The 72089-nt window shown below is 39.4% G+C and overlaps 1 protein-coding gene and 1 long non-coding RNA gene across 6 annotated transcripts; one reads left to right on the top strand and one right to left on the bottom strand.

Moving 5' to 3' along the window:
- Window positions 1-6283: 6283 nt before the first annotated feature.
- RIPK2 (receptor interacting serine/threonine kinase 2) lies at window positions 6284-44709 on the top strand. Of its 5 annotated transcripts, XR_015140465.1 has the most exons (12): window positions 6284-6695; window positions 18715-18868; window positions 22832-22987; window positions 28491-28648; window positions 29956-30005; window positions 30803-30964; window positions 36515-36600; window positions 40244-40333; window positions 41370-41463; window positions 42138-42360; window positions 43640-43795; window positions 44351-44709. XR_015140465.1 is itself a non-coding variant. In XM_086335860.1 (11 exons), exons 1-11 carry the CDS (start codon window positions 6523-6525, stop codon window positions 44692-44694), a joined length of 1623 nt encoding a protein of 540 aa, XP_086191986.1. In that variant the 5' UTR covers window positions 6284-6522; the 3' UTR covers window positions 44695-44709. The 5 variants fall into 5 exon arrangements, 1 of the variants encoding a protein (XP_086191986.1); XR_015140466.1 differs by lacking the exon at window positions 42138-42360 and having other exon boundaries at window positions 37740-40333; XR_015140468.1 differs by lacking the exon at window positions 36515-36600.
- Window positions 44710-58249: 13540 nt separating this feature from the next.
- Window positions 58250-63438, bottom strand: LOC147359007 (uncharacterized). The gene is made up of 2 exons (XR_015140469.1): window positions 62711-63438; window positions 58250-58372 (listed from the first exon to the last, which is right to left on the bottom strand). It is a non-coding gene; the product is annotated as an uncharacterized LOC147359007 (long non-coding RNA).
- Window positions 63439-72089: the final 8651 nt, after the last annotated feature.

The following is a 72089-nucleotide window of genomic DNA, read 5'->3' on the forward strand; positions in this document are numbered from 1 at the left end:
TCTACCTCCCTTAGAATACTAAAAGTATTTTAAGGATAGAGATCACATGTCTTTGGTTATCCTTGTAGCACCTACATTATGGCACATAATATTTGCTAAATTTGTCTGTTGCCTTAGGGAGTTGGATTAGAGATCTGAAGAATCAAGGAAAGCTTACCTCTCATTTACACGTGTGCTTGCTCAGTTGCTCAGTTGTGTCCAACTCTTTGTGACCACGCGGACTGTAGCCCACCAGGCTCCTCTGTTCATGGGATTCTGCAGGCAAGGATACTGGAGTGGGTTGCAATGCCCTTCTCCAGGGGATCTTCCTGGCCTAGGGATAGAACCCAGGTCTCCTGCATTGCTGGCAGATTCTTTCCTGCTGAGCCACCAGGGAAGCCCAACTCATTTACATACCTTTCTTATAATTCTTGTGATTCTTTGTTATGGTAGTCCCAGGAAACTAATACATCGAAGTTCAACTTTTTAACACCTTCTATTTGGAGCTGATAATCGACTCACAGGAAATTGCAAAAATAATACAGAGAGGTCCCTCATATCCTTCACCCAGCTTCCCTCAATGGTTACCAGATGCATTTAGACCAAACAATAGAAAAAAAAATAGAATATGAAATGTTTTTAAATCTTTTATTTGTACTTTTAATAAGTGGTTTATTTTTCCACTTTTCTGTCTTGTTTCTAATTTAAGAGACTATGAGAGATTTCAAGCATATCACTTCGAGCAACTATGTCCCCAAAATAGCACATACAGCATAAATAATTTTTATTCTCAGTAAATGGAAAAATGTGTCTTAATATGATTTTACAGAATTCTGAATAGATGAATTCAACATATACATATCATGCTTCTTTTTAACCTAATTTCCATAAATATTCTCATTTTTTGTTTCTCATTTAGTTGATATAGTTTAGCATCAGTATTCTTTAGGTTTTCTGCCTTTAGCCATTCTTTATGGCCATTAATTAAACACTATACCCTCCACAAAGACTCATTTGAAAAGACCCTGACGCTGAGAAATACTGAAGGCAAAAGGAGAGGGGGACGGCAGAGGATGAGATGGTTAGACAGCATCACCAACTCAATGGACATGAATTTGAGCAAACTCTGGGAGCCAGTGAAGGACAGAAAAGCCTGGTGTGCTGCAGTCCATGGTGTCACAAAGAGTCAGACATGACGGAGCACATACACACACAAACACACACATACACCCAAGAGACATGATATATATATATGTATGTCCACATATATTATTTATTTCGTATTTAAATCTATTAACTTTTTATTGAAGTGTAACCATACATATATATATGAAAAGTGCACATTGTATAACCTCAAAGAATTTTCACAACTGAGCATACCCATGTAACTGGCACCAAGAGTCTAGGTCCTAGATCAAGAAATAATATTTCTATCACCCCAAAATCCTCATCATGTCCCTTCTAGTCACTATGGCCACCCTACAAGAGTAGCTATTATCCTGATTTCTGAAAGCATAGGCTATTTTGTTTATTTTTGTACTTAACAGAAATTGACTCATAAAATGTATACTTTTCTGTGTTCAGCTTTTTTCATCTGATATTATATTTGTGATTCATCAATATTGTAGCCTATTCAATACCATTGCTGTTTCATATTCCATTATGTTAAATGTGCCACAAATTATCTACCCATTCTACTGGTTATGGATATTTGGGTAATTTCCAGTTTGAAGCTATTATAAATAGCATTACTTTGAGGATTCTAGTATAAGCTGTGATTAATCACTCAGACGTGTCTGACTCTTTGCGACCCCATGAACTATAGCTCGGCAGGCTCCTCTGTCCTTGTAGGTTTTCCAAGCAAGAGTACTGAAGTGGATTGCCATGCCCTCCTCCAGGAATCTACCCAACCCAGGGATCAAACGCAGGTCTCCTGCATTACAGGCGCACAGATTCTTTACTGTCTGAGCCAGCAGGGAATATCAGTATACCTAGACAATAGAATGGGAAAGAGTAGAGATCTCAAGAAAATTAGAGATAACAAGGGAACATTTCATGCAAAGATGGGCTCAAAAAAGGACAGAAGTGGTGTGGACTGAACAGAGCAGAATATATTAAGAAGAGGTGGCAAGAATACACAGAAGAACTATACAAAAAAGATTTTAGTGATCTGGATAACTATGATGTTGTGATCACTCACCTGGAGAAGACATCCTGGAGTGAGAAGTCAAGTGGGCTTTAGGAAGCATCATTATGAACAAAACTAGTGCAGGTGATGGAATTCCAACTGAGCTATTTCAAATCCTGAAAAATGATGTTGTTAAAGTGCTGCACTCAATATGTTAGCATATATGGAAAACTCAGCAGTGGCCACAGGCCTGGTAAAGATCAGTTTTCATTGAATGCCAAAGAAGGGCAATGCCAAAGAATGTTTAAACTACTGCACGTGCACGCGTGCCAAGTCATTTCAGTCGTGTCCGACTCTTTGCCACCCCATGAACTATAGCCCACCAGGCTCCTCTGTCCATGGGATTCTCCTGGCAAGGGTTGCCATTTCCTTCTCAAGCTACTGCACAATTGCAGTCATTTTACATGCTAGTAAAGTAATCAAAATTCTTCAAACTAGGCTTCAACAGTATGCGAACCAAGAACTTCCAAAGTTCCAAGAACTTCCAAGCTGGATTTAGAAAAGGCAGAGGAACTAAGTCAAATTGCCAATATCTGTTGGATCATAGAAAAATCTAGAGAATTCCAGAAAGACATATATTTCTGCTTCATTGACTGCGCTAAAGCTTTTGACGGAGCAGACCAAAGCAAACTGTGGAAAATTCTTAAAGAAGTGGGAATACCAGATGACCAGACCTGCCTCCTGAGAAACTTGTATTCAGGTCAAGAAGAAATAGAACCAGACATGGAACAAAAGACTAGTTCAAAATTGGGAAAGGAGTACATCAAGGTTGTATATTGTCACCATGCTTATTTAACTTACATGGAGAGTACATCATGCAAAATGCGAGGCTGGATGAAGCACAAGCTGGAATCAAGACTGCAGAGAGAAATATCAATAACCTCAGATACGCAGACGACACCACCCTTATGGCAGAAAGCAAAGAAGAATTAAAGAGACTCTTGATGAGATAAAAGAGGAGAGTTAAAAAGTTGGCTTAAAACTCAACATTCAAAAAACAAAGATCATTGCATCCAGTCCCATCACTTCACAGCAAAACAGACGGGGGAAAAGTGGAAACAGTGACAGACTATTTTCTTAGGCTCCAAAATCACTACAGATGGTAATTGCAGCCATAAAATTAAAAGACACTTGTTCCTTAGAAGCAAAGCGATGACAAACCTAGACAGCATATTAAGAAACAGAGACATTACTTTGCCAACAAAGGTCCATATAGTCTATCATCAAAGCTATGGTTTTTCTAGTAGTCACATACGGCTGTAAGAGCTGGACAATAACAAAGACAGAGAGTCGAAGAATTGATGCCTTCAAACTTGGTGCTAGAGAAGACTCTTGAGAATCCCTTGGACAGCAAGGAGATCAAACAAGTCAATCCTAAAGGAAATCAACCCTGAATATTCAATGGAAGCACTGATGCTGAAGCTGAAACTCCAATACTTTGGCCACCTGATGCGAAGAGCCAACTCATTGGAAAAGTCCCTGATGCTGGGAAAGATTGAAGGCAGGGGAAGAAGGGGATGACAGAGGAAGAGATGGTTGGATGGCATCACTGACTCAACGGACATGAGTTTGAGCAAACTCCAAAGAGATGGTGAAGGACAGAAAGCCTGGCTTGTGGCAGTCCATGGGGTCGCAAAGAGTCGGGACACAACTGAGTGACTGAACAACATACCTAGACAAGGAATTACTGAGGATGCGCATATCTGTAATTTTAATAGATTCTGCCACAGGGTTTGAATAGTTGGTTATACCAAATGGCACTCTTATCAGCAATGTACAAGAGTTCCAATTGCTACAGAACCTCATCCACACTTGGTATATTCTGTCTTTTTCATTTCAGTTATTCTTGTATTTGTGTAGTGTTATTTCATTGTGATTTTAACTTGTAGTTCTCTAATAACTAAAGATATAGAATACCTTTTCACATTCATTTGCTATTTACTGTTTAGATATCTCCTCTTGTGAAGTATCTATGTCCACTCCTTAATTTCCTATTGGATTTTTGGAGCTTTTAAATTTTAAAATTTTTGAACCATGTGACTATAATACTATTTTTTAATTTAAAAGAAATGCAATTAAAATATAAATTTTATAGACTTCTATGCTGCATGTTCTCTCCTTCTTAGAGATTTATAATATACTAGTATTTCAGAAGCTCTAAAAAGTCTTAAACTTTTCAACCACAGAACAGTTTGGAGAAATGCTGCTTCCATTCTTATATAATCTTTAGTTTCATGGAATTAATAATTTTTTTTCGCTTTCCTATAGTTTTAAATCTCCTGCTCAAATTTTATCACATATTTCTTTAGATCTATCAAACATCTAGCTGTATAACTACACACAAATACTCAAAATTAATCATCTAAATAAATAATTTTTATCAGTCTTTCTTCTTGGAATCTGCCATCTCCTTGCTCCAGTGAAAGCAATTGCTCTCTGATCCGGCCACATATCTTTCACCTGGCATTTCCCTTCACATCCTTCTGGTCCTGTTTTCTGGGCCCCATGTCTTTCTTGTTTTGCTGTCATGTTCTATTGCAGTACATCCTCTAGTAGTTTTCTTTTTTAAAAAAGTATATAGATGGAAAATAAATGTTTTTGCATCCTTTATGTATGTGAAATGTTTTTATTCTGCTCTTATACTTTATGAATAGTTTGACTACAGAATTCTAGATTGGAAGCTATTGTAATACAAAATTTGAAATTTCACTGCAGTGTTTTAGCATAAAAGCATGATCACTGAGAAATCAGATGCCATTCTAATACCCACCCGTTTGTTCTTGTTTCTTCCCTCTGAATTCTTAGAATCTTCTATTTGCTTTTAGTGTCTTGATCTTTTTAATGATGTACTTTAATATAGGTCTTTCTTATTCACTGTGGGTGCTGTGTATGTGTGTGTGCGTGCGCACGCGCTCAGCTGTGTTGGACTCTTTGTGACCCCATGGACTGTAGCCTGCCAGGCTCCTCAGTCCATGGGGTTTCCCAGGCAAGAATACTCCAGTGGGCTGCCATTTCCTCCTCCTCTTCCCACCCCAGGCATCAAACCGGGGTCTCTCGAGTCTCCTGCATTGGCAGGTGGATTCTTTACCACTGCGGCCACCTTAGCTGGTAGACCCTTTCAATATGAAGACCTTTGACCTTTGATCCTGGCAAAAATTCTTGAGTTATTATTTTGATAATTTCCTCCCTACTTTTTGTTCTCTTTCTCTAGAGCTCTTAGTTTGTAAACTGAATGAATGAATGAACACGAAAAGTTTTCTAAGCACTTTTTGTAGCAAAAAGCTTATTTAGAAATAAACCACAGATTATCAGACCATAGCTTTAAAGCTAAGCAATTTAAGTTACCAGATTTCAAAACAATCTTTACTACAGCTTCCATTAATTGAAAAATGTAGCATTGCTACTCACATTTCCGGCAATAAAGAAATAAAGGGAGAGTTGAATTTCCCTAGGCAGAAATCCCTGATTCAACTCAAGCGTTTCCTATTAATTACGTTTTAGAACTCATTAAATGCCTAGCACGAACTTGCTATTGTGTACAATGTCTGCACCACACGTTGCGAAACAGCCATTTCAGGTGTAGACAGGTGTTTAAGGTAAAAAAAAGACGAAAAGATGCTTCCATCGTTTTTCAGTTGGCATTAAATACTGCGTTCTTCCCAGATCTATGAGAAAGAAACGTTTGCAGTCTTACCTGAAATCAGAGAGAAGGAATCTCTCAAGGTTATTTTTCAATCTCTGGCTGTAATTATGGGCGTCAGGAGAAAACATAGGTAAGGGGAAGAAAACTATGTTGCTAGTAGACGGGACCAGAGGAGAGTCTTCCAGGCGGGAGGGCCTGCGGACCAAGTGTGAGGCGGCTGAGGGGAAATTTCCTCATAGGAAACCCTTCCAAACCCTGGCTGGTCGAGGGCGCGGAGAGAAGACGCACTGAGCGCCCCGGGCTCCTTTCCCACTCTCAGGCCGTCGCCCGCGCCGCGCCGGCCTGGGACACGCGGTCGGAACTCCCGGCGGCGGCGACCTCGGGCGGACGCGCGGGAAAGCCCCCGGCTCGGCGTCCGCCCGCTGACGTCGCTGGAGCGTCTGTGGAGGCGGAGCTCCGAGCGGCCGGCTGCCGCGCCCTGGAGGGCCGGGTCGGCGAGAGGAAGCCCGTCTCCGGAGCGCCCCGTCTCCTCGGCCTTAACCTGTCTCCAGAGAGAGTTCGCCCGGGCCCTGGATAAGGAGCGTGGCGCGGGCCGCCTGGGGGATGAACGGCCTCGCGACCTAGTGTGCGGCCCCGCGCCGGGCGGAGCTGCGGCCGCGGCGGGCACTTCCGGGAGCGGCCGGCGGCCGGAGGGCCGGCGCGGCCCGCCGCCATGAGCGCGGAGCCCGTCTGCAGCGCCTTGCCCGCCATCCCGTACCACAAGCTCGCCGACCTGCGATACCTGAGCCGCGGCGCGTCCGGCACCGTGTCGTCCGCCCGCCACGCCGACTGGCGCGTTCAGGTGGCCGTGAAGCACCTGCACATCCACAGCCCGCTGCTCGACAGGTAGGGCCGCGGTCCTGCCCCTCTCACTGGCTCTCACCCCGGGCACCTGGGCTCCGGAGCCCCGACGGCGGTGACCGCTTCCCCTCGAAGCGGCCCTTCGAGGCTTAGGCTCACCTGGGGGAAAGGCCGGCTTCTCTGGAGATGCCACAGTCTCGCTTCTTGTCACTGCTTTGTTATTTTTTTCCTAGGCTTCCTTTCTCCAGACACCAGAGCCAGCAATCACAGCCCAACTCTAAACGTCCTCTCTACTGAAATTCAGTTGTGTTGACTTCGTTTTTTTCTTTTGAAGTCTAACTCTAGGGTCGCATCGCCCAATGGGTAGCGTTTAGCCACACATAGCTGTTGAGCGCTGAAAATATGGCTGTCTGAACTGAAATGTGTTCTTAGTGGGAAATACACGTTAGATTTCTAGCACTTACTATCAAAACTTGTAATATCTCATGTATAATTTTATATGATATGCTTAGATGGTATCTTTTGATATGTTGTGATAAATATATTGGTAAAGTTCACTTTGCATATTTCTACCTTTTTTTTTTAAGTGGCTACATGAAAATTTCAAATTGTATATGTGGGTCACGTGTTTTTATTGACCAGCACTGCTGTAGAATCTGGGACGTTTTGCTTTGGGCTTTTTGTTGTGGTTTTTGGTTTACTACATGTAGTCAGAGAAGTTTAGACATCAAACTCAACTCAATTTAGTTTCTCCTCACTCTCACGGGAAAGGAAGTCTGTCTCTGGAGGAAACTTGTGTAATTTTTACTAACAATAAACTGGAATCAGAAGACTGTTAAATGACGAAACTTTTGAATGCCTCTCCCATTGAACAATTTTAGTGCACTATCTTGATTTCATGGGAGGGCTGGCATTAGTTTCTGTTTCCAGAAAAACCTTTCAACTATATGTATTGGTCAGTGTGTTTAGTCAGTGTGTTTTCCTTCCGGTAGAAATCTAACTAGGCTCTGCATTCAATTCTTAGCAAGTTAACACCCATGATTGCAAACATTCTCCTCTCCCACCTCCCCCAATGAAAGTGAAAGTTGCTCAGTCCTGTCTGACTCTTTTCTACCCCCATGGACTATGCAATCCATGGGATTCTCCAGGGCAGAATACTGGAGTGGGTAGCCGTTCCTTTCTCCCCGGTATCTTCCCAACCCAGGAATCGAACCCAGGTCTTCCCCCTATATCATATAAGTGAAAATACATCATGCTAGATGCCTGATTTATGGCAGAAAGTGAAGAGGAACTAAAAAGCCTCTTGATGAAAGTGGAGAGTGAAAAAGTTGGTTTAAAGCTCAACATTCAGAAAACGAAGATCATAGCATCTGGTCCCATCACTTCATGGGAAATAGATGGGCAAACAGTGGAAACAGTGTCAGACTTTCTTTTTTGGGCTCCAAAATCACTGCAGATGGTGACTGCAGCCATGAAATTAAAAGATGCTTACTCCTTGGAAGAAAAGTTATGACCAACCTAGATAGCATATTCAAAAGCAGAGACGTTACTTTACCAACAAAGGTCCGTCTAGTCAAGGCTATGGTTTTTCCTGTGGTCGTGTATGGATGTGAGAGTTGGACTGTGAAGAAGGCTGAGCGCCAAAGAATTGATGCTTTTGAACTGTGGTGTTGGAGAAGACTCTTGAGAGTCCCTTGGACTGCAAGGAGATCCAACCAGTCCATTCTGAAGGAGATCAGCCCTGGGATTTCTTTGGAAGGAATGATGCTAAAGCTGAAACTCCAGTACTTTGGCCACCTCATGCGAAGAGTTGACTCATTGGAAAAGACTCTTGATGCTGGGAGGGATTGGGGGCAGGAGGAGAAGGGGACGACAGAGGATGAGATGGCTGGATGGCATCACTGACTCGATGGACGTGAGTCTGAGTGAACTCCGGGAGTTGGTGATGGGGAGGGAGGCCTAGTGTGCTGCGATTCACAGGGTCGCAAAGAGTCGGACACGACTGAGCGACTGAACTGAACTGAACTGAGATGCCTGATTAGTTGTCAGTATCCAACAGCAGTTAAATTCCTCAGTTTCAGCCCTGCTAATGCTACTGACTTTCATCTGCCTGTGGTTTCTTTTCGTTCTCTTGCTATCAGGCTTGGATGGGCAAGGTCCCACAGTAAGTTTGAGATACCTCTAGGGATTGCTTCCATTTTTTGTGTACCATAATTCAGATTTAGTGATACACAGGGTATGTTTACCCTAGGTCTTGAATTCTGTGTAGCAAGTATGGGGCAATTACATATATATGTATGTATATGTAGTCAACCTTGAAGGGTGGTAACTGACTAGAGAGGGTGGATGTATTTTAGAATCAACTTAAAACATATGGAAATCGAGCAGTTATGGACTCATTAGGTATTTTAAAGCAGATTGATCCTCCCATTTTGGATGCTGCTTCTCAAGATTTTAATTTATCTAAGTTTTGTGCCATTTGGAGCCAAGAAATGAAGCGGGAGTTCACTTTCCATGTTCATTAACAATTTTCATAATCCAAAATTCCTACCAAATTGGGTAGGAAATTAATTCTGCCTTCAAAGAAGCCTTAAGGACCAACACAACACTCTGGCATTACTGCACCGTGTATTTCCTCCTGCTCGTTACCTAGAATGTTAACATTATCTGTGTTTATGACATCTCAGCATAGCACTGGATATGCAGTTGACTCAAAGGATGTCTGTGTCCTCACTTATGAAGTAGGAATAACAAATACATGTACTTCTTGGGCTCTCGTGTGGATAATGTTTGCATTGTTCTTTGAGAGGAAAGAAAAATAAGTTTATGTGCTATTACATTTTCTTATTTTAGTGATTGATGAGTCATTCTCTATAACCTGACTTCTGCCCAATGAATGGACCTTCCCCAGCAATCTCCCAGCTCCTATGAGTACATGAGTTTGACTGGTTGTTCAAACACCTTGTGTAAACAGTTTAACTGTTTTGTGACTGAAAATTTCTTTTTTGCCAATATGTCTATAGAAGCTGTGTTTTACGTTTCTGGGGTTTTTTTGTTTTTGTTTTTGTTTTTTAATATATTGGGTTGGCCAACAAGTTCATTCATATTTTCTGCAAGATGGCATGGAAAAACCCAAATGAACTTTTTGGCCAACTCAATAAAAACCTATTTTTAAACTGTTGTAGCTTATTCTGTTTTCCCACTCTCTCATTCTTTTCAAAATATAACTTCAGGAATTTTCCTTCTCTAATTAAGCAGTGATAGGAAAAAACAAAGGTGTTAGAACCCACAATTGCAATTCAAATCTGACTCCAAACCTGCCACTTATTATTAACATGACCATTAGAAAATTATTCATTTATCTAAGCCCAGTGTGGCAACCCACTCCAGTACTCTTGTCTGGAGAATCCTAGGGACGGGGGAGCCTGGTGGGGTCGCACAGAGCCGGACATGACTGAAGCGACTTAGCAGCAGCAGCAGCAGTGCTCTCATAGGGATAATAAAACCAACTTTGGTAAAGTGACTGATACATAGTAGGATCACAAGAGAAGGAAGAATGCCTCGTACTCCTAATGGGAGGAGGAATTAGTATGTTAAGTATCACCAAGATTTCCCCTAGCATGCCCTCTCTATAATTCTCAGGGTATCTAGGAACCTTCAGGTCAATCCTGGGTTTTCCCTGCAAAGGTGCTACTCTGTAACTGTCTTGTTGATCTACCTTTCTTAAGGCAAACACACACCTCTTTCAATTTAGGGAACAAATTTAATTAAAGCTGGTCTCACAGACCGGTATAATTGGTTGTCTCACAGTTGGGGTACTAAGTGTCTAAAGAACAGGAAGGATAGAGGCTCTTGATGTATTTTTGTAACTCTTGAATTTAGAAACATGTAAATATATTATCTGTTCAAAACATGGATGGCTAAGATATTTTTTCTTTATTTTGTTTATTGTTTGTTTTTAAAAGGAAGCCTCATAGTCTGGTCTGGAATGTGTTTTTCAGCAGCCATTTGTCAAGATCTTGGGTGGTTTAAACAAAAGCATCCAGAAAAATTTTACATTATATGCAAGATGACAGTTATATGAATTTCTTTTAAATAAGCTTTTTAATGGAAGCATAACATGTGTATCAGTTCAGTTCAGTTCAGTTCAGTCGCTCAGTCGTGTCCGACTCTTTGCATGTGTATAGAAAAACACAAATATAATTGTTCAGCATGACATCACAAAGTAAAGATAACTACAGTCACCACCCACATAAATAACTATATCACTTCTTAGTCATTACTCGTCATCCTTCCCAAGGGTGAATACTATCCTGAATTCTAAAACCAAAGATTAGGCTTGATAGTGGTTAACCTTTACATAAATTGAATACATAATGTATCTTTAATTTCTGGCTTCTCTTATCTAACATTGTAAGATTTATCCATGTTGTTACCTGGAGCAGGTAACCTTCATTTTCATTGCTATAAAGTATTCAGTATTCTACTTTATAACACATTTATTTATCCATTCTGTTGTTGATAGAGATGTTTCCATTCTTTGGCTATTAGGATGAGAGCTTCTATGAACATTGTTGTGTATGTCTTTTGATGTACACACGTACACTTTTGCATTGTATTCTCTTACTATGCCTAGTAAGAGAATTTGAGGAATTTTTTGGTCCCTGAAGCCTCAGTCTTAGTGGTTTTGGAGGTTTTAGTACTTAAGGGAGGTATGTTTCCTAGGAAACATGGTTTCAGTGAATTAGAAGTGGACATGGCTTGCTGGCAAGATATTTTTCCTGTCATTAACCAATGTGGGCGGGGGAAACATTATTGACAGAGGAGAAAGATTCCTTTTAAGAGGGGGAACTTGGATTGCTGTTGTACAGTGGAGTAAGTCCCTGGAGATGGAAATGGCAACCCTCTCCAGTATTCTTGCCAAGAAAATCCCATGGATAGAGGAGCTGGTTGGATGAGCCACAGTCCATGGGGTCACAAAAGAGTCTGACACAACTGAGTGACTAAATGACAGTCATCAGTTCAGTTCAGTCGCTCAGTCGTGTCCGACTCTTTGCGATCCCATGAATCGCAGCACCCCAGGCCTCCCTGCCCATCACCAACTCCCTGAGTTCACTCAGACTCACGTCCATTGAGTCAGTGATGCCATCCAGCCATCTCATCCTCTGTCGTCCCCTTCTCCTCTTGCCCCCAATCCCTCCCAGCATTAGCATCTTTTCCAGTGAGTCAGCTCTTCGCATGAGGTGGCCAAAGTACTGGAGTTTCAGCTTTGGTATCATTCCTTCCAAAGAAATCCCAGGGCTGATCTCCTTCAGAATGGACTGGTTGGATCTCCTTGCAGTCCAAGGGACTCTCAAGAGTCTTCTCCAACACCACAGTTCAAAAGCATCAATTCTTTGGCACTCAGCCTTCTTCACAGTCCAACTCTCACATCCATCATGACCACTGGAAAAACCATAGCCTTGACTAGACAGACCTTTGTTGGCAAAGTAATGTCTCTGCTTTTGAATATGCTATCTAGGTTGGTCATAACTTTCCTTCCAAGGAGTAAGCGTCTTTTAATTTCATGGCTGCAGTCACCATCTGCAGTGATTTTGGAGCCCAAAAAAGAAAGTCTGACACTGTTTCCACTGTTTGCCCATCTATTTCCCATGAAATGATGGGACCAGATGCCATGATCTTCGTTTTCTGAATGTTTAGTTTTAAGCCAACTTTTTCACTCTTCTCTTTCACCTTCATCAAGAGGCTTTTTAGTTCCTCTTCACTTTCTGCCATAAGGGTGGTGTCATTTGCATATCTGAGGTTATTGATATTTGTCCCAGCAATCTTGATTCCAGCTTGTGCTTCTTCCAGTCCAGTGTTTCTCATAATGTACTCTGCATAGAAGTTAAATAAGCAGGATGACAATATACAGCCTTGACATACTCCTTTTCCTATTTGGAGCCAGTCTGTTGTTCCATGTCCAGTTCTGGCTGTTGCTTCCTGACCTGCATACAAATTTCTCAAGAGGCAGGTCAGGTGGTCTGGTATTCCCATCTCTTTCAGAATTTTCCACAGTTTATTGTGATCCACACAGTCAAAGGCTTTGGCATAGTCAATAAAGCAGAAATAGATGTTTTTCTGGTACTCTCTTGCTTTTTCGATGATCCACCAGATGTTGGCAATTTGATCTCTGGTTCCTCTGCCTTTTCTAAAACCAGTTTGAACAACTGGAAGTTCATGGTTCACATATTGCTGAAGCCTGGCTTGGAGAATTTTGAGCATTACTTTACTAGCGTGTGAGATGAGTGCAATTGTGTGGTAGTTTGAGCATTCTTTGGTATTGCCTTTCTTTGGGATTAGAATAAAAACTGATCTTTTCCAGTCCTGTGGCCACTGTTGAGTTTTCCAAATTTGCTGGCATATTGAGTGCAGCACTTTCACAGCATCATCTTTCAGGATTTGAAGTAGCTCAACTGGAATTCCATCACCTCCACTAGCCAAATAGCTTCTACTAGAGAGTGAAAGTGAAAGTCGCTCAGTCGTGTCCAATTCTTTGCAACCCCATGGTCTCTACAGTCCATGGAATTCTCCAGGCCAGAATACTAGAGTGGGTAGCCTTTAGTGCAGTATGTTATACTTCCTTAATAAGGTATATTATACTCCCTTAATCAATAAAGTCAGTCAGTCATCACAGCCTGGGCATTCTATTCAGCTAATGTTTTTCTTCCCATTTCCACTGCAACCTTTATAGCTTAAGACCGTCATTGCTTCACATTTTTTGTAGTTTTGCTTTTTTTTTTAATTTTATTTTTAAACTTTACAATATTGTATTGGTTTTGCCAAATATCGAAATGAATCCTCAACAGGTATACATGTGTTCCCCATCCTGAACCCTCCTCCCTCCCCATACCATCCCTCTGGGTCGTCCCAGTGCACCAGCCCCAAGCATCCAGTATCGTGCATTGAACCTGGACTGGCGACTCGTTTCATACATGATAGTATACATGTTTCAATGCCATTCTCCCAAATCTTCCCACCCTCTCCCTCTCCCACAAAGTCCATAAGACTGTTCTATACATCAGTGTCTCTTTTGCTGTCTCGTATATAGGGTTATTGTTACCATCTTTCTAAATTCCATATATATGTGTTAGTATACTGTATTGGTGTTTTTCTTTCTGGCTTACTTCACTCTGTATAATAGGCTCCAGTTTCATCCACCTCATTAGAACTGATTCAAATGAATTCTTTTTAATGGCTGAGTAATACTCCATTGTGTACATGTACCATAGCTTTCTTATCCATTCATCTGCTGATGGACATCTAGGTTGCTTCCATGTCCTGGCTATTATAAACAGTGCTGCGATGAACATTGGGGTACACGTGTCTCCTTCCCTTCTGATTTCCTCAGTGTGTATGCCCAGCAGTGGAATTGCTGGATCATAAGGCAGTTCTATTTCCAGTTTTTTAAGGAATCTCCACACTGTTCTCCATAGTGGCTGTACTAGTTTGCATTCCCACCAACAGTGTAAGAGGGTTCCCTTTTCTCCACACCCTCTCCAGCATGTATTGCTTGTAGACTTTTGGATCGCAGCCATTCTGACTGGTATGAAATGGTACCTCATAGTGGTTTTGATTTGCATTTCTCTGATAATGAGTGATGTTGAGCATCTTTTCATGTGTTTGTTAGCCATCTGTATGTCTTCTTTGGAGAAATGTCTATTTAGTTCTTTGGCCCATTTTTTGATTGGGTCATTTATTTTTCTGGAGTTGAGTTGTAGGAGTTGCTTGTATATTTTTGAGATTAGTTGTTTGTCAGTTGCTTCATTTGCTATTATTTTCTCCCATTCTGAAGGCTGTCTTTTCACCTTGCTAATAGTTTCCTTTGTTGTGCAGAAGCTTTTAAGTTTAATTAGGTCCCATTTGTTTATTTTTGCTTTTATTTCCAATATTCTGGGAGGTTTTATTGGAGTAATAGTTGCTTTACAATGTTGTATTTCTTCTGTACTACAGACTGAATCATCTATATATGTATATGTGTGTGTGTATGTATATGTATATATATATATATATGTATGTCTCCCTTCTTTTTTGGATTTCCTTCCCATTTAGGTTACCACAGAGCACTGAGTAGAGTTCCCTAAAGTATACAGTAGGTTCTCGTTAGTTATCTACTTTACCCATAGTATCAATAGTGTATATATATCAGTCCTTATCTTCTAGTTCATTCCACCACCCCCTTTCCCGCCTTGGTGTCCAATGTTTGTTGTCTGTGTCTCCATTTCTGTTTTGCAAATAAAATCATCTATACTATTATTCTAGAATCCACATATATGCGTTAAAATATGCTATTTGTTTTTTTCTTTCTGACTTTTAACTTCACTCTGTATGACAGTCTCTAGGTCCATCCACATCTCTGCAAATGATCCAATTTAGTTCTTTTTTATGGCTGAGTAACAATGTTCCATTGTACATATGTATCACATCTTCCTTATCCATTCATCTGTAGATGGATATCTGGGTTGCTTCCATGTTCTGGCTCTTGTAAATAGTGCTGCTGTGAACATTGGGGTGCATTTATCTTTTGGAATTATAGCCTTTCTCTGGGTATATGCCCAGTAGTGGGATTCCTGGGTCATACAGTAGTTCTATTTTTAATTTTTGAAGGAATCTCCATAGTGTTCTTCATAGGGCTTTATCAGTTTATATTCCCATCAACAGTTCAAGAGTTCCCATTCTCCACACCCTCTCCAGCATTTATTGTTCGTAGATTTTTTTTTTTAATGATGGTCATTCTGATGGGTGTGAATGATATCTCATTATAGTTTTGATTTTCACATCTCTAATAATTAATGATGCTGAGCATCTTTTCAGGTGTTTGTTGGCCCTATGTATGCCTTCTTTGGAGAAGTGTCTATTTAGGTCTTCCACCCATTTTTTGATTGGGTTTTTGTGTTTTGGTTTTTTTTTTTACTTGAACTGTTTGTATGTTTTGGAGGTTAATTCCTTGACAGTTACTTCATTTGCCAGTATTTTTTCCCATTCTGAGGGAGAAAATATTGGCAGATATTTCCTTGTTTGTCTTGTTTATGGTGTCCTTTGCTGTGCAAAAACTTTTAAGTTCAATTGTGGCTCAGCAGTAAAGAATTCACCTCCAATACAGGAGATGTGGGTTTGATCCCTGGGTCGAGAAGATCCCCTGGAGGAGGAAATGGCAACCCACTCCACTATTCTAGCCAGGAAAATCCCATGGACAGAGGAGCCTGGTGGGTTGCAGTCCATAGGGTGGCAAAGAAACAGACATGACTGAGCTAATGAGCTCATGTGCACATAATAAGCACAGATCCCATTTGTTAATTTTGGTTTTTATTGACATTACTCTAGGAGGTGAGTCAGCAAAGATCCTACTATGATTTATGTCAAAGAATGTTCTGCCTATATTTTCCTCCAAGAATTTTTCAGTGTCTGGCCTTCATTCAGGTCTTTAATTCATTTTGAGTTTATTTTTGTGTATGGCATTAGAGTTCTAATTTCATTCTTTCACAAGTAGCCGTCCAGTTTTCCCAGCACTACGTATTGAAGAGGATGTCTTCATTGTATATTCTTGCCTCTTTAGTCATAAATTAGTTGACTGTATATGCACTGATTTGTTTTGGGGCTTTCTATCCTATTCCATTGGTCTGTATTTCCATTTTTGTACCAGTACCATACTGTCTCGATGACAGTAGCTTTGTAGTATAATCTGAGGTCAGAGAGCCTGATTTCTCCAGCTCCCATTTTTCTTTCTCAAGGTTGTTTTGGGATATTTGGGATCTTTTGTATTTTCTACGAATTGTAAAATTTTCTGTTCTAGTTCAATGAAAAATGCCATTGGTAATTTGATAAGGATTACATTGAATCTGTAGATTGCTCTGGGTAGTATAGTCATTTTCACAATACTGATGCTTCCAATCTAAGAATCTCTCCATATGTTTGTATCTTTGATGTCTCCTGAATGTCTTTCAGTTTTCTGTGTACAGATCTTTTGCTTCCTTAGGTAGGTTTATACCTAGGTATTTTATACTTTGTGTTGCAATAGTAAATGGGATTGTTTCCTTAATTTCTCTTTCTGATCTTTCTTTGTTAGTGTATCAGAATGCAAGAAATTTCTGTTTTAATTTTGTATCCTGCAACTTTAGTAAATTCACTGATGAGCTCTAGTAGTTTTCTGGTGGCATCTTTAGGATTTTCTATGTAAAGTATCATTGTCATCTGCAAACAGTGACAGTTTTACATCTTCTTTTCCAATTTGGATTCCTTTTATTTCTTTTCCTTTTCTGATCGCTGTGGCTAGGACTTCTGAAACTATGCTGAATAATAATGTTGAGAGTGGACACCCTTGTCTTGTTCCTGATCTGAGGGGAAATTCTTTTAGGTTTTTCACCGTTGAGAATATTTGCTGTAGGTTGTCATATATGGCCTTTATAATGTTGAGGTAGGTTCCCTCTATGCTCACTTTCTGGAGAGTTTATATCATAAATGGGTGTTGAATTTTGTCCAAAGTTTTTTCTGCATCTATTGAGATGATCATGTGATTTTTATTCAGTTTGTTAATATGGTTTGTCATATTCACTGATTTGCATATATTGAAGAATCCTCGCATCCCAGGGATAGATCCCACTTGATCATGGTGTATGAAGCTTTCAGTGTGTTGTTGTATTTGATTTGCTAATATTTGGTTGAGGATTTTTGCGTCTGTGTTCATCAGTAATATGGGCAAGAATACTGGAGTGTGTTGCCATTTCTTCCTCCAGGGGATCTTCCTGACCCAGGGTTTGAACTGAGTCTCTTTTGTCTCCTGCATTGGCAGGCAGGTTGTTTACTGCTAGCGCCACCTGGGAAGCCCACTAGTCATTGGAAATGTACCAGTCAAGATCACGATGAGTATGTATGTTTCTTAAAAAGGTTTCTGGACAGCTTGAGATCACAGACTGTATTTTTTTATCTAATTTTTTATTTACTTGACATGTACACACTGCTTTATTTATCTTCGGGTGGGCTAGGTCTTTGTTGCTGCACATGGACTTTCTCTATTTGCAGAGAGTGGGGGCTACTCTAGTTGTGGCACATGGGCTTCTCATTGCAGTGGCCTCTCTCGTGGAGCACAGACTCTAGGTGCCCTGGCGTAAGTAGTTGTGGCCCAGGGGCTCGTTAGTTGTGTCTGCAGGGCCCTGGAGCATGCAGGCTTCAGTAGTTGAGGTGAGTGGACTCAGTCATTGTGGCCCGTGGGCTTAGTTGCTCCATGGCGTGTGAAATTGTCCCAGACCAGGGACTGAACGCATGTCCCCGGCCTTGGCAGGCAGATTCTTATCCACTGCACCACCAGGGAACTCACCAAACTGTGTTTTGGGTTTTTTTTTTTTAACTTAATTGTCTCCATAAGGCTGAGCACTGTGGTTTATTCATAATGAAAGTTCAACACTTATTTCTTTTATGAATGAATAAGGAAATAAATCTGGAATCCAGAGTTAGCCCAGGAATGTTATAAGCATTTATCTCTTCTCAGTGTTCTTTTCCTGAGTTCCAGCCTATAATTTCTGAGTATTATTGACCCTTATGCGACTATTATCATCTAGTCATTAAAATCTATAACATTTAAGTGTTTTAATATTCAGGATATTTAGAAAATTTTTACATGATATGCAACCGTAAAATTTAATGTAACAGTCTAATAAAATTTTATCATTTTAATACAACAGAGACTTATGTAATTGGTTCAAGCACCTATCGTTTTAATACAAATAGACTTTATAAACAAACATTGTGCTCTTTGCCTTTCCTAGGAAAAGTACAGTTTTAATCTATGTGTAGCACTTCTTTCTGTCAGTGGTTTATATGTTATTTGGTCTCTAAACAGACCTATGGAATATGTAAGGTAGAGATTATCCCTCCTTTAAATATGAAGAAACTAAGAAAAGTTGCCTAATTTACATGAGATCAAAAGCTAATGAATGAATGGAAAAATCCAGAATTAATTAATATTATGGGCATGATAATTGTGTATTTTTCATTATTTTGAAATAATTATGCTTTTTTTTTTCTTTAGTGAAAGAAATGATGTCTTAAGAGAAGCTGAAATTTTACACAAAGCTCGATTTAGTTACATTCTTCCAATTTTGGGAATTTGCAATGAGCCTGAATTTTTAGGAATAGTTACCGAATACATGCCAAATGGATCATTAAATGAGCTCCTACATAGGGTAAGTACTATACATTTTCAGTGGCTAGAATTCTGTTAGTTAACCTATACAGTGCTTTGGTTTTACATGTGAGCCAAAATAAGAATAATGACAAACAGTTGCAGTGGTAAAATTTCACCATTTCTGGCTTCTTTTGTGTTGTTAAAAATACTGTGCAACCAGACCCTGCATTCTAGTCACCTCGATTATGCTGCTTAGGTTCCTGAGGCTTACACTGAATTCCAGTATCCACAGGTATATATATGTGGGAGAGGAGCAGGAGAGAAAAAAGACAGACTCTGTACACTGTACAGTTTATTGTTGGCTTAAGCCAGCTTTTATTTTATGTTAAAGACAATTTAGTATTCTAATTAAATGTTAGTAGTATCAGTTCACAAAGTTCTGAATTAATAGGCCAAATTATCTATCTCTGAGTATCAAATACCTGAGTTTTTCCAATAATAGGCAATGGCATGAACCGTATTCCCTTTTTCTCAAGGTACCAATTACTCTGTCTTTAACTATGAAAACCATTAGTAAACAACTTTGAGGGGGCAAGGTCCTCATTCTCAAAATGTGTGTATTCGTCTACTGTTGTTTGCTTGACCTTATTAAGATTATCTCTAGCCCACAGTTTCCCTCAAGAGATATTTTTAAATACCTGGGTCTGTTTTGTTAAGGTTGCTTTAGTTAAAACTGAGTAGTAACATAATCTGTAAAATCCAGTCACTGAACACTCCTAAATTCTGGTGCATCACAATGTTCTATAAGCAAATGAGGGAGCATGGGTGCCCCTGTCACCACTCATGGAGTGACTTCCTCTTTATTTTAGGATGCAACACATTGTGTGTGACGGCACAATCGAAAACAAGGGCAGAGTAAAGTGACTAGTGTCAGTGAGTAAGATTTGTGTAACCAACATAGCAATTAAGATACAAAACACAATTTCCTTTTTTTGAATGAATGTAAGCATAGATTCTAATGTTTTCCTCCCATACCCCAGCACCCCAGTAGATACTGTGGTACCCAAATTTGGAGCCCATTAGAAATTCTAGAGCCTCCTAAGGGGCATTGCTAATTTCTGGAAGGAATCATAAAATACAGGTTGAGCACTCATCTACCTTCTTCCGCAATGATTATCTACTTCTTCTGAGTATGTTCCTCTTCCTGGGAAGCTGTATTAATGTTTAAGTTAGGAAAACATTTAAGAAAATTCAGATGACTGTTACTTGTAAGTACCAGGAAATAAAGGCATTACATTTGTAATGTTTCTATATTATACATGGAATGCAAGAGTAGGAAGTCAAGAGATACCCAGAATAACAGGCAAGGTTGGCCTTGGAATACAAAATGAAGCAAGGCAAAGACTAAGAGAGTTTTGTCAAAAGAACATGCTGGTCGTAGCAAACAGCCTTTTCCAACAACCCAAGAGACGACTCTACACATGGACATTACCAGATGGTCGATATCAAAAAAAGATTATGTTCTTTGCAGCCAGTGATGGAGAAGCTCTATACAGTTAGCCAAACAAGACCTGGAACTGACTGTGGCACAGATCACGAGCTCCTTGTTGCAAGATTCAGACTTAAATTGAAGCAAGTAGGGAAAACCACTAGGCTATTCAGATATAACCTAAATCGAATCCCTTATGTTTATACAGTGGAGGTGATGAACAGATTCAAGGGATTAGGTCTGGTAGACAGAGTGCCTGAAGAACTATAAATAGAGGTTCATTACATTGTACAGGAGGCAATAACAAAACCATCTCAAAAAGGATGCAGGAAGGCAAAGTGGTTGTCCAAGGAGGCTTTACAAAAAGCTGAGGAAAGAAGAGAAATGAAAGGCAAGGAAGAAAGAGAAAGAACCCAACTGAATGTAGAGTTCCAGAGAATAGCAAGGAGAGATAAGAAGGCCTTCTTAAATGAACAATAGAATGGGAAAGACTAGAAATCTCTTCAAGAAAATTGGAAATATCAAGGGAAACATTTCATGCAAGGATGGGCACAATAAAGGACAGAAATGGCAAGGAGCTAACAGAAGCAGAAGAGATTAAGAAGAGGTAGCCAGAGTATACAGAAGAACTACACAAAAAAAGGTCTTAATGACCTAGATAACCATGGTCACTCACCTAGAGCCAGACATCTTGGAGTGTGAAGTCAAGTGGGCCTTAAGAAGCATTACTGTGAACAAACCTAGTGGAGGTGATGGAATACCAGCTGAGCTATTTAGAATCCTAAAAGATGATGCTGTTAAAGTGCTGCACTCAATATGTCAGCAAATTTGGAAAATGCATAGTGTCCACAAGACTGAAAGACATCAGTTTTCATTCCAGTGTCAAAGACGGGCAATGCCAAAGAATGTTCAAACTACCATACGGTTGTGCTCATTTCACATGCTAGCAAGGATATGCTGAAAATCCTTCAAGCTAGGTTTTAGCAGTACATGAACCAAGAGCTTATAAATGCGCAAGCTGTATTTAGTAAAGGAAGAAGAACCAGAGATCAAATTACCAACATTCATTGGATCATGCAGAAAGCAAGGGAATTCCAGAAAAACATATTCTGTTTCATTGACTATGCTAAAGCCTTTCAGTGTGTGGATCACAACAAACTGGAAAATTCATAAAGAGATGGGAGTCATCAGACCACCTTACCTGTTTCCTGAGAAACCCGCATGTGGGTCAAGAGGCAACATTTGGAACCAATCATGGAATAACTGACTGGTTCCAAATTGGGAAAGGAGTACAACAAAGCTGTATATTGTCACCCTGCTTATTTAACTTCTATGCAAAGTACATCATGTGAAGTGCTAAGCTGGATAAATCACAAGCTGGAATCAAGATTGCTGGGAGAAAAATCAACAACCTCAGACGTACAGATGATATCACCCTAATGGCAGAAAGTGAAGAGGAACTAAAGAGCCTCTTGATGAGGGTTGAAAAGGTGAGTGAAAAAGCTGGCTTGGAACTCACTATTGTAAAAACTAAGATCATGGCATCCGGTCCAATCACTTCATAGCAAATACAAGGGGAAAAAGTAGAAGCAGTGATGAATTTTATTTTCTTGGATTCCAAAACTCACTGTGGACTGTAACTGCAACCATGAAATTGAAAGACACTTACTCCTTGGAAGGAAGGCTATGACAAACTTAGCGTATTAAAAAGCAGAGACATCACTTTGCTACAAAGGTCCATGTAATCAAAGCTATAGTTTTTCCAGTAGTCACATAGGGATGTGAGAGTTGAACTATAAGAAGGGTGGATGCCGAAGAATTGATGCTTTTGAACTGTGGTGCTGGAGAAGACTCTTGAGAGCCCCTTGGACAGCAAGAAGATCAATTCAGTAAATCCTAAAAAGAAATCAACCCTGAATACTCATTGCAAGAACCAATGCTGAAGCTGAAGCTCAAATACTTTGACCATCTTATGGGAAGAGCCGACTCGTAGGCAAAGACCCTGATACCGGGAAAGATTGAAGGCAAAAAAAGGGGGTGGCAGAAAATGAGATGATTAGATAGTATCAACAACTCAATGGCCATGAATTTGAGCACAAACTCCAGGAGACAGTAGAAAACAGAGGCACCTGGCATGCTGCAGTCCATGGGATCACAAGTAGTGGGATGTGACTTAGCAACTGAACAACCTAGAATGAGAAGATATGTCGAGTATAAATGTATGTGTCTGGGTATTATATAGATAAAAATAAACTACTCAACTGAAGAGAGACCCCATACCATGTAGTGCATTGCCAGTAAATACTAAAAGGAAATATTAGTACTGTAAAGTCATTATTTTCTCTATAAGGAAAATAAGATCCAAGGATGTTAAAGAATGTCAGATAGATACTATGTAATAAAATAAGTATATTTTGCCCTATACTTAGTTATACTAGATATTTAGTTTATACTATTCTTATGGAATATTTCATTTTCAAAGTGGAAATAAATTTGGCCACTAATTTTGGTTTTATTTATTTTCATATAAAGAAAATCGAATATCCTGATGTTCCTTGGCCATTGAGATTTCGTATTCTGCATGAAATTGCTCTAGGTGTAAATTACCTGCACAATATGAATCCTCCTCTACTTCATCATGACCTGAAGACTCAAAACATCTTATTGGATAATGAATTTCATGTTAAGGTAATTACTGTTTTTCAAAAAAGCTTATCTGCATCCTTGTGTTTAATAGTTTTAAAGACTTCTTAGTTAATTTTTCTACCTTGACAATTTAATGTCTCTGCCTTTTCCATGGCCCCTAATTCAGTGCCGCTTCTCCCTGCTGCAGTGGGTTAGTTATTCCTAGACTACAGATATTCATAAAAGTATGGTTCAGATACAAAGTCATTATATTCTTAATTTAAATTGTTAAGTATACCTTTATTTACTTTTTATTTTGAAATTATTAGAGATTCTTAGGTGGTTGCAGAGTAAAGAAGTCTCATGTACCCTTCACGCAGTTTCTACCAGTGGTTACGTCACATATAACTATAGTACCATTTCAAAGCCAGGAATTTGACATTGGTACAGTACACATATGTAGTTTGTAGTTCTGTTTCACTTTATCTTGTGTAAATTTCTGTGGCTATGATAGCAGTCAAGATACAGCACTATTCTATCACAACAAAGATACCACTTATACTATCCCTGCATAGTCATGTTCACCTTCCCTCCATCGTCCCTAACCGCTGTCAACCAGTAATCTGTTTTTCTTTTCTATAATTTTGTTGTTTTGACAATGGACTCATACAATGTATGATATTTTGAGATTGGCTTTGTTCATTTAGCATAAGGCCTTTGAGATCCATTTGAGTCTTTGCTTGTGTCAAGAATTGTTTTCTTTTTCATTGGTGAATAATATTCCATGGTGTGGGTGTACTAGAGTTGTTTAACCATAGTTACTTTTAGCCTTTGGCAGTTAAAATAAAACTCCATTGAATAGTCCTGTACAACTTTTTGAACAAACATAAGTTTTTATTCCTCTGAGATAAATGCCCAGGAGTTTAACTGTGTGGTCATATGGTAAAGTATGTTTAGGTCTTTAAGAAGCTGCCTGTTTTCTACAGTAGCTGCACCATTGTACATTTCACCAGCAGCGTATGAAAGACCCAGCTTTTCTGCACCCTCACCAGCATTTGGTTTTATCACCGTTTTTTATTCTGGTATTCTAATGGATGTATAGTGATATATACCATGATCTTAATTTTCACTTTCCAATGATGTTGAATAGTGTTATTTATTTATTTGCCATCTCTATATCCTTTTCAGTGATGTGTGTCTTCAGATCTTAAGACCATTTTCTACTTGGACTCTTTGCTTTTTTACTATTGAGTTTTAAAAGTTCTGTGTATTTTTAGATGTAAGTCCTTCGTCAGATACATACTGATAGTTGGGAGACCTTTTCTGCCAGTCCAAGGTTTGTTCTTTTCATCCTTTTCAGCAAGGTCTTTCACAGAGCAAAAGTTTTAATTTTTTTCTTTTATGATCATGCTTTTGCTGTCATGACCTTTTTCTTCTGTAGTCCAAGGATTTTTAACTTTGTCTTCTAGCTTAGTGTCATCCTTAAATTTAATTAGCTACTTTTTGTGTCTTCAAGTCATGATTACCTATTAACCATTACAGTGCTCAAATCAGAGCTACACAACATGGTGCTAAAAACCTCCCTTCAGGTCAAGTTCAGGCCTTTTATTAATTAGGACTTTTGGAGAATAAGCATTCATTTTGTTTGGCATACTCCTAAAAGAACTGTTAGCCCATGTTTCTCCTTTTTTTTTCATACAAATGTTACAAAAGTCCTTCTTTGACTGCTTTCCCAAGTGTCCTTGTTACCAGGTCCAACTTTATACTGCTTACCATGCAACAGAGCCAATAAATCAACAAATGAGGTGTTGGGGCAAGGAACAGCAACCCTATTTGGAAAGCCAGTACACCAAGAAGATGGTGGATTAGTGTCCCAAAGAACCAGCACACCCAAGCTAGAATTCAGGCTTTTGCTTTTATACTAAAAGGCGAGAGGGTGTGGATGGTGGTGGCAAGGTTCTTGGACCTTTTGGGTTTGCAGCTGTCCTTATGGGTCAGGTCATGATGTTCGTACAGACCTTCAACAAAACAAATACTATTTATTCTCTGTTCTGCACTGTGGAGGTATTTGCTAGTGTTCTAACTAAACCTGAAATATATGTAAAATGAACTGAGACTTGTACTATATAAATTTTTCAACCTCCTTGGACCTTATTTCCTTCATCTCAGTCCAGAAACCATTCTTGATAGAGAAGACCCAAGCAAAGTAATAGGTGATGACGATCCCTACTTTCTCTTTTTCATTGATGAGTAGGGTATTTATTTGACATGAATAGAATTTAAAATAGTTTGGCTTTGTGTGTTTTTTTAATTTTTGTTATTTTTAGAACATTCAAAACTGTGACCTTTCTAATACAGTTCTTATAAATTAGTGACACTCTTTTATATGTGTCCTGTGTGTCTCTACTTGTTATTTTGTAAATGTCCCTTAAAAGTAAGAGTTTCAGTGACTCATAAATAATTAAGTTATCCTTTCTACCTGTCTTCTTGAAAGGGCCATTTAAATGAAATACAAAACAAAATCTCTTGAAGTACTTAATGAGATTAAATGGAACCTCACACCTTGTTAGTTTTTTTTTTTTAAGTAAATTTTCTCACTGTAATGTTAATCAGAAACATATTAATAGTATCTAAAATAAAAATCTTTACCACTAGTTAAGATCAATCTACTTCTACTTTAAAAAGAATACGTCCAACTTGATGGTCTGCTGTCAGCATCTATTAGTGCACCTTAAATACAAATGAGCCCGTGACAGGCTTGTCTGAAGTAAACATTTACATGCACCGTGTCTGGTTTCTCTCCTGTTGTCAGTCCTGTGTGGAAACCAGAATGCTTGGAAGTTCTTCCTCATAGCTTCTTACTGATGATAACTTCATAGTTTTAAAGAGACAGACATTACTATGTAAATGAAAATAGCTATTCTGGTAGGGTGGTAGGATTAGGGATGATTTTTATGAGCAAAGTGTTTTAATCTCTGATTTTAAAATTTTTCTTAATTGAAGTATAGTTGATTTACAGTATTATGTTAGTTTTAGTTATACAGCAAAGTGATTCAATTTTATGTTTTTCAGATTATTTTCCTTTATAGGTTATTATAAGATACTGAATATAGTTTTCTGTGCTATACAATAAATTCTTGGTGCGTTATCATCTGTTTTTAACTAAACAGATCCTTTGCCTTTAAAATGTGTGTTAAGATCTTGTGTAGAAATAAAAAGTTCCTATTCTCTGTCTTCATTGTTGAATGCCAAATATTTCCGGATCCTCAAGAAACCATAGAACTTGCATCCCTCTCATATTCTTCACTTTTTCTCTTCTCTGGAAGATCCAGATTTAATGAATCATGTCTTTTGTATATGGTGTTTGTGACAGAGAAGGGGAAGAAATGTAGTTCCATGTGAACACCAAACTAAATTGACTGATAAAGGGAGTTCTGATTAATTTTTCTAGATAAGGTTTCAAAACACAAATGTGAAGTAAACGGAGCACATAAGCAAACTAAGAATACATTTTCTGTAGCACTGTACTCACACCAGTGCTTAGCCCAGTAGCTTGCAGTTTATGGTTTAGGTGTAAGAACCTGTTGCTGTTCAGTCGCTAATTTGTGTTGGACTCTCTGCGACCCCATGGACTGTAGCACGCCAGGCCTCTCTGTCCTCCACTAACTGCCAGAGTTTGCTCAAATTCATGGCCACTGAGTAGGCCATGCTATCTATTTCCTTCTCCTTTGGCCTTCAGTCTTTCCCAACATCAAAGTCTTTTCCAGTGAGTCAGCTCTTCGCATCTTCAGCCTCAGCATCAGTCCTTCCAGTGAATATTGAGGGTTGAGTTCTTTTAGGATTGATTGATTTGACTTCCTTGCTATCCAAGGGACTCTCAAGTGTCTTCTCCAGCACCACAATTCGAAAACATCAATTCTTTGGCACTCAGCCTTCTTTGCCTTCTCATAGTAATGCTAATTATCCTAGCCAATGTGTAACTGGAGCACTGTTTTTGCTTTTAGAGGATGAGTGAGAGGAATAAGAGTTTGTAGTGGCAAGTAAGAGTAACTGGGATACAGTTGCGCAGAGTTTAGATTAAAGTTTAAAGACCCTTAGATTAAAGACCCTCAAACTGCATTCTGTGTTGTTGGTATTGTATGAATAAGAGCAAGCTTTAGAGGTTTATTCTTGTGTATAAAACATTAATAATACTAACACACATCGTTCACCCATTATGTGTCAAATACGGTCCTGAGTGGAGCTTCCCTGGTGGCTCAGTGGTAAAGAATCTGCCTCTAACGCAGAAGACTTGGGTTTACTCCCTGGGTTGGGAAGATCCCCTGGAGAAGAAAATGGTAACCCACTCCAGTATTCTTGCTGGGAAGTCCCCTGGACAGAGGAGCCTGGCGGGCTGCAGTCCATGGGGTTGTAAAAGAGTTGGACGACTTCGTGACTAAATAACATCTTGCATTGCCTTCAGAAATCAGTCCAGTTTAGCTCTTCATGTCGTGGCACCATTTTTTCTCCTGGTCTTTTCTAATTTTTTTCTTAAGTTTACCCTTTCATTATGGTAATATATGAAAGATTTGTATAGTCTTCCGTCCCTTTTTGGAGTGGGGCTATAATTTTTTAATCTCAAATTCATCTAAACACTAAAGAAATTATTTCTTCTGTTAAAGCTTGTAAGTATTTTAAGAGTTAAACGATTGAAACACAAATGGTATGGTGGATGGAGCTCATTCCACTCTGTCAACTCCTAAATGGCACAGTGTAAGGTCTAAGTAATTTAAATTAAATGTCTTCAAAGCTTTCCTTATACTTTTTTGTTCATTAAATATTGTTTCTGTTCTTACATTTTTGTCTCCCTTTTTAAAAATATTACAACATTTTAGATAGTCACAAAATATTGTGTAGTATCTGCACAAAATTTTCAAGTGAAGTAAACTACAAAGGACATGTCAGAAGTACAGAATGTCTGTCACTGACAATTCTTTAGGTACCACTTGGCATGGACATAACTATGTTATATTGCTAACTACACTATTGTCAACAGATATTCTTTTAGTGGTAAGCAAAACTCATATAATAATGAGTTATACTTTAATGGAATTTTACTTATTTCAAAATATGAAAGTACTGTTTTAAGCACATATAAAGAAGAACATGTACACAGTGATGGTCATATCAGACGTGAGTAGTTCAGCAGTCTTGTGAGGTATAGGTAAATTCTGAAAGCATATGATATAAAGCTACTTGTCACAAAAAGTAAAGTGGATATACTCATTCTGTTCTTTTATTCTAAATGCAAAAAATACTCCTGTTTAATTTTTGAAATCTTAGTTTCTTTTAAAACTTGTGATATTATTCTGAACTCTCAGTCAGTTTGTGTTGCTTCTAAGGATGTTGCGGGGGGGGGCTTCAGCACTATGGAATCCAATTTGTTAAGAGATTGGTGGAATATATAGAAATAAAATACTAATATATATGTGTATATATAGCATTTATTCTGGTCTCATGTCTAAACACAGTAAATATAAAGAAAGGCAAACAATTCCTGGATTTAAATTACTCTTTTCCCTTCCAGATTGCAGATTTCGGTTTATCAAAATGGCGCATGATGTCCCTCTCACAATCACGAAGTAGTAAGTCTGCACCTGAAGGAGGGACAATTGTCTATATGCCACCTGAAAACTATGAACCCGGACAGAAAGCAAGGGCTTCTGTCAAGCATGATATATATAGGTACAGTATGTTACTTTTGCTCAGAGTTAACTTTGCCTAAAGTGAAGTGACTCTTGAGAGTCCCTTGGTCTGCAAGGAGATCCAACCAGTCCATTCTGAAGGAGATCAGCCCTGGGTGTTCTTTGGAAGGAATGATGCTAAAGCTGAAACTCCAGTTCTTTGGCCACCTCATGCGAAGAGTTGACTCATTGGAAAAGACTCTGATGTTGGGAGGGATGGGGGGCAGGAGGAGAAGGGGATGACAGAGGATGAGATGGCTGGATGGCATCACTGACTCGATGGACATGAGTCTCAGTGAACTCAGGGAGTTGGTGATGGACAAGGAGGCCTGGCGTGCTGCGATTTATGGGGTCGCAAAGAGTTGGACACGACTGAGCAACTGAACTGAACTGAAAGTGAAGTGAACTCGCTCAGTCGTGTCCGACTCTTTGTGACCCTGTGGACCATAGCCCACCAGGCTCCTCTGTCCATGGGATTTTCCAGGCAAGAGTACTGGAGTGGGGTGCCATTTTCTCTCCACAAGATTAATCAATCAGAGTTTTGAAGCTACAGTTTATTTTTTTTTTTTGAAGCTACAGTTTAAAAGTATGATTCTTATGCTTCTCTCATAGATGTAGTGAAAATAAATTAGAGACAGTGGTTAATATTTTTCAAATTAAAAATACCTTGCTTTAAGGAATTCCCTGGCATCTTAGTGATTAAGATTCCAGGCTTTCGCTGCCATGAACCAGGTTTAATCCCTGGTCAGGAAACGGATCTCGCAAGTTGTGCAGAGCAGCCAAAAAAATAAAAATAAAAACATATAAAAATAAAGGTGCCTCGCTTTAAGCTACTTTTACATTCTATTAATTTGTAATATTCAAGGGCTTTTATCATATGTGACCTTGAGAGAGGGAGGGAAAAGTGTGAATAACATTTAACTTTACCAAAAGAGACAGTACTCACACCAGAAAAAAGTCAGTAGAATAGGGCTACATGAGACAGTCTTTTTTATTACTCTTTATTTTGTGTGAATGATAGAATCATGTAATTAAAGGACATAGTATTAATGAATCATCCACAAGTTATCCTTGCCTATTACTTTGTTTTTATTGTACCAATTTCCTAATTTTTCAAATTGAATTATTTTCCTTTCAAAGTAAAACTGTATACAAATATTCAGCATCTTGGTTCTATATAGCGATTCTTTAAGCAGCATTTCACTACATTATTATTTTCAAAAATGGTATCTCAACTGTCAGCTTTTTAAATCCGTACTATGTAGTTTATTATGCATAGTTACTATATGTATATTTTATCTTAAACAGCTATGCAATTATTATATGGGAAGTCTTATCCAGAAAACAGCCTTTTGAAGGTAAGTGTACTTTGACTTCCTTGTTACGACATCATGTTGGTAAATCACACTCAGAGCTATCTAAATAAAGATCACCTATTTTAAATCTGTCTACCATTCATTTTGTGGAAAGCACACTTGAATCCCGTGTATATTGGAAAATACTGAATTAAGGATCAGAAAAATATAGATTTGTTCTGATAATAATTAACTCCATTATTAAGCCACTGAATCTCTTAAGTCCTCATTTTTTTCATCTGCAAAATAAGAATTTTGAATTCTTATTTCTAAGGTTCATTCCAACTATAAAATTCTTTATATGAAAACTTAATTAGTGCTCCTTTAAAGACCAGCAGACATTGAAGAATAATTTTCACATTTTCTGATAATGTTGTCTATTTCTTTGAGGTTCGTTTAGGTCAGTTTGCTGTGTAACAACCTCAAAATCTCAGTAGCTAACAAACTAAACACTTATTTCTTATTCACACTAGATGATTAGTTGCTGTGACTCTTCTCGGCTCTGCTAGTTCTACTCAGCTCTGCTGAGCTCTGCTTTGCTCTACTGTCTTCATATTCCATTGGCCAAATCAAATCATGTGGCCAAGCCCAGAATTAAAGAGGTGAAGCTATAAACTCCTCCTGTAAGTCTGGGAATAGCTGGGATATAAATATTCCTTTGACAGAAAGGGAGGTAATGAATTATACCTAAGGTTTTTAAGATTCTCTGATTTTCATCTGGTTGAGTTTAGAATGTAATTAATATGTTAGATCATAATATATTTCTAATGAATGAAATATATTTTCATTTGTTTTGACAGACGTCACCAATCCTTTGCAGATTATGTATAGTGTGTCACAAGGACATCGACCTGACACTAATGAAGAAAGTTTGCCATTTGATATACCTCATCGAGCACTTATGATCTCTCTAATAGAAAGTGGGTGGGCGCAAAATCCAGATGAAAGACCGTCTTTCTTAAGTAAGTGTACAGTTTTAATCTGGACCTTTTGAATTGCAAAAATAGCGAATATGCTGTAAATAAAGTATTCCTTGAACAGTCACACAAGTTAGATGATAAAGTCAAAAGTTCATTATTTTTTTTTTGATTCAGTTGTTAGATGATGAGATTGAAGTGGTAAGGAGAGACTGTTGGCTATCATAAAAAGATTAGAAGATTATTCCAAATACAAGTTTTCAGAGAAAGAACATGATAAATTTAAGTTTAGGAGCTATTTGTTGCTGTGTAAAAAAATTGATTGGAGAAGGGCAAGAGTAGAATCTCTAGACCAATCCTGGAAATCAAAAAAATCAGATAGAATTAAAATATATTTCAGAGGTAGAATGGATCATCACCTAAATGTAAACATAGAAGAAAATCTTCATGACCTCGGATTGAGCCAAGAGCTCTTATATATAACATCAAAAACAAGATCTATTAAAAAATTTTTGATAACTGATTTTCAAAAAAATTGAAAAATTTGCACTTCAAAAGATGCTACAGAAAATTAAAAGACAAGCTGTAGACTGGGAATCTTCTTTCCAGCTAGAAAAAAAAATGAAATATATTTTGCATTCAAAACTTATGTCTAGTGCTTATCTGCATTGTACTTAAAAAAAATCAAAATATGCTGTAATAATGGATTAGCATTTTCTCTCTTATTTCCAAGCACCATTTAATAGGAGATATATATATATCTCCTTTGTCCCCGGTGCCATTTTCAAACTGTAATTTCTTCTCCATTTCCTAAAGATTCTAGCTCTTCTGAAGATCATGCCATTAGTCAAAACTTACTTTACTTCTCTCCAGCAAGAATACTGGAGTGGGTAACGATTCCCTTCTCCAGGGGATCTTCCCCACCCAGGGATCAAACCCTGGTCTCCTGCATTGCAGGATGATTCTTTGGGTCAGGAAGATCCCCTGGAGAAGGGAATGGCTACCCACTCCTGTATTCTGGCCTTCAGAATTCCATGGACACAGGAGCCTGGTGGGCTACATGGGGTGGAGTCCATGGGGTCGCAAAGACACTCTGGACACAGTTGAGCAACTAATAGTTTTTTCTCTTCTCTAATACTAAGACTAAGACTAATACTCACTTAACTTCTCTACAGACTTCCTAGCTTTTCCCTATTGTTCATCGAAAACACTGGCTTTTGGCTTAGTGACTTCTACGTCCTGCATTGGTCAGTGCTGCTGAATATTTGAGAGGAATGTTCTGCAGATCTCTGGAGTTCTCTCTACGCGTTCTCCTCTTTCCTACAGTGTCCCATGAACTCTGTCTGCTGTGCTGTGGTCTACCCTAACTCTAAGCCCGTTGTCTTCAGCTTGAGGTTCCACCAGGCCTCACCTTTATTTGCCTATCCCTGTAGTATAGCTGGAAACTCTCAAGGCAGGATGCTTGGGCAGTCAGGCTGTGGTAGGGCTCACCTCAGTTACTCAGAGATCACTGTCCCTTTTTGTTGCCTGATACCTAGTGTCTTAATAACCACTGTTTCATGCATTTTGTCTGACTGTTAGGTATTTAAGACAGGAGAATGCATTGGTCGTTGTTGCTTCATCTTGTCCAGAAATGGAATTCATTGGTTTTTCTTTAATAGCTAAAACTGAACTCTAAACACTACTAGCATTCTGTTATGTTTTCAAATACATTCTCATAGATCACCTATTCTTAAGTGGTGGTACAGGGACCCCTGAAGGTGGGTTGGTCCCTGAGACTTATAAAGGATTCACAAAATCAAAACTTTTTCAAACTAATAAATATTAAGGTATTATTTTCCCTTTTCACTCTCATCCTCTGGAAAAATAGTTTCCAGAGACTAAATGAGGTGTAATGATATCATTGGGATAATGTACTGTATTTTCATATACTCTGATGTTTTAAAATGTTCTCAGTTTTAATTTCTAATATAGTAAATGTCAATAGATATGATCAACATACACAAAAGCTCTTTGGGATAATTTTGAAGTTCTGAGACCCAAAAGTTTGAACATTACTGTCCTAGATGATCATCTTGAACTACTGCAGGAGATGCATAAGTCCCATACTTTATGTTCCCAAAGTGGAGATGAAATCCCATTTCAATCTCCAAGAAGAGAAGCATGGGAGGAACATTTCCAGCTTCTGTCTGCCCCTCAACACTCCTGCTCATCCATTAATTTTGGAGAAAAACTAACCATACTTAGCTAATCCATTCTCAATTTTCTCCTACTTTTGGAAGCAAGCTTGTCTAAAAGATGCATACATTTTTCTGCTTCTCCATATGGAAGCAGGTGAGGCCTGTAGCTGAGTAAGTAAAACTCAGTTGAAGGGGCAAAATATTACTAGTAAGCCTATATGCTACAGATCTGAAAAGGGACATAATTCCATTTAGTTTTATCTGTAATAAAGGTGATATTTTGATCAACATCTGTCATAATTTTGTAGCTTTTCTTAATAGATTCTGAACTCAGAGAAGACAGAGGTAATCCATATTGTACCTTATCTTCCCTTCTTAAGTTTCCTACACCCCATGTTCCATGTTTCTTTTGAGCACTGAGGAAATAGAAACCATGAGAGAGAACTCCCTCATAGTTCTACCACCCGATCCATCAACTTAGTTGTACTTGACCTGTCTTACTGCTTCTCTCTTTTACAGTGGAAAGAAAAGTGTTCTTATACAACTCTCAGCAGTGTTTCTTTGTCTCTGGATGCCATTTTCTTCCTCTGCAGCATTCTGTTCCTTAACATTCTCTCTCCGCTCTTGCATTGCCAGTCTCTACCTGTGTACTGGATCCTTCCTTTGTCATACAGATCTATTATACTATTAGATCCTATCTTTATATAGGACAAAAATTCTTGACCCCACATCATCCTTCAGATCAGATCAGTCGCTTAGTCATGTCCGACTCTTTGTGACCCCATTAATCGCAGCACGCCAGGCTTCCCTGTCCATCACCATCTCCTGGAGTTCACTCAAACTCAAGTCCATCGAGTCGGTGATGCCATCCAGCCATCTCATCTGTCGTCTCCTTTTCCTCCTGCTCCCAATCTCTCCCAGCATCAAAGTCTTTTCCAGTGAGTCAACTCTTCGCATGAGGTGGCCAAAGTACTGGAGTTTCAGCTTTAACATCAATCCTTCCAAAGAACACCCAGGGCTGATCTCCTTTAGAATGGACTGGTTGGATCTCCTTACAGTCCAAGGGACTCTCAAGAGTCTTCTCCAACACCACAGTTCAAAAGCATCAATTCTTTGACACTCAGCTTTCTTCACAGTCCAATTCTCACATCCATACATAACCACTGGAAAAACCATAGCCTTGACTAGACAGAACTTTGTTGGCAAAGTAATGTCTCTGCTTTTCAATATGCTATCTAGGTTGGTCATAACTTTTCTTCCAAGGAGTAAGCATCTTTTAAATGGCTGCAGTCACCATCTGCAGTGATTTTGGAGCCCCAAAAATAAAGTCTGATACTATTTCCCCATCTATTTCCCATGAAGTGATGGGACCAGATGCCATGAGGTTTGTTTTCTGAATGTTGAGCTTTAAGCCAACTTTTCCACTCTCCTCTTTCACTCTCATCAAGAGGCTTTTTAGTTCCTCTTCACCTTCTGCCGTAAGGGTGGTGTCATCTGCATATCTGAGGTTATTGATATTTCTCCCGGCAATCTTGATTCCAGCTGGGCTTCTTCCAGCCCAGCGTTTCTCATGATGTACTCTGCATAGAAGTTAAATAAGCAGGGTGACAATATACAGCCTTGACATACTCCTTTTTGGAGCCAGTCTGTTGTTCCATGTCCAGTTCTAACTGTTGCTTCCTGACCTGCATATAGGTTTCTCAAGAGGCAGGTCAGGTGGTCTGGTATCATTTTTCCACTTGGATTTGGATCTAAACACTTGGTAAGAATTGCCCATACTTGTTGTCTCTACTTCTTTCCTTCTAATTTATTTATTAACAGACGTACAACAGTCTTCTGTTTCATATTGCCACTAAAGCTGTGTTTGTTCAAGTTACCGAGGAAAGCAGTGTTGAAATACTGATTATCTCACTTAGCCTCTCAGTAGAAGAGTTTTGGCTGACTCTTTCCCTCCTTGAAACTTGCCCCCTGATAGCTTCAAAGGCACAAGAGACTATGCGTCCCTCCCTATTATCATCTCTTCCTCTCTTTTTTTCTTCCTCTGCTCAGTTTCTAACTGTTGAAAATGGCTTAGAGCTAAATATGGCTTCTTTACTGTTTTCCACCTGCACTTTCTCCCTAGACGATCCAGTCCAAACCATGGCTTTTGTACCATCTCTACCTTCTTGATGCCCAGTTTTATTTCTGGAGCCCTGACCTCTCCCTTGAGCAGCTTGTCTATATATTACTGTAGTAATAGCAGAATTATGACTTGTTTCTCCTTGTTGGCTATTATTAATCATACTTCTATGACTGTTCATATGCACGTGTGTATGTGAACATATGTTTTCATTTCTCTGACCTATGAGTGCAATTGGTTGTGTGGTAAATTTATCCTTCATTTTAAAGAAATCGCCAAGCTGTTTTCCAAAGCGGCTGCACTGTGATACGTTCCTACCAGCAATGTGTGAGGTTTTCCTTTTCTCTGCATCATTGTCAGTACTTGTTATTTTGTCTTTTTAATTATAGCTGTTTTAGTGAGTATGGAATGATACCTCACTGTAGTTTTAATTTGCATCTCCTAATGTCTAATGGTGTTTAAGCATATTTTCATGTGCTTTTTAGCTATTTGTGTGTCTCCTTTGCTGAAATTCAATCCTTTTCTCATTTTTAAATTGGGTTATTTGTCTTAAGTTGTTAGAGTTCTTTTTATATTCTAGATATAAGTTCTTTATCAGATCCATGATAGGTAAAAATGTTCTCCTAGTCTGGGGCTTGTCTTTTCATTTTTCTTAATTGCACTGTTTTTCTTAATGCATCATTTTTCTTAATGTAAGTGTTTCAACTTTTTTGAAGTCCAGTTATCAAAGATATTTTATGGATCCTATTTCTGATACCATATCCTGGGAATTATTTGCCTAACTCAAGGCAATGAAGATTTCTTATATTTACATTTATGTGCATAGTCTGTGTATGCATGCTAAGTCACTTCAGTTATGTCCCACTCTTTGCAACCCCATGGTATGTAGCCCACCAGGCTCCTCTGTCCATGGTGCATAGTCCATTTCAAGTTAATTCTATGTATGTTGTGAGGTAAGAGTCTAAAATCTGTTTTCGTGTGGGTATCCAACATTTGTTGAAAAGAGTGTCCTTTCCTCGTTGAATTATCTTAGCAACTTTGTCAAAAAATAATTGACCATACTTGCAAAGGCTTATTTTTAGACTCTCAATTATATTCCATTGATCTGTCTTTATTTAGATATATCTATCTTTATGCCTATAATAAGCATCCTTATTTTGGCAGTAAACATTCTAATGATTTTGAATGTCATCAGTTTGGGAAAAAATTGACTTAAGGCCTTATCACTTAATATTAGCATTTATGTTTTTCATTTTAATGGTTATAAGCAACCTGGACTCTTTTTTTCTTATTTAGAATGTTTAATAGAACTTGAACCAGTTTTGAGAACATTTGAAGAGATAACTTTTCTTGAAGCTGTTATTCAGCTAAAGAAAACAAAGGTAAATTGTCATATGAAATGTTAGAAATTTAAAACTTTAAATCGTGGAGACTTGTAGTTTAGTTCTTTTTTCTTTTTTCCTTTAGTTTTATACCTTCCACAGATATAGGCTACAGTACTGAGGCAGTAGAATTTATTAGAGAGTATGAATGCAGTCTTAAATCTGTCACCAAAGAACTTCTCCATTTTATTCAAACAGCCACCTCCAGATTTCCAAGACATTTTCAGACCTCCCGTATATCAAATGTAAATTTGAAATGTGCAATGAGTGCCTGAATTGTGTATAATTTTACCCTAAATTACCACAGTTGTTGTTGTTTAATCTATGTTTATTTCCCAAAAGTTTTGATACATACAGAGTAAAAGATGCCTGGATGATTGTGCTTATCTTTATTCAGGTTTCTTGGGTTTTTCAGAGGTTTATTGCCAAATTAAGCTATAGAATTTTTATTAATAATTGAGACCAAAATGTGAATGTTTTATTGCTTATTTGTGTATTTATTTTGTTTTCCCACTCAGACACTCCATGTTGCATGGACCAAAGCAGCAGTTGATATGAATTACCTAGAGTGGTTGTCTCATTTACTCATTCTGGCTCTTGTAAATCAGAAGAACAACTGAAGGGACCTATTACTGCAGGGTTTTCTTGCTGTTATTAAAAATTGTTTAAAAAGCAACTACAGTCATTTAGGGACAAAGTCAGCTTAGTTTAACACTTGCTGGGTTTCACGAAATAGCATTTGGGATATGATAATAAAAACTGTCATTTATTAGCTGAATTCTTGGGCTGTGACAGGCATAATCTACCATTGATTTATCACTAAATGACATTGCTTGCCTCTTGCAGTTTGTGGATCTGTTAACATAATTTTGGTTTAAAAGGGAAGTGCATAAAGGATAACCATAAAATTTTGGTTTAAAGGGAAGTATATAAAGGAAACAATTGCCCTCACTCAAACTTAAAAAAATGTTGGCATATCAGTGCCTGAATGTTTTGAGGAACTGTGTTTTAATATTTTGATAAATTTTCATTTACTTCCCTGGTTCTGAGTAGGTAGTCTTTTCCAGAACATTCCAGTCTCTCCACTTCTCAGTAGAAACAAACTTCTGATAATATTTCTTTTTGCTTTGTCTTTTCAGTTCCCTTTTCTCTCCTTACAACTTGCTGCTCTTCTGCCAAGCAAAGATGGATAGAAGGATCTGTTTTCTTGTACCTTTCCTACAACCTTGATTACAAGAAACTGAACTGGAAGAGAAGCAGTTCAGTTCCTTTTTTTATCCCCAGCCAACTTAAATACTAGGATCTATATTTAAAACTGTTAATTTTGGGGAGAAGTTTTCGCTTCTTAAAGTAATTTAAAGTATGTATTTTCAAATACATGAATATCATATAATAATAACATTACTGTCTTTAGTCAGTGTTTTTAAGTTGCAGTATTATTTTCACTCAGAGTTGTTTTAGTTACATTTTTATTTTTTTGGAATCTTTGTATCAATTCTGTAAAACTCTTAGGGAAAGAATATCATCTCCATTTCATAGACGAAATAACTGAGGTATAAGGAAGTAAGTCACATAACACTACACAGCTAGCTAATGGCAGGGCCAAGAATGGAATACAAATTTAATAAGATAATAAGATTTTTCACAAAGAAATTCCTGAAAATAAAGATCACCATTTGGGGTAGTTGTTTTGTTTGAATTCCATACATTTTTTTCATTTTTTCTTTGAAACTGGCTCCTATAATACATGTTTTCATGGATAGCATCTGTTATATCTTCAATAGTAAAAACTGAATCAAAGTTTTTTCTTCATATTTCATTGTATTTCTTTCTAGGGTCTGACTCAAATAATTTGAATTAACTGATGAGTTATGAAAAATGGTGTTTGTAATTAATGATAATGCATAATCAGAAATATTTTAATAAATTTAAAAGCACAGAAAAGATTTATATAACAGAAATGGATCTAAAGATGAATTTAAAAGGTTCATATAAAAATCTGTTTAACAAATTTTCATTGGACTGCTGTGTGCAAAATACTGTCAGATAGATTATGTACACAGATGAATAGTAATTTTTTTTCTCTTAAAAGTTCTTAGACATGTTACAGAGCAGACAGTTGTTAAGTGTGAATAATGAAGTGTTGGGTATGGATCCCACCAATTTCTAAAGTTCTATAGAGCAGCTGATATTATGTTGGTTTGAGGAAGAAAACCAGACTGATGAGTTTGTTTTTAAATCACTCAATAGTGATGGCAGTTAATCCAAACCTGGCTTAAAGAGACAGGAGTGAATCACTAAATGATTTTAGTACAAAGGCATAGCATTTAAATAAATCATCTGCTTAGTAATGGATATCATATATCGAATGCTTAGAAAGTAATCTTAGGGCCTCTGCATATATTACTTCTAATCCTTGTTGCAGTAATCCACAAAAATAGATACTCTTATCTCCAGTTTACAGATAAGGAAACTAAGATTAAGTCTCATGCCCCAAATCAGACAGGGTTCCTGCATTCTGATCAGATCTGCTTGGCCCCCATCATTCTGTTAGGTCACTCTGCCTCCTTTACTTAGTCCAGCCCTCAACTTCTTATCATTAAAATAGAAATAATAATATTACTTAGAATCATGGTGCCTAAAATATAGTAAATGCTTAATAATTATGGATAGATAGAGGTACACACAAATTAAAATATATAAAGTACTTAGTTTGAACTAGGTACTTTATTATCTCAATCTTTGGAATGACCCTGCATGTAAATATCATTCCATTTTAAAAGATGAATTTGTTCAAGGTAACCAGTTAATATGAGACAGAATTCAAAGCATATATCTCTAAAGTTATTTCCCCTATTCTACACTATCTCTACCTTTAAGTTAGGTATTATATTCTCAACTGATTGAGCTTTTCTTTCCATTGATTTTGCATAACTATATAAAATTATGTTAAGTAGAATGTATTTTATTCATATAACTTTCTGCTGCTGCTGCTGCTAAGTCGCTTCAGTCGTGTCCGACTCTGTGCGACCCCATAGACGGCAGCCCACCAGGCTCCCCCGTCCCTGGGATTCTCCAGGCGAGAACACTGGAGTGGGTTGCCATTTCCTTCCCCAGCGCATGAAAGTGAAAAGTGAAAGTGAAGTTGCTCAGTCGTGTCCAACCCCTAGCGACCCCATGGACTGCAGCCCACCAGGCTCCTCCGTCCGTGGGACTTTCCAGACGAGTACCGGGGTGGGGTGCCATTGCCTTCTCCGCATATAACTTTGTAATCACCTCTAATTCTTTTTTTTTTAATATAAATTTATTTATTTTAATTGGAGGCTAATTACTTTACAATATTGTATTGGTTTTGCCATACATCAACATGAATCCACCATGGGTGTACATGTGTTCCCCATCCTGAACCCCCCTCCCACCTCCCTCACCATACCATCCCTCTGGGTCATCCCAGTGCACCAGCCCTGAGCGTCCTGTATCATGCTTCGAACCTGGACTGGCGATTCGTTTCACATATGATATTATCCATGTTTCAGTGCCATTCTCCCAAATCATCCCACTCTCGCCCTCCCCCACAGAGTCCAAAAGACTGTTCTATACGTCACCTCTAATTCAAACACATGTATGTATGTATGTATTTCAGTTACAGAATGCATCAAGAACTGTTCACTTAAGTGACAAGAAGAAAAGGGAGTTATCTCCGAACATACCTGTAAATTCTGGTCCACAGGAGGTAAAAAAAAAAAAAATTATGCTAATTAAACTCAAAATGTGAGAAGAATATGAAAAATCGTTTAGTCTGTCTTGCTCTTTTATAGATGAGAAGCTCAAGTCCAGGGAGGTTTTAAGATTTTAAGATGGCCATCTCCAGTTTGGTTCATCTCATCAAATCACAGTCCTCGCTTCTTTCTGGGGCATTGAATTCTGTCCCTGTCATCATTTTATGTGAAGACTGGTGTCCCAGGGTAGTACATAGGCAAATCACTGATACACTTTGGCCACTATAAGCTGTACTACCTGCCTTGTTCTTAACTTCTTACAATGACTGGATAAAGGAAAATGCTATTTATGTGGCTATTCAAATAGATTTCTTTGGTAGCATTTATTCAGAATTATTTCATATTAATCATTTCTTTTAGGAACATATAAAATATGTTCTCTTTACAGATTCAGAAATGTAATAATACCTTCAAAATGAACCATAAAACACAGTGTGTAGTCTTTACATATGCTGTCTCTTGGATCTTTGAGCCCATACATGCACGTTTTTAGATAGGTATACAGAAAGAACCTGAGAACCAGATTATTTAAATGCCTTGTTAAAGGTTAGGCAGTAATTCCATGACACAGCTGGGATTGGAGCCAAGTTCGGTATTACTTCTTCCATGAATTTCTGCTCCTCCATGTTGAAGGAACCTGAGGCTTGAGAATAGGCGTTTGATCTGAATCAATATTAGGTAGTCAGAGCTACAGATCTCAAGTTTTTCATCAGCTGGACAGTCTGTGAGATTATATACAAAATATTGAAAAAATAATGATTTCTAGTATATTTAACTATTGCCCCACTCACCCAATTGACCTGATAAATCAAGTTCACCTTGCTTTTTGTTATTTCATATATGTGTTTAATTTTGTAAAGTATAATTTGTGTTAGTCTTGATTCTTTGTTTATAATAAGCCAAAAGCAAGACCTGTTTAGAAATTAAAGCTGTATAACTTTTTAAATAATTTTGCATTAACATAAACAATTTATCTTCTATTTATTTTAGGAATCATGTGGATCCTCTCAGCTCCATAAAACTAGTGGTTCTCCTGGAACCTCAAGGTCCCTGTCAGCTCCTCAAGACAAGGACTTTTTATCTGGTGTGTATATTTTTCAGCCAGTTATTACTTACAAGTTTTCAATTTTCTTTCAAGATTATATTCTTGCAGGTAGTCATGGTTCGTATGGAACGTGTCTTTCGTTTGCATTCATAACTTATTTTTTAAAAGTGACAGTCTAAAGATGTGAAAATAGTAATGGGATGTTAAACAAATACATTTAAGTATAAAAAGCATTCTGTTAGACACTCCAGAAAGATATTTTTTAAAATATCTTGTAAGAAAGAAGAAAAATATTTCTAAGTCACCATGCTGCTGCTAAGTCGCTTCAGTCGTGTCCGACTCTATGCGACCCCATAGACGGCAGCCCACCAGGCTCCTCCGTCCCTGGTATTCTCCAGGCAAGAACACTGGAGTGGGTTGCCATTTCCTTCTCCAATGCATGAAAGTGAAAGTGAAGTCGCTCAGTCGTGTCCAACTCCTAGGGACCCCATGGACTACAGCCCACCAGGCTCCTCCGTCCATGGGATTTTCCAGGCAAGAGTACTGGAGTGGGTTGCCATTGCCTTCTCCACTAAGTCACCACAGTATTAGATAAAAAGTAATATACTGTACGAGATATAGGGATGTAGAGCTATGGTAGTATAGTGGAAAAGTAAATTTTTACAAAGTACTTTCACAACAACCTTGTGAGGGAGATATTCCTCATTTTACAGATTCTTAAGATCAAGACTGCTGGATCACATAGTTAGTAACTGGCAAATCCAAGATTTGAACCCAGGTCTTTTTGATAAATATTTTCATGTCACTCTACTACACCATGTTGTCATCATGAAGAAATTATTTCTGGCTGAAAGTTGGACCTATAGTTATAAAGGATGGGCATTCCAGGCAAAAGGAACTACATAGAGGCAAAGAAGCAAGAAAACCCAGAGAACAGTGAGTAGTTGGGTCTAGCTGGCAAAGACGGTGAATGAGAGGTCATCAAAGATGAGGAGGGTGGAGTCATCAGGATGAATTCTAATACTAGGCTAAGCCATTTGGACTCATTTGCTTGGGTAGGAAGCAACTATTGCAAATTTTTGAGCAAGGGTGTGTGTGACATGATAAACTTTTTTGCTTTAGAAAGATTCATCCTGGCTGGAATATATAGGATATTTTGGAAGGGAAAGGAGATTCAAGGTGGGGAGCCCAGTTAGGAGACTACTGCTGCTGCTAAGTCGCTTCAGTCGCGTCCAACTCTGTGCAACCCCATAGGCTCTGTGCAGCCCACTAGGCTCCCCCGTCCCTGGGATTCTCCAGGCAAGAACACTGGACTGGGTTGCCATTTCCTTCTTCAATGCATGAAAGTGAAAAGTGAAAGTGAAGTCGCTCAGTTGTGTCTGACTCTTAGCGCCCCAGTGGACTGCAGCCTACCAGGCTCCTCCGTCCATGGGATTTTCCAGGCAAGAGTACTGGAGTGGGGTGCCATTGCCTTCTCCGGGTTAGGAGACTATTGGTCTATTAATGTACTCCATGAGAAATTATGAAACCTGCTCCAGAGGATACGAAGCGGAGAATGGTGTGAGAAATGTTACAGAGGACACACTGATAGGACTACAACTTTTCACTTGTAGGAGGGAATAGAGAAAAAAAGATGAAGATAAAGCTTTGAACAAGTTTAGTTGGAAGAACATTGGTGATATTAACAGAAATAGGAGTTGAAATGGGTTTTAGAGCTAAGATGAATAATTTTTTTTAACTTTTTACAATTTGAGGTGCTTAGCATATATGAGGGTTATATCCTGTTGAAAATGTAAGACTTAAGGTTCAGTGAAGACAGAAAATTCAATTTCATGGATTTGGGAAGGGAGGTGACCATTGAGACGTTGATGTTTAATAAGATTGCCAAAGGAAACTGTGGAAAGACATATAAATTCACAGGACACATTTGAAGTGCAGAAGGGGGAAGATGACACAGAAGAAAAAATATGATACAAAGAAGTAAAATTCTATGATTTATAATTTATATAGGACAGACAAGCACAGACAGAAATATGGTTTAAAAAAATTCATCATAAACCTTTTTGATCTAAACACTATTTTCTTGTGAGTTTTATGAATGAGCTTATACAATGAAAATTAAAAGTCATTAAATACCACCCTCTGTGTGATCCAGACATTCATATTTTAGCTAATAGGAATATTCTACCCCTAATGGAGATGTTGTGTTTTATAGCAAAAACTCAAGATTTCTCTGCGCTCCATCAATGTTCAGTGAATCACAGTCGGAACAGTGACTTCTGTATGGATTGTCGGGTAGCGTTCTGTGACCACAGGACTGCCCCATGCTCTTTAGCAATAGTGAATCCTCTCTCAGCTGAGGGAAACTCAGGTAAATATGTGCTGTGAAATGCTTTGTAAATGATGCCATTTACCTCACAACTGTATATTCAGTAGATATGCTATTTAATGTTTTATGTTCTTCAGTATGGTATATACGTATTGTGAGAAGGAAAGCACTGCCAATCCCTGAAGAGTGTTAACATGTAAACACAGGCCTAAGTGGTATTCCATGAACATCTGTCTAGGGAAGGAGTGCTCAGAGAAGTGTGTGACTTAGTATGTCACTAAAGTAAATACATTTTTATTTATCAAATATTCAAGTATCCTTTATGTTTAAAAAAAAATATGACAAAAAGTGACATTTGCCTCCACGATTTACAGAGAGTAAAAATGCAGTGCATTTTCTTGGAGGGGAAGGGAAGAGATAACCCAAATATCTGAATTTTTCCTGAAAATTAATAGCATCCTTCAAAATAGTGCTGTTCCATATTAGCTTAATTACAGAAAAATTAGATTTTATGTCTTATTATTTTGTTTTTCATCTGATTTTACTCATAACTGTGTATCTGTCCCCACTTCTTTACCTGTCATTGCTTTTCTACAGGGCGATTTCAGCCTGGTATAGCCCAACAGTGGATCCAGAGTAAAAGGGAAGACATTGTGAGCCAGATGACTGAAGCCTGCCTTAACCAATCTCTAGACGCCCTCCTGTCCAGAGATTTGATAATGAAGGAGGACTATGAACTCATTAGTACCAAACCTACAAGGACCTCAAAAGTCAGACAGTTATTGGATACCACTGACATTCAAGGAGAAGAATTTGCCAGAGTTATAGTACAAAAGTTGAAAGATAATAAGCAAATGGGTCTTCAGCCTTACCCAGAAATACTTGTGCTTTCTCAATCACCATCTTTAAATTTCTTTCACAATAAAAGCCATAAAAAATAACTCTTTCCAAGAAAAGAAGTCAGTGTATAAGAGTATTTTATATTTCTTTTGCCTTGATAATGTTGTATTTATGAGATTCATATGAGTATTTAAAACTTCAATGCAGTTTCTTCTTCAGATAAATATTAGTCTCCTTCCATGATATTATAGTATTTTTTAAATTAATACCGTAGAAAGTTTGTGTTTTGCTGCATAGTTCAATTTTTGTCTTCTTTGGTTAATTAAAACTTTTTTCAATTAATAATTATATGTTTATTATACAAAGCAATGTTCTCAGGTTCCACATGTTTCTCGTGAAAACCATTTTCACATACGCTTTCTTTGTGGATTATTTATTACTTGTTTGAGATGCTTGGCTTTTTGAGGTGTACCCCTTAGACTTAAATCAGGGGTAGTATAGCATTCCTACCCTACAGTCTCAGGTTCCAGTCCTCTTCAGAGTTGTTCATTAAGCTCTGTTATCCACATTACACATATAAATGTTATTTATTGACCTCCTTAAAATGTTTCAAAGATAAAGGAGTACAGCATATAAAGAAAAAAAATCCTTCAACATGTGTTTGTACTCCTGTTTCTAGCCTGAACTATCAACCAAGGTAACAACCAAAATTAACAGATTAATATGTATCATTCTATCGCTTTCTTCCTACTCATATTTAAAATATATGCTCTTTTGGGGAAGGATTGTTTCTTAATATTATCGTTGTTATAACACATCATACTTCAACCTGATTTTTGCACTTAGTACATCATGTGAAGCCTTCCAGATCACATTCAAGCTTAATTCATAAGTTTTGATTGCTGTATAATATTACTAGAGCTATTTTTTTTCATTTTCTTGTTCAAACCAATGATATATATAGTGTGAGTTTTTTGGGTTTTTTTTTGGTTAATGGGTTATGTCACGAAGGTGAAAACTAATAAGAAATAATAGCCCTTTTCTGAAAAGGTGTATTAGCAATGTCAGCAAAAAGTGTGATGTAAGATAAATTTGAAAGGACAGACTTTGAAGTTGGGCTATACGGTATGACCCACAGTTTGAAAAAAAGAGTAAAATCAGTAGATGTCACTGAGGCAATTAAATGTTTTATTAAAATAGATATTTTAGTCTCCATTTTGGAGCTGGGCCTCTGGTGCCTCTTTACTGTCTCTGAGAAATATGGCCGTTACTAGGGAAAGGTAGAAACCTAGTATATGAGTTATCTTTTATTATATTTTATTTTTAAAGTGTTTGGATAAAGATTTAATTTGGGAAATGAGGGAGAAAATTATTTGGAGGTTTTCCCCTTTATACAGTTGTTGTTGTTTTTTTTTAATTATTTTGAATCTTGACGGTTTCAGATTAACTTTTATATCAGTTTAATGATGTGGTATCTGGATTGATAAAGTGAACTTTGCCCTGGTTTTTTGTTTTTCATTTTCTGCCCAGATCTAAAACTCAAGGTTTCCAGTCTGTATGCGTATGACTGCGTGCACATCAGCCACTTTCTTCCCTAACTTACATATGGGCAGCACAGATGCAGCCGTCCGTTTCAGCTCTGCAGCCTTCTGCATAATAACGTATTGACAAAGATGGTGATGACGAGGATCAAGACGAATCTACAATGAGCTCTTAGCCCATTGATAGAATCGTTGCAGTCTCAGCAGCCAGTTTCCATTAAACTAATACCTGATAATGCAGTGATGTTTAGAGGAAGGTACCACAGAGTATTCTGAGTCTGACCTGTCAGTATAGCACAGGGCCTGGCAGAGACACTGTCTGAAGATCTCCTTAATGAATGTCACTGGAATGAAAGCTGAGAAGAGAGAAGGAAGAGGTTTCCTTGAAATCACACTTGCCAAGATGTAATGCGAATACAGCTGGTAGTGAATGAGATTGTTTTAGGTAGTATGCAGACAGGCAGCACTAAATTAACATTTTGTCACATAGGAAGTTCTTTTTAATCAAGTCTTCTAATTAAGTAAAAGAGAACATTAAAATTGTGCTATCATCCTTTATCCCCTTTATCATCCTTTATTAAAAAGAGACTAGACTTCAGGAACAGTGTTTAGCAGGAATTTTGTAACTTTTTGAATTGTATTTCATTTGAAGATGACCTACATATGTGTCACCATTTTTCTATTTATAATGTATACTATGTAAAGTTTTATAATATTCAAATAACAATTTGAAGTACTAAATTATAGGTAGTATATGTGAATGTGAACAATAGAATAAAATGACATTGATTCAGTCACTCTAAGGAGGGACCTAAAATTTTATAATAATATATTTTTTAACTAGGTAGTAATAGGTAATGCTCATGCACTCTTTGCACTATATGTTAAGGCAGTGCTACCCAGAAGATTGGTCCGCAGAGCAGCTGCATGAAAATCAGCCAGAACTTGTGAGATGTGCAAACTCATGGTCCCTAACTCACTCAGATCTTTCCGATCACTCAGACTCAATCTCTGATGTTTGAGACCTTTTGTTTTAAGAAACATAGAGAAGGGGATCAAGATGGCAGAGTAGAGAGGTATGCAACTCACCTCCTACCACAAATACTAATACATAAAAAATACATCTACATGTGAAGCAATCCTTACAGAAGACCTACTGAAAGTCTGCAGGAAATCTCATACAACCTAGGCTACAACTGAGACCCCCAGATAACCAGGTAAGATAAAGGGGAGAGGAATCTAGACAGGATCTACTGCCCTGGGAGAGAACTGGGGAAAATGTTGCCTCATCCTGGGAACTTCCTTCACTGGCGGGGAGGTCTGCCAGGACAGAGGAGCTTCAGAGCAAGTGCAGAAGCTGCCCTATACACCGAAGGATGAAAAGAGCCCAGCACTGTCGGTCTTTGATGCGTCTCCACACTTCCCCACCCCAGAGGCACACCTGTTGGCGTGCCCAGCTACTCAGCTCTGAGACCTGGGCTTCGGCAGACAGACCAGGGGAGGGGACTCAGTCTGGCTGCACAGCCAGCCTGAGGGCCCGGGGTGTGCACGGGGCCGTGTGGGTCTGCTACAGGAGCCACGCTGTTGACAGAAGGCAGGGCCGGGGTGTGGGTCCACCGGAACAGCGCCATTATCAGCTTGCTCACGGTGGGGTAGGGTGCCAGGTGCAGCAAGTTTTGCAGACTTTATGGGTGTGAACACCTGGAGGTGGGGCTGGTCCAAATTACTAGCATTCTCAAGCTGGGCACAGGAACCAGCTTCTGCAGGTTTTCATGCCAGTGGCTTTGTGAGGACACACGCCGGCCTAAGGGACCTCCAAGCCAATGACAGCACCCCACCCCCCGCCATGGAAGCGGGCACAGACGACAGGCCAGCAATGGTGGTCTTTGTTGGCATGCACACCCAATGGCAGGTGGCATCACAGAACCGCATTTACTAGCAAAACAGCTTTTGGGGAGAAAATGCAGTCGCTTCTTTCCCAGAGAGAGCCCTCCCGTCCCGTCCATCTCACAGCTCAGCTTAAAACTGCTTGAAACTTCTACAACAACTGGGCAAAAGATCCTGCCCCCAGCAGGTGGTGACAACCACGAAGAAGAGCTCCTGCCCAACATTCATTGCAAGCACCGGTCACCATGACCCTGGCTATACCCCCGAACAAGGGAACAAGGGCCAGTGCACCCTGAGGAATATGTGGCAAGCATCCACACTGAAAACAGCGCTTGCACCAAAAGTCGGCACATACAGTCTACACAGGGTCAACAACAACAACAAAAAAGCCTTTCCTCACAGGGGATTGAAACACAAAGTTAGGAAGTCAAGAGATGCCCAGAGTAACAGGCAAGTTTGGCCTCGGAGAACAAACTGAAGCTGGGCAAAGGCTAAAGGAATTTGTCAAGAGAATATGCTGGTCATAGCAAACACTCTTTCCCAACAATACAAGAGATAACTGTACAAGTGGACATCACCAGATGGTCAATACCGAAATCAGACTGATTATGTTCTTTGTAGCCAAAGATGGAGAAGCTCTATACAGCCAGTGAAAACAAGACCGGGAGCTGACTGTGGCTCGTACCACTCAAGAAGGCAAAGTAGTTGTCTGAGGAGGCCTTACAAATAGTGGAGAAAAGAAGAGAAGCGAAAGGCAAGGGACAAAGGGAAAGATATGATCAACTGAATACAGAGTTCCAGAGAGTAACCAGGAAAGATAAGAAAGTCTTCATAAGTGAACAGTCCAAAGAAATAGAGGAAAGCTATAGAATGAGAAAGAACAGTGATCTCGTCAAGAAAATTGGAGATACCAAAGGAGTATTTCATGGAAATATGGGCACGATATAGGACAGAAATGGCAAGGATCTAAGAGAAGCAGAAGAAATTAAGAAGTGGAAAGAATACACAGAAGAACTGTACAAAAAAGCTCTTAATGACCAGATAACCATGATGGTGTGATCACTCACCTAGAGCCAGACATCCTAGAGTGTGAAGTCATGTGGACCTTATGAACAAAGCTAGTGGAGGTGATGGAATTCCAGCAGAAAAGGAAATTTTCTGATTTCCTTTAGGATTGACTGGTTTGATTTCCTTGCAGTCCAAGGGACTCTCAAGAGTCTTCTCCAACACCACAGTTCAAAAGCATCAGTTCTTCAGTGCTCAGCCTTCTTTATGGTCCAACTCTCACATCCATACATGACTTCTGGAAAAACCATAGCTTTGACTAGACAGACTTTTGTCAGTAAAGTAATGTCTCTGCTTTTTAATACACTGGCTAGATTTGTTAAAGCTTTTCTTCCAAGGAGCAAGCGTCTATTTGCCATGACGTGATGGGACTGGATACCATGCCTGTGGCTTTTACATCTAAACAAACTCAAGCTTAATGACCACAACAGGGAAAAATAATAAATAACTTCTATATGCCTATTCATAGGGCTTAGTTGTTGTTCAATCACTAAATTATGTCCATCTCTTTGTGACCCCATGGACTGCAGCACTCCAGGCTCCTCTGTCCTTCATTGTCTCCTGGAATTTGCTCCAATTCATGGCCATTGAGTCAGTGATGCTATTTAACTATCTCATCCTCTGTCCCCCCAGCTTCTTCTTTTGGCTTCAGCCTTTCCCAGCATCAGGATCTTTTCCAATGAGTAGGATCTTTGCATCAGGTGGCCAAAGAATTGCAGCTTCACCTTCAGCATAAGTCCTTTCAACAAATATTCAGGATTGAGTTCCTTCAGGATTGACTGGTTGGATCTCCTTACAGTCCAAGAAACTCTCAAGAGTCTTCTCCAACACCACAGTTCAAAGGCATCAATTCTTTGGCTCTCAGCCTTCTTTATGGTTCGATCCATACATGAGTACTGAAAACACCACGTGCATGCTTGCTAAGTCACTTCAGTTGTATCCAACTCCTTGCAACCTCGTGGACTGTGGCCCCCTAGGCTCTTCTGTCCATGGGATTCTCCAGGCAAAGATCCTGGAGTGGGTTGCCATTTCCTCCTCCAGCAGATCTTCCTGACCCAGGGATCAAACCTGTGTCTCTTATGTCTCTGCCATAGCTTTGACTATACGGAACTTAGTTGACAAAATGATGTCTCTGCTTTTTAATACATTGTCTAGGTTTGTCATTGCTTTCCTTCCAAGGAGCAAGTGTCTTAATTTCATGGCTGCAGTCACCATCCCCAGTGATTCTGGAGCTTAAGAAAATAAAATCTGTCACTGCTTCCAATTTTTCCCCTTCTATTTGCCATGAAGTGACAGAAATGGATGCCATGATTCTAGTTTTCATAGGATTAATCATTTATTATTTTGCTATCTACTGTTAGTCTTATTTTGAATGTCAATATTAAATATAGGGAAGTAAGAGATAAACCTTACATTCAGAGTGAAAATATGACACTTACATGTATTTCAAATGATAAACCATAGTTTATTACTTAAAATAAGAAAATAATGTTTTTTAAGGGCAGGTAGTTGTCTTGAATATGGCTCAGGAATGTGTTCTCTTCATTGTTCTTCCTTTAAAGATAATCTTAAATATTTATAAAAGGTGATAACCTGATTCTTTCTGCTTCCAAACAGAAGGGAGAAAATTATGCCATATAAGATGGGAGATGGAAGAACTTTTGTACAATAAGGCTTCTATGATAATTGATTTTTTTTCCCCAAAGGTAAATAATGAAATTTTTTCCTTGGAATTTTTAATAAGAGGTCTGCCATATCTTAAAGTATGCTGGGGAAAACCTCTATTGAGGGACTTCCCTGGTGGTCCAGTGGCTAGGACTCTGAGCTCCCAGTGCAGGGGGCCCAGGTTCGATCCCTGGTCAGGGAGCTAGATCCCACATGCTACAACTAAGACCCAGAGCAGCCAAATAAATAAATAAAATTAAAAAAAAAAAGAAAACCTCTATTGAAATGCCTCTGGGAGTCATACTTAGCAATATTTAGAGTAAATATTTCCCCGAATTGTGTTTCATTATTCTGATTTCCAATGTTTTGTTTCCCTGTATATGCTGTAGCTCCAATAACAAAATAACGTTCAGTTACTGTGCTAGTGTTACCTGAAGAATTTGGATGGTGAACAAGAGGAAAAGAGAGGAAAAATCTAAGTACAACTCATTGGATGTTTACAATCATGTCATTTTCTAAAATGACTTGAACTTGTCTGTAACCTAGTTTCTTTATCAGTTTCTTTATATGTGTGTATGTATATTTATATACTGTGAATACCCTTTCTCTGCTGGAGAGGGCTTATTTTACTGGTGGAATTTTAAAAATACTTGACTACATAGTTATACTTCTTTTTCTTTATTTTTCCACAAAAATTCACCCAATATCTATAATTTGGGCAGGAGGGTATCCTGTATCAAGGGCATATATTTATGATCTTAGTTCATTAACAAAAAGTTAAGTTGCATTATGATCATAAAAGTGAATAGTGAATGAAACTACAGCCCTAAACTCTTAAGTAGTTATTGCTCTTATTAGCTCACAGTAAACCAACATCAGTTTCTTCTGCTAATGTTTTCTCAATACTAACAACAATGATGTTGTGCCATTGGTCTTTCACTTCACTGATCTAGTCATGATTTATAGTAACTGTGACCCTTTTCCACTTAGGTTACCTATTTCAATAGAGCCTGTTTCTGTACAGACAGCAGGAAATGAAGAATTTGCATGTATATATGTAGGCAGAAAGAGAAAGATGAGGAAATAAAAGCCTTTCAGGAAAGTGGAAATTTTTATGAAAATCCCTAGGGCATTAAAAAAAAAATATTGTAAACGACCATTGTGAATCATCCAACTTCAATGTTAGCTGTTTTTCAAGAAATATTTTAAGATAAGGGTCCTGAACACTGAGAAAGAATCAAATGACACATGCTGTATCATTTTACCTCACTCCTCTGAGTAAACCAAGAGTATTTCAAGGCTACTGCTCTTCAGTTAGGCTTCACGCCCACGGCATTATGAGTCAGAGGAAGGAGCACTATAACTGGAGTTTGGATTCTAGCCCTGACTTGGTCCAGCAGTGTGACCTTGGACAGGTCCCTAATTCATATACTTTATTTAACTCTCTGAAGTTACCTAAAATTTCTACCACTAGGCATTACAGAATATTGCATTTAACATGAATTCATAAGTCCAAAATTATCATCTAGAAGGAAAAGGAAAAAAACTTGCCTGCTCTGGGCTCTCGTGTATCAGTTTGGGTTGCCTTATTGGATGAGAAATTGAAATATCAGTAACATCAGATATGCAGATGACACCATCCTAATGGCAGAAAGCAAAGAGGAACTAAAGAGCCTCTTGATGAAGGTGAAAGAGGACAGTGAAAAAGCTGGCTTAAAACTCAACATTCAAAAAACAAAAATCACGGCCTCTGGTCCCATCACTTCATGGCAAATAAATGGGGAAAGAGAGGAAACAGTGAGAGACTTTATTTTCTTGGGCTCCAAAATCAGTGTAGATGATGACTGCAGCCATGAAATTAAAAGACACTTGCTTCTTAGAAGAAAAGCCATGATTAACCTAGACAGTGTATTAAAAAGCCGAGACATTATTTTGTCAACAAAGGTTTGTCTCGTCAAAGCAATGGTTTTTCCAGTAGTCAGGTATGGATGTGAGAGTCGAACTACAAAGAAAGCTGAGCGTGGAAGAATTGATGCTTTTGAACCATGGCGTTGGAGAAGACTCTTGAGAGTCCCTTGGACAGCACGGAGATCAAGCCAGTCAATCCTAAACGAAATCAGTCTCGAATGTTCACTGGAAGGACTGATACTGAAGCTGAAACTCCAATATTTTGGCCACCTGGTGTGAAAAGCTGACTCATTGGAAAAAGATCCTGAATGGGAAAGACTGAAGGCAAGAGGAGAAGGGGACGACAGAGGATGAGGTGGTTGGATGGCATCACTGACTCAATGGACGTGAGTTTGAGTAAGTGCCAGGAGTTGGTGATGGACAAGGAGGCCTGGCGTGCTGCGATTCATGGGGTCGCAAAGAGATAGACATGACTGAGCAACTGAACAACAACAAATTGGGTGAGAAAGCATACAAAGCTCCACTGTGAGGTGTGAAAACAAAGACACAGTTGATTGAGGTTGAGTGTATCAATGAAAGGAGAAATGACACAGTTTATCCTGGTGTTCCGTGCTTGCCTCTTTACCCCAAGGCCAGAGTTGACAGAAAACTGGGAGCAACATGACTTGAGGACAGGTGACTGAGGGATGGAAAAGAACAATTGTTCAAAAGTGCCACCAAGAAACTAGGAGAAAGACGCTGCCCTGATACTACCAGTAATGTTCTGGAGTGAGTATTGCATAGGTTGCATAGGAAAAAAAGGAAGGTTAAATATGAAAGTACGGAAAACATAAGAATTATACCTTTATTTTTTTGTAACACATTTTTTAACACATTGACATTGTGGAAAAAGTGCAGATGTCTGCAAAATAAGCTCACTGTAGGTAAGCATATCATTTGAGGTTAAATGATTTTAAACTTTTAAAATCTGGCTTAGGCAAAAGTGCCATTAACATTTAAATTTTGTAGAAATGGCATTATGTTTTTGAAAGTTTCATTTGTTTCTCAAGATGTATACCAATGGCGTTTAAATTTGGGAATTTCTGTGTCATTCAAATGTGTACTTCTGCAGTTGTGAAAAGTATCGAGTTTTACAATCTGCGGGTTGTACTTGCTAGATAAATCTTAAACTGCATGTTTTTAAAATCAGTGTTGCATTGCAGACAGATTCTTTCTCATCTGAGCCACCAGGGAAGCCCCAAGAATACTGGAGTGGGCAGCTATTCCTTTCTGCATGGAATCTTCTCAACCCAGGGATCGAGCCTGGGTCTCCCACATTGCAGGATTCTTTCCCATCTGAGCCACCAGGGAAGCTCCAGAATACTGGAGTGGGTAGCCTATCCCTTCTCCAGGGGAACTTCCCAACCAAGGAATCAACCCGGGGTTTCCGGCATTGCAGGCAGATGCTTTACCAGCTGAGCTACCAGGAAAGCCCCTGCTGATGGCTGTTCAACAGCTAATTGTGATTTTCGTGCTCTCACAGGAGGAGATGAGCACACAACCTTCTACTCCACTATCTTGAACCAGAAGTCTATTTCATTCTGTTTTTAATGGCTGAGTAAGATTCCATTTTATATATATACACCACTTCTTTATCCATTAATCTGTCAGTGGACATTTATGTTGTCCCCATGTCTTGGCTACTGTAAACAGTGCTGCAATGAACATTGGGGTGCATGTATATTTTCCGGCCATGTTTTTTTCTGGCTATATGCCCAGGACTGGGCTTGCAGGGTCATGTGGTAGCTCTATTTTTAGTTGAAGGAACCTCTGTACTGTTTTCCAGAGTGGCTGTACCAGTTTCCATGCCCATCAACAGTGCAGAAGGGTTCCCTTCTCTCCACACCCTCTCCAGCATTTGTTGTTTGTGGATTTTTTGATGATAGCCATTCTGACCGGTGTGAGGTGATATCTCATTGTAGTTATAATTTGCATTTCTCTAATAACTAGCGGTTTTGAACATTTTTTCATGTGCCTATTGGCCATCTGTTTGTCCTCTTTAGAGAAATATCTATTCAGGTCTTCTGCTCAATTTTTGAGTGGGTTGTTTGTTTTGATGCTATTATGTGTCATAAGCTGTTGGTAAATTTTGGAGCCTAATCCCTTATCAGTCACATCATTTGCAAATGTTTTCCCCCAATCTGTAGGTTGTCTTTTTGTTTTGTTTATTGTTTCCTTTGCTGTGCAAAAGCTTTTGACTTTAAGGGGGTCTCATTGTTTTTGTGTGTGTTTGTTTGTTTGTTTGTTTGTTTTATTTCCATTATTCTGGGAGATGGATTATAAAAGATGTTGCTGTGATTGGTTTTTCCAGGTGTGTTTTCTTTCCTTCCTATTTTCTTCTCTTCTCTTTTGATAACTATCTTTAGAGCTGTGTTTGGTTTGCTGTGTGTGTGTGTGTGAGGGTATCTATTGTGGATTTTTGGTTTGCAGTTACCATGAGGTTTTGATATAGTAGTATATAAGCAAGATTGTGTTATAATTTGTTGGTCTCAATTTCAAATAATTTCTAATAACCTGCAGTTTCTCATACTCTCCTTTTCTAATGATTTCTGGTTTTGATACCATATTTGTGTGGGTGATTTTCTACATTTACTGTATCTTTGCCTTTCCCATTCATGATTTCTTCATCCAGTTGTGCCTTTTCTTTTCTACTTAGATAAATTCCCTTAGCATTTTTTGTAAAGCTTTAGTTTTTGTAAAAGTCTGGTTTAGTGGTGCTGAATTCTCTTAGCTTTTGCTTATCTGTAAAACCTTTGATTTTTCCATTGAATCTGAATGAGAGCCTTGATGGGCAATGTTTATTATAGATTTTCCCTTTAACCACTTTAAATATATTGTGTCACTCCCTTTAGGCCTGCAGAGTTTTGCTGAAAAAGCAACTGATAATCTTATGGGGATTCCCTCATTTGCTATTTGTTACTTTTCGCTTGTTGGTTTCAATATTTTTATTTTTGACTCTAATTTTTGTCAACGTGATTTGTATGTGTCTGGGCACATTCCTCTGTGGATTTACCCTGCAGGGAACTCTGTGCACTTTCTGAACTTGAGTGAGCATTTCCATGCTCATTTTGGCAAGTTACTGGCGATTATCTCTTCAAATATTAATGGTTTCCTGGGTCCTTTCTCTTTTCCTTTACATTTAACGTTTTCTCTTTACATTTAACGTTGTCCCAGAGGTCTCATAACTGTCCTTATTTCTTTTCATTCTTTCTCTTTACCCTGTTCTGCAATAGTGATTTCCACCATTCTGTTTTCCTGCTCACCTTGGTTCTTCTGCCTCAGTTATTCTGCTACTGATTCCTTCTAGTGTGTTTCTTATTTATTGTATTGTTCATCTCTGTTGTTCTTTAAATCTTTTAGTTCTTGTTAAACAGTTTTTGTATCTTCTTGGTCCATGTTTCCGTTTGTTTCCTGAGACCTTATATCATCTTTATTATCATTACTCTGAGTTCATTTCCAGGGAGACTGCCTATCTCCACTTCACTTAGGTTTTCTTCAGGGGTTTTATCTTTTTCTTCATCTGGAATGTATTTCTCTATTATCTCTCTTTGTCTAACTTTCTGGGTTTGCGGTCTCCATTTCTAAGGCTGCAGGCTTACGGCTCTTGCTCTGGTGTCTGTCTCCTGGTGGGTTAGGCTGCTCTAGGAGCTTTTGCAGGCTTCCTGGTGGGAGAGACTGATGCCTGCCCGCTGGTGGGTGGAGCTAGGTGTGTCCCTCTGTGGGCATGGCCATGTCAGTGGGTGTGTGGAGAGGGAGCTGTGCACTCAGGGTGACTTTGGACAGCCTGTTGCTGAGAGGTGGGTCTGTGTTCCCACTCTGTTGGTTGTCTGCCTGAGGCAGCCCAGCACTGGAGGCTGTAGGCTCCTGGGTAGGGTCAGACCTCAGTGCCAAAATGGTGGCCTCTGAGAGAGCTCACGCTGATGGATATTCCCCGGAGCCTCTGCCACTTCTGTCCTCGCCCCCACACTGAGCAGCAGCTGACCCTGCCTCCCCAGGAGACCCTCCACAACCCACAAATATGTCTGGCCCAGATTCCTGTGGAGTCACTGCTTTGCCTGGGTCCCAGTGCACGTGAAACCTCCCGGGCACTCTCCAAGAGTGGAGTCTCTCTTCCCCCAGTCCTTGCAGCTCCTGCACTCGAGCCCCGCTGGCCTTCGAAGCCAAAAGCTCCGGGGCGTCCTCCTCTCAACGTCAGACCCCCAGGCTTGAGAGCCTGCCATGGGACTCAGCACTCAGTCTTAGAGAGAAACTCTATGATATAGTATTTTCCAGTTTGTGGGTTGCCCACCCAGCAGGTATAGGATTTGAGTATATCACAAAACTTCCCCTCCTACCATCTCGTTGCGGCTTCTTCATCATCTGTGGATGTAGAATATTTCTTTGATAGGTTCCAGTGTTTTATGTCACTGACTGTTCAGCAGGCACTCGTGATTTCAGTGTTTTGGTTGGAGGAGGTAAGCCCCCATCATTCTCCTCTACCATCTGGTCTCCTGTCGGCACATTTTAAATGAATGAGTCAAAGTGACAGAGTATTTCTGCCATTTGTTAAGAAATCACCTTTATTTTCAAGCTAAGGACAGTCTCAGAACATTTTTTAACCCTTCCAGACTTTTGGTTGCTTTTGTTTCCTTTCCAGTTGAGTTCCTTTTGAATAATCTGCAAGTAATTCTCACACGGCAAAAATAATGTTCTGAGTTAAGTTTCATTTAAAACATGACATTTTGGCTATATCAAAAGCATTTTGCCTTTTCAAAAGGATTTCCATTTGTGATGAATTAAAAAAAAAAAGGGGGGAGTCAGCAAAGGGGACTGTGATGGGCCTGAAAGGCAAAAGGAAAATCAAGAGAGTGTACTACTGATGAAGCCAAGGACAGGGTTTCAAGGAGTAGAGAGAGTAGTTATAGACAGCAAAGAACCGAGAAGGAGGTCACTTGCAGCCCATTCTCACCAGACTACTTCACCTCCCTCTCTCATCTCTTCTTCTGGGCCTGAAAATACAGTCCACTCTCCCCTAGCTACCAGTCCCCTCTTTCCTTTCAAAGGAGTGTTATCAAAATAGAAAGGAACTGAACTGCAATAGCATACACGACAGACACGGGGTACACGGTGAAGCCTCTTGGTCTAGATGACTCATTCTTGTCAGTAGAACAGAGTTATTACGACACAGGTCGGAGGTGACGGGTGGGACCCAGCACCTCAGCAGGGGAGTTATTGCATACGTGATATTTTATCAGCAAATGCTTCAGAATTTATTATTCACACTGCCTGTATTTCGTCACCAGTGATTTACTCCTACTTCTTACTTCCTGGCCTTTAGTTTCTCCTTCTACCTTTACTGCCCCTGAGCTGCTAAGATGGTACAAGGAGTCGTTTCAAGCCCTCAGACTTTAAAAGAACAGGTACACAAGACAACGGCAGAGATAAAAATCAAGAACGAGTTTAGAGTCATGGCCGGGCCTCTGTGACCAATGCCAGGAGTGCCAAAGCTTGAAATGAGTTTATCCCTGAGAAAAAATTAAAGGTCAGAGACAATAAGGACAAAAGCAATTCCTTATTATTAGTGGTGATGGTGTAATATTTAATAGGCAGGGGGGAAATGTAGAACTATACAACTTCGGTCTGGCCGCCTTCTTTCTAATCAAATAAGAAGATCTTCGGTGAAAAGTTCCAACACCTGAAAAGATAAACAAGCACATATAAGAGAGAACTGAAGTTCATTTGAATAGGTGAGGAGTATTAAGACCATTTAGCTATTTTCAGTGTCCCCATGAAATACTTTCCAGGGCACTAAAAGGAATTGTCAGTGTCAGCAAAGGACCGCTGGCAATCTTTGAAAACCTACAGAGAATGGGAGAGATGCAAGATACATGGATACACGCGCGCCCTAATTTAAGAACGAAGAAATCGATGTCTTCTAGAAACACATTGGGAGAGGTTGCTGTGATTCCCAGTAGCACTCTCTGCTCGTCACCAAAGAAGGAAATCAGGGCTGCCCACCAGAGCTGGTTGAATACATGCATTTACCTCTGTTCCCAAAACCGATAGAAATATTTTTAAAAGGGTAAATATTTAGAAAAATTTTTAGAAAATTCAGAAGGGAGTTATTGACAGTCAACCCAAATAATGAGAAATTTCTGGGATATACTGACGCCAAAATACAATGGAATAAGCAATCCGCAAGTCCTGACTCATGAAAAAGAACTTCAAAAATACAAGCTGTCCCAGCAGAATTCTGCAAAAGCCTTGTAATCAAAATAAGCGGAAGCTGGCAAGAAGAAGAGAGTCCTGGCCAGGGGCCAGGTAGCTAGCAAAGGCAGAGCTCTGTTGCCTTAGGCTGAATTGTGAGTTTTTTTTTTTACGCAAGAGGCTTTCAAAATGGACAACATATCCAGAGAATCAGGACTCTGTCACCGGCAAAAGAGAGCTTCATATCCTTGAGACAAGCCATATCCACATCTTAAATGAAAGCCCACCTTCCTGCCACACGTCCCCACTTAAGTCAAAGCTGATTTAATCCAAACTTGAGCTTCCAGTCAAGCCAATAAGAATTCTTACTCACCAGCCACAAAGTTAGGGTTTTGTCTACAAATACGATAAAACAACCAAGAAAATGGAAATAAAAGGACCAAACTCAGTGAATACATCTAACCCCAGAGGATGCACAATATAGGAACATAGAATAAAATGCTAAAATAAGCATGTTAGTATCTCCAGAGAGATTCTAGGGGGTTCTGAACCTTTTAAAAAATGAAATATGGATGACTACTAAACACGTGAGAAAGTTATTTAAGATTATCCAAATTAGAATGAGATCTATAAAAAGGGGAAAAGGGAAGCAGTGATCACTCCAAACCAGCATGAACTCACAAAGCATAAGTCACTCTTCAGTTAGCTCACTTCCTTTTCTGAGAGGTCATCAGACTGCCGGGACTGGGGAACGCTGGCAGCGCACCTGTCTGGAGTCTAGCAAGCTACTAAACACAATTTTTCTGGACTCAATACCCTGAAAACAAATTATATCCTACCTCTCCTTGTTGATGAGGAGGGCATGGCAACCAACTCTGATATTCCTCCCTGGAGAATCCCATGGACAGAGGAGCCTGGCGGGCACAGTCCATGGGGTCACAGAGTCGGACATGACTGAAGCAACTTAGCACGCATGCATGCATCCTTGTTGGTAGCTGCTGCTGCTAAGTCACTTCATTCGTGTCTAACTCTGTGCGACCCCATAGACAGCAGCCCACCAGGCTCCTCCGTCCATGGGATTTTCCAGGCAAGAGTACTGGAGTGGGGTGCCATTGCCTTCTCTGCTTGTTGATAGAGGAGCAAGCTAATAGAAGTCTGTGTTCACCTACTATGAAAGTGAAAGTGAAGTCGCTCAGTCGTGTTCGACTCTTTGCAACCCCATAGACTGTAGCCTACCAGGCTCCTCTGTCCATGGGATTTTCCAGGCAATAGTACTGGAGTGGACTGCCATTTCCTTCTCCAGGGGATCTTCCCAACCCAGGGCTTGAACCCGGATCTCCCACATTGCAGACAGACGCTTTACCGTCTGAGCCGCCAGGAAGTCCACACCTACTATGGACATCTCTAATTATTTTTTTCCTCTAGATTATAAACTTCTTGAGAGAAGGAACCATTTTTCTGTATTATATTCAATCTATCCCAATTGCCTAGAGTGAAAAATGGCAGATTCTCAATAAATGTGTATTGAGTGATAATTAAGTTTAATGGTAACTAACACAAAACTTAAGTGTAAAATTATGCATCAGATGAAAGGGGAATACTAGCTTCTCAGTTCGTTGGGGAACTGAAGGAAAGTCACACGGCTCAAAATAGCCTGGAGTTAAAACTCCCTTCCTGTCCTCCCCACCACTCTATGCAAAACAGAGAACCCTCTCACCTGGGGGAAAAAAATGGACTTTAAGGCTGATAACACCCAGTTCCCAGCTGGTCCAGCCTCTGGCCAGTCTCCAGAATTCCTTGCACCAGGCGTTTAAGAGGTAACTACTGGGAACAAACTCAGAGAAGAACAGGCCCCCTAAGACGGCAGATTTCCACATATATGCCTATATATACTCACTCTTTTCTTGGGTTAGTGCGGCAGCTCACTAATCTGATTGCTGCCCCTTCTCGCCTCATTAAAGGTGATCTGTTCCTATAAAGTGCTAGTCTGGTTCTTTTTCCAAACCTCACCTTCTCTAACTCCCTTACCTTACAGGAACAATACGGGGGTCTTAGCTAATTACCTACTTAGTGTTGTTGACATTGTGACATGATTGACCGGAAAGCTAAGAAAGGGCTATCGTAATGAACAAATAGCGAGGAAGAAAGGGGAGCTGTGGCAGATTGCATTTTCCAAAGATGACTGTAACAACAGCTCTAATCCCACAAGCTCTTTTCAGTGTGACTTTGACTTTGGACGCTCCTCCCACTGAGGAATAGGATCTGCGTTCCCTCCCCTTGAAACTGAGTTAGTTTGTACTATGGCAGCAATGCCATCTTGTGACTTCATAGACTAGGTCATAAAAGGCAATACAGTTTCTGCCTGGCTCTCTCCAGACACTAGCTCTTGAAACCCAAGATGCTACATGGACAGTTCCGATGAGGCCTCAGTTAACAGCCAGAATAAACTGCCAAATGAGTTAACAAGCTTACAGATTAGTTCAGCCTTAAAAATCTTCCCAGCTAAGGTCCCAAACTTTGTGGAGAATACACAAACCTTCTGTGCCTTTTCCAAATCCTTGACCCACAGAATCTGTGTGCATAACAAAGTGGTTTCCTATGCCACTAGATTTGGGGTGGGTTTTCATACAGCTATCAGTAACTGGAAAAATAAGAAAACGGATATGCAAGTTGTAATATATTTACTCAGTGGAACATTATGCTGCCACAATAAGAAGCTTCCCTATTGAAATAGAAAAAACGTTTATTATTATTTAATTACTCATTCAAGAAACACTTAGCCCCTGCTACATGCTAGGGGCAGTTCTGAGAATATAACACTGAACAAAACAAGGTCCCCACTCAACGTTTCCTGCTTGGCCTGTGTCACCAGTCCTCAGCTCTCTTAGCTTTAACCACTGATGATATGCCCAGAATTCTATCTCCAGTTTTGAATTCTACCTTGAGCTGCAGTCCTGTATATTTAAATGCTTACCTGCTCTCTTCACCTGAACACCCCACAGGCATTCCAAACTGCTGGTTAATACCCACACATTCCCAGCCAGCAACCTGGGAATCACTGGCGATTTCTCTTCCTCTGTCTCTCTTCCTCAGCACCTCCCTCCTTTTGACAACTCCACCTCCACAATCGCAGAGCGCACCACGCTTACTCCTGTGCCATCTGGACGCCTCCCTTTTTCCAGCCCATCACCATTGCCTGACTCATATCACCATCATTCCTTCCCTGGGCTCTTTGGTGTTCCCACCACCACTGCCTCAAGTTGACCCTGTACAATACCGTTGTGTGTTTTTTCATAATTTACAAATATTATTATGATATCTCCTCATTGAAAATCACTAATGCTCTTTAGAATAAAGTCCAAGATTCTCATCATTGACAAAAAAATGGGTGGAAGTTGCATAACAATGTGCATAGTATATTTCTACTTGCATGAAATTACATATAGAGAGAGAAAGAGTATAGAAAGATGCCCAGTAAAGGATCAACAGTTGTAACCTCAGGTTGAGAAGACTTTCAAGTGATTTTTGTTTGTTTTACTTTTATATATTATCATACACTATTTAAATCCTTTTCAAAAATAAAATTTTCACTTTTGAAGAAACAATAAAACCTTAAAAATACTAAATAGACTTCACTATCTCCTCTTGGCCTAGTCAGCTTTGCCATTTCTCCTCTTATTCTCCTAGTCCTTACTGTAGCCCCTGCCTCATATTATACAGATTATTTGCATTCTCTCAGCAAACTATGCTCTTTCAAGCATTCAGACATCCAGCGTCCTCCGCCTGGAGGGTGCTTCCCTCTGTTCTTTGCTTGGCCCCTACTCACCCATCAAGGCTCGGCATCGACTCTTACAGAGGCTTCTCATAACCACCTCTTTCTCCAAGCTCCTTTCGCAACATGTACTTCCACTTGAGACAACTGCGTCATGCCTATCCGTTGGCCTCCATCTTCGCAGTGAATCCTACACACCAGGAATCCCCAGAACCCACCGCAATGCTGGTACACGGCATTCAATGTCATGTCTTCCTCCTTTCCATCAGGGAAGCACTGTTGAGGAGGAAAACAGAGGGCCAGGTCAACACTGTGATATCCCACTCCCTGGATTCAAATTTCCAGTTCTGTCGCTTGCCAGCTGTGGAACCCTAGAAAGGCTACTTCTCCTTTCTGTCCCTTAGCTGCCGTATCTCCAAAGTGAAAATATTACTAACTACATCATAGAGTTGCTGTGAAGATTACGTCAAGTGGAAACAAGCTCCACATAGTGTAAGCATTTAATAAACGGCTGTTATTACTACTTTTGTCCTTCATTGACTGATAAGCTCCTTGAGAGCAGGGCTGTCTCTATTATAACTGTATCCCCAGAGTCCAGCATATAATCAGTGTTCAATTAGTGTTTGGTGAGTATCTATGTTATCTTGTGTATTCTTGAATTTTCTAAAGAATATTTTCCTTTTATTTAATATTTCATTCAAGATTACTTTCTCCCTGAAATCAGTCCTCTATTAAAAGCAGCAGGAGAGAGAGTGTGCAGTGTTGGAGGAAGGCAGTGAGACAGCACCCAGACAATCACTCCCCGGCCTCCAGCGCTGAGGACAGCTGACCACGCCCTTTCCTGTCTGTCCTTCAAAATGTACTCCGTTTCCACATTTTCTGGTGTGCGTAACATATTTTTCAGACTTCAGACATGTCTTTCTCCATTCCTATGTCTTTCCTCCTCTGCCCATACTCCACATCCTTGAAAATCAATTTTTAAAAAAAAATCATACAAGAAGGTGCAGAGAAATCTAATCCAGCCCAGATTTTGAACCAAGACCTTACTTAGACAATTCAAAGTAAATAATCACTCATACAGAGACCCAGTGAAAGACCTCTAGTAAGTGGCTCACTGATTGGAAAAGAGGAAGCTAAGTACGCTCCTCAAGTTCTCAGTCATGATCACTTAAAGCACATTTGAAGAACAATTCCTGTGAATTTGCTGGAAGTATGAAATGAAATGACAAATGTGGAAGGGCTTTTAAAAAGTTCAGTTCAGTTCAGTTTAGGCGCGCAGTCATGTCCGACTCTTTGCGACCCCATGAACTGCAGCACGCCAGGCCTCCCTGCCCATCACCAACTCCCGGAGTTCACTCAGACTCACGTCCATCGAGTCAGTGATGCCATCCAGCCATCTCATCCTCTGACGTCCCCTTCTCCTCCTGCCCCCAATCCCTCCCAGCATCAGGGTCTTTTCCAATGAGTCAACTCTTTGCATGAGGTGGCCAAAGTATTGGAGTTTCAGCTTCAGCATCATTCCTTCCAATGAACACCCAGGGCTGATCTCTTTTAGAATGGACTGGTTGGATCTCCTTGCAGTCCAAGGGATTCTCAAGAGTCTTCTCAAACACCACGGTTCAAAAGCATCAATTCTTCAGCACTCAGCTTTCTTCACAGTCCAACTCTCACATCCATACATGACCACAGGAAAAACCATAGCCTTGACTAGACAGACCTTTGTTGGCAAAGTAATGTCTCTGCTTTTGAATATGCTATCTAGGTTGGTCATAACTTTCCTTCCAAGGAGTGTCTTTTAATTTCACTGCAATCACCATCTGCAGTGATTTTGAAGCCCCCAAAAATAAAGTCTGACACTGTGTCCACTGTTTCCCCATCTATTTCCCATGAAGTGATGGGACCAGGTGCCAAGTAGACATACAGATGACCAAAAGGCACGTATAAAAAAGCTCAACAGTGCTCGTAATTAGAGAAATGCAAATCAAAACTACCGTGAGATATCATTTTATGCCAGTCAGAATGGCCAATATCAAAAAATCTACAAATAACAAATCCTGGAGAGGGTGTGGAGAAAAGGGAATCCTCCTACACTATTTGTGAGAATGCAAATTGATACAGCCACTGTGGAGAACAGTACAGACCTTCCTTCAAAACCTAAACACAGAACCACCATATGACTCAGCAATCCCACTACTTGGCATGTACCCCAAGAAAACCATAATTGAAAAAGACACATGTATGCCAGTGTTCATTACAGCGCTATTCACAATAGCCAGAAAACGGAAGCAACCTAGATGTCCACTGACAGATGAATGAATAAAGATGTGGTCCATATATACAAGAGCATATTACTCACCACTAAAGAGAATTAAACAGGGTCACTTAGAGAGTCATGGATGGACCTAGAGTCTGTCATACAGAGTGAAGTGAAATCAGAAAGAGAAAAACAAACATTATACATTAACATGTGTATATGGAATCTAGAAAAATCGTACACACGGACCTATTTCCAAGGCAGAAACAGAGATGCAGACATAGAGAGCAGACACGTTGACGTGGAGAGGAAGGGAAGGGTGTGACAGGCCGGAAGATTGGGGTGGACACATATACACTGCCGTGTGTAGGAGATGATGGCCCGTGGGAAGCTGATAAAAGGCACAGGAAGCTCAGGTTGGTGCTCTGTGATGACCTAGATGGGCAGGAAGCGGTGGGGTAGGAGGCAGGTCCAAGCGGAAGGGGATATCTGTGTGCACACGACTGATTCATTTCCTTGTACAGCAGAAACTAACACAGCAAAGTAAAGCAATTATATTCCAGTAAAAATAATACATATATAAATAAAACTGAACACTTTGCTGTATAGCTGAAACTAACACAATATTGTGAATCAAGTACATTTCAATAAAATTTGTAAAATAAAAAAATAAGTAAGTTAACAGGCATAAGTCATGATGTTAAACTTTGAAGATAAATTCTCTTTTTAGTGTCTTCAGTCATGTTAATAAAAATTGGTGATTTTGTAATCTCAATTTTAAATGCTCAATTTCCCTAAATTAAACACTAGGAAAATATTTAAAATAAGTTTCTTATGTCATAGAAGTGTCAGGGCCTATAACTTGGCAAAATCAGAGACTTGGGAAATATTCTGACACTAACCAGGCAATCTCTGGTGAGCAGTAAGCCCAGCATTCTTTTCCCACGACAAGAGAAACCAGGACAGTGAGAAAGCTAACATACTTTTGCTCCCATTCAAGGGCAAGACCTTAAGTGTGTTCTTCCTAAGATGCCCCAAACCTTGCATAAGCCAGTGTATTCTTAAGTTATTTGCTGAAGAATTCATACGGTGTACTTTATACTCGACAATAATTTCCCTGATCAAAATGTCCACTACGGAAGTGGAGTTTGAGCTAATCCTTAAGGATAGTAAAAGGAGTGGCTGCTGTGCATGCCAGCCAAGGAAGGAAGGAAGGAAGAATTGAAGGAGGGGAGAAAGGAGGGCTGGAGGTAGAAAACGGAGGAGAAAAGGAGATAGAAAAGGTTGTGCTAAACATAGTGAATAAACCAGGTTAGAAACAGTGAAGAATTTATATTTGAAGTAGTAGAGTGTTCAGTTCAATTCAATTCAGTTGCTCATTTGTGTCTGACTCTTTGAGACCCCATGAACCACAGCACGCCAGGCCTCCCGGTCCATCACCAACTCCCAGAGTCCACCCAAACTCATGTCCATTGAGTCGCTGATGCCATCCAACCATCTCATCCTCTGTCATCCCCTTCTCCTCCTGCCCTCAATCTTTCCAAGCATCAGGATCTTTTCAAATGAGTCAGTTCTTCACATCAGATGGCCAAAGTATTGGAGTTTCAGCTTCAACATCAGTCCCTCCAATGAACACGCAGGAATGATCTCCTTTAGGATGGACTGGTTGGATCTCCTTGCAGTCCAAGGGACTCTCAAGAGTCTTCTCAAATACCACAGTTCAAAAGCATCCATTCTTCGGCGCTCAGCTTTCTTCACAGTCCAACTCTCACATCTATACGTGACCACTGGAAAAACCATAGCCTTGACTAGACGGACCTTTGTTGGCAAAGTAATGTCTCTGCTTTTGAATATGCTATCTAGGTTGGTCATAACTTTCCTTCCAAAGAGTAAGTGTCTTTTAATTTCATGGCTGCAGTCACCATCTGTAGTGATTTTGGAGCCCAGAAAAATAAAGTCTGACACTGTTTCCACTGTTTCCCCATCTATTTGCCATGAAGTGATGGGACCGGATGCCATGATCTTAGTTTTCTGAAGGTTGAGCTTTAAGCCAACTTTTTTACTCTCCTCTTTCACTTTCATCAAGAGGCTTTTTAGTTCCTCTTCACTTTCTGCCAGAAAGAATGAAGGTTCTTCATTTTTAGTTCCTCTTCACTTTCTGCCAGAAAGAATGAAGGTTCTTGTTTTGCCAAAGCAAAAACAATATCCAGTTGTGGATGTGACTGGTAATAGAAGCAAGGTCCTATGCTGTAAAGAGCAATATTGCATAGGAACCTGGAATGTTTGAATCAAGGCAGATTGGAAGTGGTCAAACAGGAGATGGCAAGAGTGAACGTCGACATTCTAGGAATCAGCGAACTCAAATGGACTGGAATGGGTGAATTCAACTCAGATGACCATTATATCTACTACTGTGGGCAGGAATCCCTTGGAAGAAATGGAGTAGCCATCATGGTCAACAAAAGAGTCCGAAATGCAGTACTTGGATGCAATCTCAAAAACAACAGAATGATCTCTGTTCGTTTCCAAGGCAAACCATTCAATATCACAGTAATCCAAGTCTATGCCGCAACCAGTAACACTGAAGAAGCTGAAGTTGAATGGTTCTATGAAGACCTACAAGACCTTTTAGAACTAACACCCTAAACAGATGTCCTTTTCATTATAGGGGACTGGAATGTAAAAGTAGGAAGTCAAGAAACACCTGGAGTAACAGGAAAATTTGACCTTGGAATACGGAATGAAGCAGGGCAGAGGCTAATAGAGTTTTGCCAAGAGAACACACTGGTCATAACAAACACCCTCTTCCAACAACACGAGAAGACTCTACACATGGACATCACCAGATGGTCAACACCGAAATCAGATTGATGATATTCTTTGCAGCCAAAGATGGAGAAGCTCTACACAGTCAGCAAAAACAAGACCAGGAGCTGACTGTGGCTCAGATCATGAACTCCTTATTGCCAAATTCAGACAAATTGAAGAAAGTAGGGGAAACCACTAGACCATTCAGGTATGACCTAGATCAAATCCCTTACGATTATAGAGTGGAAGTGAGAATAGATTTAGGGGACTAATCTGATAGACAGAGTAGTGTGTTAAGTTTGTAAAAATATGTCTCAGGTAGATTGCTGAGAAATTTCAGCACATGACAAAAATACGGACTCCACTGAGCTCAGAAAAATAAAGTAGGGAAAAACTTGGCTTCTGTTATTGAGAAGACCCTACCAAATCTCATTCCTCAAATGGAAAAGTACTATTTTCTATTTGGAGAAGCCTAGTGATGAGAGACATACGTAAATAACCAGCCCAGGACCCAGTCCTGCCATCCTCATAAGAGAGCAGACCATATGGCTTTGCCATATGTCAAAGGATCCTTTAGTCATTTGAAGCAGACACTGTTATTGTTTACCATCATTCTGCAGATGAAGTTCGCTAGCTTGCTCAAGGTCACTCAGCTCTCAAGAGTCAGAGGCAGGTCCTGAACTTCAGCAGTGTGGTTCCAGGTCCCAAGCTCCAATTACTGGACTGTGCCTCCTCTTTCAGGCCTGAAGAACTTTAAGAAGAGAAGTAACAGGATGAGATTGGGGCTGTTGAAATGTCATTCTGGTGGTAGGGTAGGGGAGGGATTGCAGATACCTGTGTCCAATAAATGCTTCTGTTCTAATAACTATTTTGGTTTCAATTTTTCTTACACTTAATTGTTAATACAAAGTATGATGGTAGTTGATTTGTGAGATGAGTTGTTTTGGTCTGGAAAAGCAAAACTCACAACCAGTAGCAAAGTCTCTTTGGACTTCTAAAAACAAAAAGGCATAATCTTAATGTTTCATCAGTAGGACACACTCTCATGTGGTTTCACTTTTCCAGTAGTGGTAGCAGTCATCCCCCTGTATCCTCATCCCCCTGTATCCTCACGCCCCAGTATCCTCAAACCCCTGTATCCTCACCCCCCTGTATCCTCACGCCCCTGTATCCTCACCCCCTGTATTCTCACCCCCCTGTATCCTCACGCCCCGGTATCCTCACCCCCCTGTACCCTCAGCCCCCTGTATCCTCATCCCCCTGTATCCTCACGCCCCTGTATTCTCACCCCCTGTATCCTCATCCCCCTATATTCTCACCCCCCTGTATCCTCACCCCCCTTTATCCTCACCCCCCTGTATCCTCACCCCCCTGTATCCTCACCCCCCTGTATCCTCATCCCCCTGTATCCTCAACCCCCTGTATCCTCATCCCCTTGTATCCGCACCCCCCTGTATCCTCACCCCCCTCCCCCTGTATCCTCATCCCCCTGTATTCTCATGCCCCTGTATCCGTGGAGCAACCCTCATCTTACCTTCTGCAAGCAGGCTGAAGAAGGAAGGAAGGAAGGTATGAGCTTCATGATGAGTACTGTACTGGAACAGAGCTGGGTGTGTGTGTGTGTGTGTGTGTGTGTGTGTTGTGTGGAGGGGGCCCTTACAGAAACAAACTGAGCTGGAATATTTTCTTTTTCACACTATGCTATACTCACATGAAACATTCTCAGTTTTTACAATTATAATTAATTGTTTTTTAATGATCTTTTAAAATTATAGTTTTACTAAATGTTTTCTTAGTAAGCTTTCTGATTCAAAATATCGGTTGTGTAAATTAAGTGGAATGGAAAGCAACTGAATCAATGAAATTAAAAATTGTTGAATCGAATTGCAAAATAAGTACAAGAGTCACAGTTCTCAAATGTGTCTATTTTATTGTCACTAGAGGGAGCTCAGCGCTTGTATTCTAAGAGTTCAGCGTCTGGGCAATCGCATCACACAGGCCCCATTGCACTGTTTGTTTCCAAATGAACCAACACCATTAATTTTCCAAGAAAATGAAATTGACTGAAAGCATTAATTCTCATGCTTTTCACTGTACATGGGGCAGGTATAAATACCTTCATCTCCGTAAGGCCGCTGTCAAGATAACACACATGATTTTTTGAAAGCACCTCTGAAATGGCTCATGCTCTTTGCAGTGGTACAAAATGGAATGCATGAGTGGAGACTCGAATGTGATGCTTGAAATATGCTTCACTCAGTCTCAGGAGGGGAGTCTATTCAGGGTGATCAGCACAATTATCTCAGGAACAGAATCTGGACCTCAAATGGTACTCCACCCTTGTTCCGTCGCTCAGTCACGTCTGACTCTTTGTGACCCCATGGACTGCAACATGCCAGGCTTCCCTGTCCTTCACCATCTTCTGCAGTTTGCTCAAACTCGTGTCCATTGAATTGATGAGGCTATCCAACTGTCTCATGCTCTGCACCTCCCTCTCCTCCTGCCTCAACCTTTCCCAGCATCAGTCTTTCCCAATGAGTCAGTGCTTTGCATCAGGTGGCCAAAGTATTGGAGCTTCAGCTTCAGCTTCAGTCTTTCCAATGAATACTCAGGGTTGGTTTCCTTTAGAATTGACTGGTTGGATCTCTTTGCAGTCCAAGGGACTCTCAAGAGTCTTCTTTAGCACCACAGTTTGAAAGCATCAATTCTTTAGTGCTCAGCCTTCTTTATAGTCCAATTCTCACATCCATAAATATGACTACTAGAAAAACAATAGCTTTGATTATACAGACATTTGTCAGCAAAGTGCTGTCTCTGCTTTTTAATACACTGTCTAGGTTTGTCATAGCTTTTCTTCCAAGGAGCAAACATTTTTTAATTTCATGGCTGCAGTCACCATCGGCAGTGATTTTGGAGCCCAAGAAAATAAAAGTCTGTATTATTATTATATGGAACTGCTCATAAGTACACCTCTTGTGATGGATACATTTTTTAAAAACCAAATGATACCTTTATTTTATTGCCACTATTTATGGCTCAAACTGGCAGCTACATTCCATGCGGGTGCAAAGAGTTGAACGACTTAGCAACTAAACAACGACAACAAAAGACAAATCTAGGCCTCATAAACATAACTTACTCAAATGAGCTTTGTAAATAAGAATGAAGAGGATATTTTTCCCAAAATCTTGGCTCCAATGCCAAATAGAAATATGAGAGGGAGTTTGGAGAAAATAGAAAAGATTAGCTTTATTAATTTTGTCAGGCAAAAGGGAAACACAACAGGCTAGGGCCTCAAGAACTGTGCCCCTGCTTCTCGGAAATAGGGAGAGGTTTTATATCCTCTTGAAGGTCTCACACTTTTTTCTTTTGCAAAGCTTCAAAACAAACACTGCGGGCATCATGCAACTCAGCGATTGGGTCTGGTGTCCCTGAAGTTATCTGCCCGTGACCTTCTTTCTGAAATGCACAGTGTTACAAGAGAGCGTAGGAGAAGAATGCCAGATACGGAGGATAATCTACATGGACTCAGACAGCAGTTAGCTTTATGAAGGACAAGTCCAGTGACACGTGTTTGTTAGTAGAAACAGCTAAAGAATAACCAAGATTGTTTACCTCTTGTAGGCTATCTCCACCTATCTCCCACTTTAATATTAATATCACACATTTTTTTTCACAAGCCAGAAACAGTCTTTTGCTGTTATTGTTCTCATGGAAGGCACTGAATCTGAACATGGATACTACATGCTCCAGAGCTACTTCCTCTTCCCCTGCCCCGTGCCCCTCCCACCAAGACTATTTATACACAGCCAGAACATTACAAGCTTGTTCATAGTTTTGTTAAAAGGTACTCTTCATCATTCTTCTCTTGTTACAAAAATTAGGAAAAAAATGTTTCTAGAAAAATTAGAAAAGTCAGTCATGCCAAATGAAGAAAATTACTGCTCAGAAATAATCTATTTTTCTATGTTAACATATATTCATTATTAAATCTTTTGCCAAAAAAAATAGGGTATCATTCATTTTGTTTACTAAACCTTTTTATTCATGGAACCAACTAATAATTCATCTACATCAACACTGTAGAAGTTGAATCGCATTCCACTGGGTGTTTGTACTGTATTTAAATAATTCACTACCGTTGGACATTTTAAGTAGTTCTTGTATTTTGGCTATTAGATAAATTCCTAAAAAATTCTTGCAGATTCACTTTTTGGAATACATTTGCATTTTTTCTTTCTTATTTCTTTTTGATTGCTTATTTTTTTTTAGAAATTAAGACCTTTTAATCTTTTCAAAAATTATTTCAAAAATAAAATATATTCTTTTACACCCTTGATAACTTTTTATAGAACGTTGTCCAAGTACATC

This window comes from Bos grunniens, chromosome 14 (genome assembly GCF_055505025.1).
Source record: "Bos grunniens cultivar Pamir isolate PY7600 chromosome 14, Bosgru_T2T1.0, whole genome shotgun sequence".
Taxonomy (NCBI): domain Eukaryota; kingdom Metazoa; phylum Chordata; class Mammalia; order Artiodactyla; family Bovidae; genus Bos; species Bos grunniens.

Bases quoted from the DNA above. Each gene is read 5' to 3' on its own strand.
- RIPK2 (XM_086335860.1), top strand. From the start codon at position 6,523: ATGAGCGCGGAGCCCGTCTGCAGCGCCTTGCCCGCCATCCCGTACCAC. The intron at 28,649-29,955 runs GTACAGTATGTT...TATCTTAAACAG, and splicing joins GTCAAGCATGATATATATAG to CTATGCAATTATTATATGGG. The intron at 41,464-43,639 runs GTGTGTATATTT...TGTGTTTTATAG, and splicing joins AGACAAGGACTTTTTATCTG to CAAAAACTCAAGATTTCTCT.